The sequence below is a fragment of the Fundulus heteroclitus genome, unplaced genomic scaffold, assembly GCF_011125445.2.
Source record: "Fundulus heteroclitus isolate FHET01 unplaced genomic scaffold, MU-UCD_Fhet_4.1 scaffold_44, whole genome shotgun sequence".
Classification (NCBI taxonomy): domain Eukaryota; kingdom Metazoa; phylum Chordata; class Actinopteri; order Cyprinodontiformes; family Fundulidae; genus Fundulus; species Fundulus heteroclitus.
In genome coordinates this window covers 1,080,666-1,143,244 of record NW_023396857.1, presented here as the reverse complement: position 1 = coordinate 1,143,244, position 62,579 = coordinate 1,080,666, and the positions used below count along the sequence as shown (strand labels likewise).

The 62,579-nt window shown below is 44.1% G+C and overlaps 6 protein-coding genes across 8 annotated transcripts in view; 4 read left to right on the top strand and 2 right to left on the bottom strand.

The window, feature by feature from the left end:
• The first annotated feature begins 316 nt into the window (after positions 1-316).
• On the top strand, positions 317-6,069 carry rnf169 (ring finger protein 169). Of its 2 annotated transcripts, XM_012858058.3 has the most exons (6): positions 319-699; positions 3,591-3,661; positions 3,749-3,841; positions 3,911-4,011; positions 4,128-4,221; positions 4,301-6,069. In XM_012858058.3, the coding sequence occupies exons 1-6, from the start codon at positions 417-419 to the stop codon at positions 5,369-5,371; spliced, it is 1,713 nt and encodes a 570-aa protein (XP_012713512.2). In that variant the 5' UTR covers positions 319-416; the 3' UTR covers positions 5,372-6,069. The 2 variants fall into 2 exon arrangements, with proteins under 2 accessions (XP_021169541.2, XP_012713512.2); XM_021313866.2 differs by having other exon boundaries at positions 317-699; positions 3,749-4,011.
• A 1,059-nt stretch (positions 6,070-7,128) lies between these two features.
• spcs2 (signal peptidase complex subunit 2) lies at positions 7,129-13,616 on the top strand. Of its 2 annotated transcripts, none has more exons than XM_036131459.1 (5): positions 7,129-7,245; positions 9,752-9,835; positions 9,938-10,098; positions 10,942-11,076; positions 12,888-13,616. In XM_036131459.1, exons 1-5 carry the CDS (start codon positions 7,207-7,209, stop codon positions 13,072-13,074), a joined length of 606 nt encoding a protein of 201 aa, XP_035987352.1. In that variant the 5' UTR covers positions 7,129-7,206; the 3' UTR covers positions 13,075-13,616. The 2 variants fall into 2 exon arrangements, with proteins under 2 accessions (XP_035987352.1, XP_035987353.1); XM_036131460.1 differs by lacking the exon at positions 7,129-7,245 and adding an exon at positions 7,293-7,389.
• A 3,803-nt stretch (positions 13,617-17,419) lies between these two features.
• On the top strand, positions 17,420-37,743 carry abcg1 (ATP-binding cassette, sub-family G (WHITE), member 1). The gene is made up of 15 exons (XM_012858052.3): positions 17,420-17,543; positions 18,757-19,024; positions 27,865-27,982; positions 28,070-28,202; positions 30,325-30,375; positions 30,462-30,607; positions 30,815-30,938; positions 31,533-31,647; positions 34,104-34,240; positions 34,345-34,446; positions 35,928-36,096; positions 36,180-36,280; positions 36,759-36,917; positions 36,997-37,115; positions 37,198-37,743. Exons 1-15 carry the CDS (start codon positions 17,481-17,483, stop codon positions 37,424-37,426), a joined length of 2,034 nt encoding a protein of 677 aa, XP_012713506.2. The 5' UTR covers positions 17,420-17,480; the 3' UTR covers positions 37,427-37,743.
• Positions 37,744-48,124: 10,381 nt separating this feature from the next.
• On the top strand, positions 48,125-49,143 carry LOC118560509 (olfactory receptor 49-like). Its single transcript, XM_036131522.1, has one exon. It carries the CDS (start codon positions 48,129-48,131, stop codon positions 49,068-49,070), a length of 942 nt encoding a protein of 313 aa, XP_035987415.1. The 5' UTR covers positions 48,125-48,128; the 3' UTR covers positions 49,071-49,143.
• Positions 49,144-54,906: 5,763 nt separating this feature from the next.
• LOC105922179 (olfactory receptor 4E2-like) lies at positions 54,907-56,219 on the bottom strand. Its single transcript, XM_012858061.3, has one exon. The coding sequence runs from the start codon at positions 55,943-55,945 to the stop codon at positions 55,016-55,018; it is 930 nt and encodes a 309-aa protein (XP_012713515.2). The 5' UTR covers positions 55,946-56,219; the 3' UTR covers positions 54,907-55,015.
• A 4,749-nt stretch (positions 56,220-60,968) lies between these two features.
• The window catches only part of LOC105922178 (olfactory receptor 4C3-like), a 1,882-nt gene continuing 271 nt past the window's right edge, over positions 60,969-62,579 (bottom strand). The window contains exon 1 of the mRNA XM_012858060.2: positions 60,969-62,579. This exon is cut by the window's right edge and continues 271 nt beyond it. Coding sequence (XP_012713514.2) covers positions 61,763-62,579 — 817 coding nt within the window. The 3' untranslated portion in view covers positions 60,969-61,762.

Here is a 62,579-nt window from a genome sequence, read left to right as displayed (position 1 = left end):
ATAAGATAGCTAAGTCATAATTGTGACATTAAACTTTTTTTTTCATCAGAGTGGCAGAAATGGGCTTCCATACCACAGGAACAACCAGGGAACATTTGTCTGATATTTTTAAGGGATCCGGTGACGTTGGCGGGACAGTTGACAGCTTAGGAAACATGTCCTCCGGGCTCTGGCGGTCAGTGCGGACAGTTCAGAGCTAGAAGAGAGAAGATCGGTCAGATCAACGATCTTCACCAAAGGATCGTCTGGTGCGGGAACGGGTGCTTTTATTTTGAAAGTTCTGACTCCCGCCACAGCAGCCTCGCGCCGCTGGATCCCGGCTCCGCGGTTGGCGGGCTGCACGCGCGTCCAGCTTGCGCTCGCGCTGTTTTCGGCAGGGGGCGGGGTTTGTTTTCAGAGCGGACCTGAGAGACAAGATGGCGACCGCAGGGATCGCCGAACACCGAGCCAGTCCGGCCGGCACCGCCGCGGACGCCTCCCGGTCAGGGCCCGGCGCCGCCGGAGCCACCAGGTGCCGCTCCGGGTCCGGCACGCCGGAGAAGTGCTCAGCCTGCTCGGAGAGCCGGTCTGGGTCCGGCCCGGCCTGTCTCCGGTGCCCGGCCCGGAGAGTCCGGGGCAGAGAGGAGCGAATCCGGAGAAGAAGTGACTCCGAGAGGAGCAGCGGCAGAGCGGGAAAGAGGGACGCCGAGAGCCGGAGAGGTCAGTGTGTCCACCGGGGGGGAGAGAGCCGCCCGGGGGGCGCGGAACCCGCTCTGACTGGGGGTTCGGTCCACTTAGACCTGCTGGAAAAAAGAACCAGGAAGGTTCGGACAGATTTAGGAGGAACTTTAATAAAGTTACGTTTACAAAAACAGCAGGAATTTACAGTGGAAACGGTCGATGTGGACCGGGTTCTGTCCCTCCGTGGACCGGGTTCTGTCCCTCCGTGGACCGGGTTCTGTCCCTCCGTGGACCGGGTCCGTTCGGGCAGGACTTGATGGGATCCGGACGGTTCGGTGTGGTTCTGATGATCAGCCATCAGTCCGGGGAGAATCAATGAAAACATCAACATGACGGTCCTGCTGCTGCTTTTTGGGACGTTTTTCCCGTTTTTACCTCAGATTTATTTTTTTATTCGCCTGTTTCTGCTGCGGCTGTTCGGTTTGCCTCAGAGAGGACTTGTCCAGACATGTTCTGCTGCAGGAGGAGTTACCACAGTCCTGCTGGTTCTGTAGTACTGTGGTACTGTGTAGTACTGTGCAGTACTTTGGCAGTGGTTGTGCAGATGTGAAGCTTGTGGTTTTCGCTGGAAGCCCCTGGAGAGCCGGACCTCCTGCAGGAGGTAAGACCTGAAAACAGGAGTCCCGGATCTCAGCAGGAGGCTCAGAATAAAAACTGTCCTGATCCGTTTAATGTGGGAATGAAGCTGCTTTAACGGACAAATACGTTTGTTTTTAGGTTTAACCTACAGCAGACAGGTGGGTTTCGGTTTGATCTGATTGGTTTAATTTGCTTTTATGAATCATTCATGCATCTGAGGTCTTATTATTATTATTATTATTATTAAATGTAACTTTAGTTGGAATCAGTGTTGAACGTCCTGACCTCCTGTGCTGAAAAGCAGATGTTCCTCTGGTTAATGGGCCTGGTTCAGGTTCTTCCTCTCCAGATGTTCAGGAGGTAGGATCTATCAGACCTTCAGATCTATCAATCGGTACGTTGTGGGTTCGATTCCAGCTTCCCCTTGTCACATGTCGATGTGCCCCTGGGCAAGGCACTTAACCCCAAGTTGCCTACGGAGCTGCGTATCGGTGTATGAGTGCGTTCATGAGAGCGACTGGGTGAATGTGGCTTTAATGTACGGCGTTTTGGGTGGAAACGCGTTAAATAAGTTCACATTTACCTTTTGCTTCTACTAAATTCCCGTCCATTGTCCGTGGCTCTCTTGGCCAGAAGTGGCTCCTCTGCGGCCCTCCGGCTCCAAAAGTCTTCTCCTTGTGATGGATGGACTCACGCCGCCTGCTGCCAGCACTGACCAAGCTCTGCACCGCCCTGCAAAAAGAGAACAAGAAGTAAGTAAAACTTTCTTGAAATGAGCGTATTTGTCCTTGATTTGAGAAGGTAAATAAGAAATATCTGCCAGTGGAGTTAGTATTTCTACCCCTAAAATAAGATAATTGGATATACTACACTTGGAATAAGATGATGGAGATCACTTGTTCCTATATTAAGTGCAGGTAATCTCATTTAGCTGCTCAAATCGAGGACAAATACACAAATTTCAAGAAAGTTTTACTTACTTTTAGTTCCTTTTTGCAGTGCGGGGGCGCCGTTATTCTGCTCCACGAGTCTGGTTCTTGGTTCTGCCAGACAGTCTTTGGTGGTTCTTGTCCTTTAGTACCAACCCAGTGCAGCACTGCTCTACCCGGTTATTAGGGTTTTCCATCAGTAGCGGTTCCACGGTACCAGACCCCGTTAACAACTTGGAGTCCAGAGCGAGACGAGTCGACCTGAAAACCCGACGTCAGAAGTAGAGCTGGACAATAATTCAATAGCAATAAATATCGATCGATAGACGTATGTTGATGGTAGAAAAAAGAGTCAATAAAAACTTCAATAGAATAACAGTTTTCCTTATGCATTCTATCATGTAGGTTATTATTACATCATTACATCCTCCTAACCAATCACAACGCAGACCCAGGAACCAAGCTCCGCCCACTTCATAGAGTTCAGAGAGCACACGTTCTTTTTTCTTTTTTTAAAAACTTACAGTTTTGGTAAAAAGTTTGAGTTAGAATTCAGAGTTTGTGTCTGTATCTAAAAATAGGTTGCTAAGCAACAACATAAAAGGGCCAGGGCTGCACTTAAAATATATGTTTTGAATTTGTTGATAATTATTGATATTGATCAATATGATTTTTATTTTATCGATATGCTTTTTTTTCCTATATCGTCCAGCCCTAGTCAGAAGACTGCCGGCCGTATGGAGCTCAAACAGTGACGGCTTACAGCGACATTGAAAAGAGATTTGGTATTATAAAAATTAGACATTGCAAAATTTAGACATTGAAAAGTCAAACATTGTTAGAAAGTAAAAGCTTATGATATTCTCATTCACATCAAACAGAGCCAGCTTGTAGTGACGTCGTAGCTGAAGGAGGTCTGCAGTGACACTGAGAACATCTCATTAAAAAAGCTGCAGCATAAAATGAGAATATCATAAGTTTTTACTTTCTAACAATGTCTGACTTTTCAATGTTTGATTTTTACAATGCCAAATCTCTCTTTTTGTCTGGTTAAGCCGTCCCTGTTTTAGCTCCAAACGGGGCTGAGGAGGCTGGATGGAGCAGTTTCTGATGAACACAAAGCACAACCTGGACTAAACACTACTTCCAACGCACTCCATCAGATGTCGGAAGTTAATTAGGGGGAAAAGCTCTCCAGCTGTTGTCCACCTGTGGCCAAACACCTGAGCTCAGCTTCTACACACCTGTCCACCCAGCAGGTCCTATCCAACGACTCAGCGTTTTTAGCTTCAGGCGGACCGGAGAGTCTCCTCCAGGAGAACCGCCTTTGTTCACGTTCCTCCTCTTGGTTTCTCTCCTCAGAGGTCTTCGTCTGTCCGACGCTCCTCCCCAAGCCTGCAGACGCACCTTCATGTCCAGCGGGGAAACACAAGGTGAGATCCGGTTCTGGGGGAGACGGAGAAGCTTTGTTCTGACGTGGGCTCGGGTCCAGATCGCTGTCGTTCCTCTTCCTGTTCCAGCTGCTGGCGTCCGACGACCGAGACGAGGCGAGGAGGTGGAGCGCTCTGATGGGGAAGGACGAACCCGGGTCGGTCCGGCGCGGCGTGGACCCGGTGAGTCTGACGGAACCGCGGTGTCCGCCTGTGGTGCTGCGGTTCTGCTCACCCGCTGCTGTGCCCCAGGGAGTTCTGTCGGACTCGGAGAACGAGGAGCCGATCAGCAGGAGGATCAGGAACATCTCTGCGTTCATCAGGAAGACCAAAAACTCCTCGGCTGTCAGCAGGTGAGCGGAGCGGACCGAACCGGACCGAACCGAACCGGACCGGACCGGACCGAACCGGACCGGACCGGGAGTTCTGCTGCAGTCCGTCCTCTGACCGCCGTCTGTTTGCTCTCCAGTGTTTCTCAGAGGAGCCGGAGCTGCACCGACCCCATGGAGGACCGGGGAGGGAAGGTGAAGGTCGTCGTCCCGCCGGCGGCCGTGATGGAGCAGGTGGGTCGGACCGGGACGCCCCCATGGCGATGGCCCGGCTCGCCGCGGCTCTGACCCGTCTCCTGTGTCTGCCCTCCAGGTGGGAATCAGCCACAGCTCGGCGGCTGGAATCCTGCTGTCGTCGGAGAACAGCCGCTCCGTGTCGGCTCCCATCACGGCGCCCGACCGCAGGCTCACCTGGCGGGCGGTCCTCACGTCCTCGGCCCCGCTGAGCCTGCCGCCGCCGCCGCCCCGCGCCGAGCGCTCCATCAGCCCCGAGAGCAACGACAGCATCTCCGAGGAGCTCAACCACTTCAAGCCCATCGTCTGCTCGCCGTGCACGCCGCCCAAGCGGCTGCCGGACGGCCGCCTGGTGGAGCCCACCGTCGTCAAGGCAACGCCCCGCAACCTGAGCCGCAGCCTGCACAAGGCCACCAGCTACGAGGCCAGTCCCGCCGTCCTGCAGAAGTGGCGGCAGATCGAGCTGGACCGGCAGGGCCTGAACGTCAGCTCCCGCGCCACGCTCACCAGCCCGGTGTCTGAGCCCGGCAAGCCCGACGGAGGGGGCGGAGCCTCCAAGGCGCATCAGCACCGCGGCGCCGTGGCGTTGTCCAACAGGAGGCGGCTGCTGTTCGAGCCTCCGGACACGGACGCCTTCCAGAAGCAGTCCGTGACCATCCGGGTCCCCGCCGTGCGCTACGGCTGCGCCACCGCCCTGAGGGGGCGCTCGGACTTTGAGCCGGAAGGCGTCACGCCGGAGCCCTGCGGCGGGCCGGCGCCGCTCGCCCAGAAACGGTCGCTGTCGCCGCGCAACAACTCCGGGTTCCAGCCCGGAAAATTGGTGCCAAAGGACTCGGCGAGTCCCAGGAAGGACTGGGACGGCGGCGTCCACCACCAGGCTACCTCAAGGAGGGGCAAGAAGAGGAACCAGAAGACCAAACACCTGGACCTGGACCTGAAGAGGAGCCGGGCCGGCGTCCAGCAGGGGGCGCCGTGTCCCGTCCAGCAGGAGCAGCAGGACAGGGCCCTGGCCCTCAAACTGCAGAGACAGTTCGACCTGGAGATCCGCAGAACCAGCCCCGACAGGTACTTCCTGCGCTCCTGGAGGTCCTCCCAGAACCGCAGGAGGCGGAGCCTGAGGACGTCCCGGCGAATCAGCAAGAAGCTCTGAAGGCGAGCCGGGCTCAGCTTCCAGTAACTCAGATATGCAAAGAGACCAAAGGACAGTTTTCAGGCGTGGAACGTTTTCTTCCAAACACCAGCAGAGCACCAAAAACCAACGGAGCTGTGAGCAGAACCTGAACAGAACCTCCTGATTCTGGTTGGCCTTCCGGATCAACGGGTTCAGGTCCTCTGCTCCACAGAGACAGAACGGCTTTGATGACCATCAAGCTGCTGGTTACTGATAATCAGCCCATCGGTTCTGGAGATGCTCCGGGCCAATCAGGTTCTGACCTCAGTGTCATGACCACACCTGGAAGCAGGTGAACAGGTGACGGTTTCAGCTGCTCACAGCATCATCCGGCTGACTCCATATTTATCTGTGTATTTATTGACGAGTCAGCGTCCCCTCACAGACCTCACAGCCAATCAGAGCGCAGCAGAGCGCTGCCCGTTGGATGTGGGCGTGATGGGGGTCCCGGCCTCGCTACGGACCCAGACCCGGTTCTGATTCTGTGACGGACGCGCTGCAGCGGGGCAGGTAGACCTCCTGGTAGCCTTCAGCGGATGAATCGATGCGTCTCTGACATAAATTCATGATTAACTGCATTTAATGAGCTGCACCGCATCCTGGTCAGAAGGCTCCTTTCTGTACATCATGTAAACGAAGAACTGTGCAGGAATGAAATAAACGGCATAAAACAGGAACGAGTTGCCTTAATATTTTATTACTTTATTTAGATTTCCTTTATTTTTACTTGGGGGGGGGGGGGGGTTGCCATTGAAAAAAATTCTGCTTTGCATATTTGCTGTTTTTGCTGTTTTGGTAAATGTCTTTTTTGTAATTTAAATGATCAGTTTATATTATATATTGCTCATATTTTATATATTATATATAAATATTTTAGATATTTTAGATATTTATTTTAGATATTTATTTTACATTTTAAGTAGACAATAGAAATACTTATTAAAAATACAGTTTTAGTATTTTTGTATTTATTTTTAATTAAATTAAATAAGGATTTATCTGTTATCCTTTGAGATTTTTTAATGTCGGTTTGTTTTCTAAGCAATATAAAATATAAATGTAGATTCGTTGCTTTTATTATTATACATTTAACGATTGAAGTTTAATTGTTTTTGTAATTTCTTTTTCGACCTTACCTGTTATTCACTTGGTTCGTTAAGAAGTGATGGATGCAGAAAAGGGCAGAAACAAAGGAGGGATGGACTCTTTTTTTTTTAGCTTGATTGATCAGAACACTAATTACATGTTCAAATAAGAATCTCCACTTTGAATTCTTACAAAAAATAAAATAATTATATACAGGAGATTAAATTAACTTGTGTAAGGCAAAGGGAAAAATAATGAACAGGCATTGACATTAAACCAGTGGAATCATACAAATCCAATCTCCAAAAGTATAAATACATATAATAAATGTATTTAAGGATTTAAATTCAAATAAGCAGGTTCTGCCAAAATTGACCTGTGACTACACGAATAGAAGACATGTTCAATAGTTTCAGTTTCAACCTCAAACCTTTTCTTAAGAGTTTCTGCTGCTGGGTTATAATTATTCATAATTTTATATTGTACTTATTTTACTTTTGGCGAAATTGGCCATTTTAAATATTTAAAATATTTTTCTACGTTACACGAATCGTCAATTATTCGAATTTTGGACTCGGTTTAAGTTGATTGATTGGCTCTCGAACAAACGTCTATGCGTGCCTACGTCATGACGCAGCTGCCTTCGCCGCCACGCAGACGAACTAGACGACCAACTCTGAGCCAATCTGGTTGGACCAGCTCACAACTTCCTTATTTGGAAGGAAAAGATGGCGGCTCGGAACGGGAAGAGCGGGCTGTTGGAGAAAGTAAGGCTTTAAAGTTTGGACGTTTTTCTGTTTCTTCTGCTTTTAGGTGGACGTTGGAGGTTTTATTTTCTCCCGGAGGTCCGGCAGCCAGCCGCCAGGTTTCATGTGTTAGCAAGAGCAGCGGGTTTAATGGCCGGTTTTCCGGTGAGCTAACGCTAGAAACACTTAAAGTAAATTCAGTTATTTGTATTTTAATAAAGTAAAATACCCACTTGGATCTGGTACAGGTTCTGGTTCCGTTCCTGCATGGACGATGGTTCCAGTTGGGCTGCAGCTCTTTGTGCGTCTGCAGCTGTTACGCACGGCTGCGCCAGACTCCATTCAGAAACAGCAGAATATTAATATAATTTTTAAACCGGGCTTCAGAAACGCCGGGAGACTGAAACGTTCCTCCAGGGATGATCCGTGCGACTGTTCGGCTTTGGTCAGAGACCCGGAGGGTTTAAAACGGGCTCAGTGCAGCAGGGTTACATCCGCCTTTATTACGGCATATGGAGAGCCAGAAACGGTCAAATTCAACCGGTGCACCGTTAGAAAAACCCACTTTATGCTACTGAAATCAGTATAAATACTTTTAAGATTGATTTATTGTCTGTACATGGAAACGAGAATAGTTAATAGAACACTTAATCAGATATACTAAAGAATAAATAATCAAGAATCAGGAGATAAACGTAAACTAGAAATGCTGAAGGTATCTTAGTTCTATTCTCTAAAAGCTTCTATTTAAAAGTAGCATGACGTAAAAGAACAACAGAGCTTTCAGATTTTAGTTAAATTATGGATTTTTCCTTTAATTGCTGAAATGTAGCCTTGAAAATCAGACACTTAAACCCTTGCAGTATCGTTTTTTAGTGACAGTAAACCACAGTGTCATCAGCATAAAGTGTGTTCAAGCATCAGTTTCTTCTTCTTCTTTCTTTAGGAGTTTATTGGCGGTTGGCAAACAGCTTTTTGGTTCTTGTCGCCGCCACCAACTGATGAGTGAAGGTTAGAATGGCAATAATGTTCCAAAAATACACAAGCTTCAGTTTTCGCTCGTGCCGTTTGAATAAACCTTAAACAGAGCTGGACCTAAAGCTGGAACTTTTGTGATTCATGTTCCACCTTTTGAGTCGTCTGAATAAAAGTTAACTTGTAACTTTTATTTTTACGCGCAGTGGTTATGTTTGTTCCTGTAGAATCTGATGTATATTAAAAACAGCCTCAAACGATATTGATCGGTGGAACAAGGAATTTTGCTACCGTTTACAGTTTTTGAAAACAAGCAGCGTATTTTAATCCTGATATTGGGAAAATATATCCAACTTTTGAATGCATCTGGACCACATGCTGCTAATTCAGCCGTGTTCTCATGCATCAACATGTTATTTTAGGGTGAAAATATGAACTAACCGTCTGGTTGGTTGATTTAATCGAGGTTGTGCGAATGCAACATGCAGCACCAAATAAATGTTGGTGTTTAAGGGAAATAATCAACATTTAAGGGATTGTTGGGACAAATGGCAGCACAAAGGCGCATGTGATGTCGTCTCAGTGGCAGATTCTTTATTTAACCAGGAAAAAAATCCCATTGAGATTAAAAACCTATTTTTCAAGGGAGTCCTGGCCAAGAGGCAGCAAAGTTACACTTTTAACAGAGATACATTAGATTAAATGACAGGTACATAAAAAAACATATCAAGTAAAACGATTACAGATAACTGAGACTGTCTCAAATTCTTTCATTTTCAATTTAAGATAATTTAAGGATAAAAACTCCAGTCTCTTTGTAAAAACTTCCACGCACAAGGAGCTGCGTAGCTGAAGCTCTGTGTGGGCAAAAGGAACCGTGAGCAACAGCTGATGGTTGGATCTCAGGGCATCAGAGGCGTTTCTGTATAAGTCAGGTAGAAATGTAGGAGGGCAGTAATCCAGGAAGGGCCTGGTAAATAAAAGTGACTCTGCCTCCTTGTAAAGAGGAGTTTAAAAACCCAGAAAGAGCCAAAATAATGACAGAACAGACAAACCCAGTACCGGTTTGGAGCAGTAAGCAAACAGATCCAGAGTCAGAGTGGCCATTTGGTGTCGGTTCGTGGCTTAATGGGGGTAAAAATGGACTTGAGAAGCGATTCTCTGAGAGAAATGGGAACACTAAAGAAGAAGGTGGAAACTGTGGGTTAATTACCAGCAGCAGGATTGGCTGTTCTGGTATTATCTGATGATGAGGAGGTCGTTGGTTGCCAGGACAACGAGGCTGTGCTGTTTGACTTCATGGCTGGAGCCAGGGAGACGGGCTGTTTGGTGCGTTAAGGTTTCGTTTGTCGACTGATGATGAAACTGTGTTCAGGAAACAGGAAGTCACGTAGACCTGTGAGCTGCGAACCCACCGGGGGTCAAAGCCGTAGTTGCACCTACGCTTCCTGCTCCACACGGTGGATTCCCCTCCACGCGGGTTCTGAGGTCCGTTAATAAGGCGTAAATGGGGCTGGGCGGCCGGATCCTGATCAGCCTGTCTGTGTTTCAGTGGAGGATCGACGAGAAGCCGGTGAAGATCGATAAGTGGGACGGAGCGGCGGTGAAGAACTCCCTGGATGATGCTGCCAAGAAGGTCAGCTCTGTTGTTATTGTCTGCTCTAAACATTTTATTTAATTTAATTTAGTGAAAAAATGTCACTTTCTGGCTGCGACTGTGCTGCTGCGCCCCCTGCAGGTGCTGCTGGAGAAGTACGGTTACCTGGAGAACTTCCAGCTGGTGGACGGCCGTCTGCTGATCTGTACGGTTTCCTGCCTGTTCGCCATGCTGGCGCTGGTCTGGGACTACCTGTACCCGTTCCCTGAGTCCAGACCGGTTCTGGCCTGCTGCGTCATCTCATATCCTTCGCCTGCTCTGGTCCCACCGCTGGGTTTTACTGCAACCACGGCTGAGGAGGGCTCAGATGACCCGTTAGATCAGGCGTGTCCACAGTGCGGTCCGGGGGCCATTTACGGCCTCTGTACAGAATTTAAAGAAACATCTGGTCCACCAGCACAGGTGGCTGATGAAGATGGAAGATTTTCGTTTTTAATTAGGGCAAAATTATTACAGAAAAGTTAAAATCCTACAATTGAAAATGTTAAGTACAACACAAAGTATTCATCTGTTAATAAACACACTTTGGAGATTCTGTATCTATATCTATCCAATATATTTAATTATTCAAATGCAGACTTTGGTGCATTAAAATCTGCTTTGAATTAAATTATTAAAATTGGCTAATTACAGCAAGTGTTTTCAAAGAAAACCGACCCAAACATGGTTCTTATGTTACTAGACCAAAAAGAGTTTATTGTTAGAGTCAAATTAAATTATTCAAAATAATTTGCAAACAGGATGACAACAAATCAGCAAAAAACCTTTTTAAATTTTGGATCTACAATGATTTACACATCGATTTCCTACAAAAAAATCTGGCAAATTTACTTAAAATTATCAGCAGATAAAAAATTAACATAATTTTTTCAGTTTTAAGAGATTGCCTTCATTTTTTGGCCCTTGAGTTCCTCTGAATTGACTATTTAGGCTCATGTACTGAAAAGTTTGGACAGCCCGGCATCAGATGAACACTTTATGCATTCATAGATTAAAAACGCGGTCCTGGTGGTTAGTTTATTTATGTCATGCATTGTGTTTGAAGTGATGGCGACTCTGTGAGCCCCTTAACTCACCTTCATCACGTACTTCATCATGATGGGCATCCTGACTCTCTACACGTCCTACAAGGAGAAGAACATCTTCCTTGTGGCCATGCAGAAAGATCCTGCTGGGATGGATCCGGATCACGTCTGGCAGCTGTCGTCCTCCCTCAAACGGTCCGAGCGCCGCTCATTCACCACGCGTTAAAAACACGCACAGCTTACACTGCAAACTACAACGAGACGCTGCACTGACAAAAACACAGAAACATTTCCCTCACCACGCGTCACAACAACCTGGTTTCTGCAGAGCCGATTCTGCTGCACACAGCATGTTAACCTTCGTACTGCAGCGCTTGTTCCACAGCAGCTGGAACCGAGATGCCTGCTGCAGGCTTTCTGAGGCGTTTTAAATGTCTAAAATATGAACGTTCTAAAGTTGGGGCCTAAAGTCTTAAATGTGTTCAACTTTGTCTTTCTAAGTCTTAAATTTATCAGCTGCTGGTTTTCTCTTTCGTTGCCTTTTTAATGGGAAACGTCCTCTCAGCTTTCTGTCGTTCCATGTCGGTCCTCCCTCTGACAGGACTACAGGACCCATAATGCCGAGCAGCAGGAGGATTAAAATCCCTGCTGGACGTGAAATAACGGCCAGAGAAAAGCTTTTCTAAACCTTCTCCCAGCCGTGCAGACACACAACGCAAAACGGGAACTAAAAGTAAGTAAAACTTTCCTGAAATTAGTATTTTTCCTAGATCTGAGCAGGTAAATAAGACTATTTGCCAATGGAATAAGATTTATGCATTTAAAATAAGAACAATTCATCTCCATCTTATTTCAAGTGGAGAATATCTAATTATCTTATTTTAGGGGTAAGAATACTCCACTGGTCAATAGTCTTATTTACCTGCTCAAATCTAGGAAACATGCTCATTTCAAGAAAGTTTTACTTACTTTTAGTTATTTTTATGCATTGCAGAACCAGGAACGTGTCCTCCTTGTCAGCACCTTCCTGGTTCCCTTTGCAGTCACATCGTAGATCCAAACGCGTTTACCTCACTGAGCTATTTAATACACTGGAGTGCTGATTTTGCCGAAAAACTGAAGTCACTGGCCGCCATCTTGCTCCTCCCTACTCTCACAGAATCCCACAGGATTTGGTTGCAACAACAAGCAGTTTTCTGGCTGAGTGAAAACGTTTCACAGGTAATTCTACAGTCAGTGGATGTACTAACACTATCAACTACTAGGAAATTAGGTGCTGAGATATTTTACAGGTTATTAATATGAACTATGCATATATGTATATATAAATATTTGTATATATATATATATATATATATATATATATATATATATATATATATATATATATATATATATATATATATATATATATATATATATATATATATATATATATGTTTTATATGTATATTTAAATTAATAAAATGCTAAATATTTCAGCACATGACTTTTTCAGTGCTTGATAGTTTTAGAACATAACATAAAAGTATATGGCATTTGACATTTTAAAAGTCTTAAGCCCCCCCTGAACATGAGAAAATCCTCGTTATTCGATGCTGTAGCGCACATACTCCCTATTTACTGGAGGGAAATAGGGAGTACCAATATGGCGGCTGGTGGCTTCAAAGCGACTCGTTCAAACAGACGGTGATTAGCACTCCAGTGTATTATATCGCTCAGTGGTTTACCTTCACTTATTAAGGCCTCAGGTTGTTTTTCTCTGGGTCATCAGAAAGAGTTTGGATTTAACTGACTGTCGCTGGCAGAAGCCCGGTTCTGTGGGTGTTCTGGAAGAACCGGGGCAGCATGATGTAGTCACTGCGCCGTAAAGGTTAGCCGGCTCTGTGGCGGTCTGAGCGACCGGCTGCAGGATTTCAGGTGGAAACATTCCTGGGCCGCCGGGTCCATCGGGTTCTGAGTCTGTTGGATCCGCGCTGACTCTCCCTCTCTGCCGCCTCTTCCAGGTTCGACGACCAGTACAGCCTCCGGGTGTCCTTCACCGACGGGAAGACGAAGAAGTCGCGGGACGCCGAGTTCACCCAGTCGGTGTCGACGTTCTTCGACGAGACCGGAACCCTGGTGATGGACCAGTTTGAGAAGTACGTCTCCAAGCTGCACGACACGCTGGCGTCGGAGAAGAAGACCAAATGAGACGGCGGCGCGCCGGTCAGGGAGGGTCCGCCGCCTCCACGCCTCGTTGGTTTCAGTTTGGTCTCGAACGTCAGACTCGCTTCGGTCCTTCTGGGTCAGAACTTCCAGGGTTCCACACGGTTCCCGTTCCTTTTCCCTGCGGCTCGCTTGGAGACGGAACATCTCAGGTGGGTTTAAAGACGTCCACATGGGGCTCACACCGCGATGATGTCACGGGGCGGAGCTTTCTGAGCAGGACGTCACTGATTGGACGAACGGAGGTGAGGCCAACGTCTTTAAACAAATCTGATCAGCCGGTTCCTCCTGCGGCTCCAGGAGGAACCGGCTGATGGAGCCGCCTGGAGCTCCAGGAAGAACCTGACGCATCGAGTCAAACTGAAACCAACCGGCCGAGTGGAAGGAAGCAGGAAGACCCGAGTTTCCCAGCAGAAACCAAACCTGGAGAACATCTGACCTCTGGGCCGCCGTCTTCCTGCTCCCAGTCTGAACTTCCTGCTTCGGTTCTCCAGAGGCAGCGTTGGACCAGCTTCATCATCCCCCCCCCCCAAAACGAGTTTCATTCTAGCTTAAAATGTTTCTGTTTCTGTAAAGTCACGTGTTTAATCTCCTGGTCAGAAGCACCAATCACAGTGAGGTATGCCCCCCCACAGTGGGCGGAGCCACACACCTGAGCAGGTAGAGAGAACACGGAGTTGTTTGCGGTTTGTGTTTGGAGGAACTCCAGCTGCAGTCGACGGGACAGGAAGTGGACTGAACGCCGACCAAACCTTTATTTTGTTTTAATTGTTTCATGTTTCTTTGTGTTTCTGTTGGTTTCCACCCACAGGTTTGTAAAGAAAATAAACTTATCTAAAGGCTTCCTGAGTTTTAAAGTTTTCTGCGTTATAACCTCCGGGGGGCGCTCTAAGCTCAGTCACAGTTTTCCTACAGTTTTAAAACAATCAAACTACAAACTTTAGGCTGTTTTATTGGGATTTTATTTGACAAATTGGAGCCTAATTACTAAAACCAACGAACAGGCAGAATCCAGCCGTTGAATCTCAGTCAAATGTCAATTAACTAAGTACAAATACTTTGTTACCTTAAGTAAAATGTTGGTTAATTATACTTTACTGGAGTAATTATTCTTTAGCCTACTTTTTAATTCCTCCCCTCACAATTTCATCCAAATATCTTTACTTTCTACTTCTTACATTTTGAAAGTAGTGCCGTTACTTCTATTTTATTTCAGCTTGTTTTCGTTCTGGCTTGTCAATAATAAATGAATTAGATAAATAGCGCCACCCGGACAGCTGGAGGTTGGAGGCAGTACTGCACCAGGTCTGCAACACGCCCCAAAAAACCTATGATAGCATTTTTTAGGATGCTTTTTTTGCTACAATTTTTTTGATTAACTACTTATATTATTGATTCATTTTACAGGACTGTCTGCTGTATATGGATAACCATACCAGGGTTAATATAACACCAGGGTAATGCACTCATTTTCATCTGACATTGTTCTCATCAATTCCTGCAGCTGAGCTCGGATGTTCCTTTACATTCCAACAATAAGTAAAATGTTATTCATAATATGTCTCTGAAGTTTGACTTTTTCCACCAATACTTTTTTTCTGCTCCATGAAACCATGTTGATGCTCAATGTTGCACCGATATGGACCTTTTAATATAGTTGCATTGTACTAAATTATGCTTTTTTAAATAGAAATATATGTGGGGGAAACATTCCAACTTAATTTAACATTAACATAATATATCATTATGGTGATAGTTGCTGGGGGGGGGGGGGGCAGATGGGACCAATAATGGCACACAGCCACGTCTAAGCTTTTGTCTTTAGGCATTTTTTAGCTTAAATTAGCTTTACTTTTATAGTTGAAGTAGTAACTTTTCTGTTTGCTGTAGTACCACAGCTCGGCCAGCAGGAGGAGCACCGAGGGGGAAATGAACGCAAACTTTTCTATAGACAGAAAACAAAAAAATAAACTGAAGTAAAAACTTCCAGACAATTTTAATTTTTGAAACTTTAACTATTAAGTTTATGCTTCTGCTGTCAATTTAAAATGGCTACAAATTTAAATCCACATAAAAAGTCTACCTGCTTTATTTTAAAAGAGCTGTTTTAATTTGATCTTAAAATGACAATTGAGCCAAACTGTCCATTAAGCTCAGCTCAAAGCTGAACTGTCCTGAAATAGTCTTGTTTTTTTTTTTTGTTTTTTTTACAGATGAAATCCGCATCTTGAGCTTTTTCCTCATATATTTTCTATCAAAATAAAACAGCTTTTGATTTAACTGTGGAACAAATGTCTGAACCTGCAGCTGTAGAGTGAATAAAGATGAGTTAAAGGGGACATATTGTGCTTTTTAGTGCCTTCCTTTCCACATTGAGATCATTCAGTTGTGGTCAAAATAAAGTGGTACTGCTGTGCTGTGGTGTCAATCCCTCGTTAAATAACCGCCACGTTCCCCGTTTTTACCCCTGTTCTGGCCTACATCTGTCTGAGAGCAACTGTTTTGGTGCCGTCTCTTTAAATCTAAAGGAGGCTCTTCACACCCCGCCCCCTCCAGGTTGCAGAGCGTTTAACTCCGCCCTGTTCTGACATTTTTGTAGTCTGCGGGGGACGGTGGGGTGACCAGCCAAACATTTTTACTTATCCACATGCAGCTTCAGCATCCTTCAGCTTGGACTACAAGGCGCTCAGAGAAATAAAGATGGCAGATCTGTGTAGTTGGTAAGCTGGACGTCCATAACCCTATTTATCTGTGATGCATTGTTCAAAATTTTTTAAAAATAATAGAGAAAACTGAACAGCTTGAGCAGTATGACCCAAACAGAATATAAAGATTTCTACACAGATGCTGAAGAGACTGCAGTCAGATCCTGTGTGGGCGTGCCGGCGGTGCAGGTGTATTAGTCCTCAAGTGTCCATCCTGGGTCCGACTCCAGCCTGCAGTCCTTGTCTTCCCCCTGTCTCAGCACCCTTCCTGACAGCCTACTTAAAAAAAAAGGGCCACAAAAACCTAAATATAAAAATAAATAGGAGGGAAAGTGTAAGAGACCAATAAGCATTGAACCAAAGCTGTTCTCTGGGAAGAACCGAGACAAACGCAGACCAGGTGTGATGCATCAGTTTGTGCATTCATATAATTGTAAAGTGCTCGTTCTCTCCCAAACGTAAAGGTTCCTCCTGCAGCAACAGATTTTCTCCACACCTTTTTAATCTTTTTGTAACATTTAAAATTGAGACATGTGAGACAATTGAAGCCGGGGATCAAACCAGGACAACCGCCCTAACTCTTGCTCCACTTTCACCCTGCACCATTGATGCCTGATTATAATATATTATTTGTGTGTGTTCAAGGCTGAATAAACTAAATGACTACTAAAAAGCTCCAAATAGTTGTTTCTGACTTCCTGTGTTGCAGACAGTGGTGATTCTAGTATGAAAGGACTCCTGGGCCAGCCTCTCCTGCTGTTGCCCCCACAACTAACGCAGGTTCAGCAGATTGTCAAAGCTTTGGGGGGGGCTGAAGAGCGTAAAGATAAGGGTACCAACTCTCCACTGACTGCACATTAAGACAGAAAGCTTTTTGATGAAGCAACTGATGATGAGTTGTGTGATTAATCGGATGCCTGGACGCCCCGTTGCTGATGCTGCCCTGAGCAACTGCCCACACGGCTGTCGTCCAACACCAAGATTGGGTGCAGCATTGAAAATCATTTTGTGTTTAATCATAAAAATCATGGCGGAGACAATAGTCTTCGTTTTACACCGTGCACCTGTGCCTATGGGAGTGGGCGGAGCTAAACCAGGGATAGGTTGGTGTTCTAAGGCGTCTCAAGGCTCGTTTTCTATATTGAATAAAATAAACATCTGCATTATCTCTAGTTGTTTTTAAAAACTCAGCATCACAGCACATAATTATCACCATCACTGTTTTAGCCCCTAATGTTGGCGGCTGGGGGTGCAACGTTGTGGGCAGTGTTGAGGCGGGAGGAGTTAGTTTCCAAGAGGTGGAGACACGACACTGAGCTTTTTTAAACTGAATAAAAAGTTTCCTGATTTATTCTGAGCTTAGTGCTACCAACATAAAGGTTAGCACTGATAAGATGGGCGTGTTTAGACAGGAGTGACTGTCAGTCAGAGATCTGGGTTTTACACCAAGTCTTTGTCGGGAGTCCCTTATTTTGTCTTCAGACAGAAGTTATCAAGATTCATTCAGCATTTCACCCAAAAAGCAACAATTCTGCCTCCTTTTTCTGCTGTGGGTGATTGCTGTGGGCGTGGCTGTCATACATGAGGGCGGGGTTATCAGTCAGGGGGAGGAGGCTTCACCTGGCTGCTGGCTGTGGTGAGTGTGTCCTCAGAGGGAGATCACCACTGAGCTGCAGTCTGTCTGCCATGGCCTGTCTGATGGCCGCCTGGTCCGTGCACAACCCCACTGTGACCAACTCCATCATCATGGTGAGTTTTAAACAGCCACACACGCGTAGCATGAGCTGCAGACATGTTAGACATCCTGCAGGGGAGGCAGACAAAGCTTTAGTCCTGCAGACACCGAGCTGGTCATTCTAAGTTTCTCATGCTGATGGATTTCTGTTGCTCAGGTCCTCAGACAGGCGGAGACAGAATCTGATGTTTTTTTAGTGTAAATGCAAGTAATTAATGAAAATCAGCACATAATCCCTCATATGAACAGTTGCTTCAGTGTGGGAGAAAAGGAGAGGCTGAGCATGCTCAGTGGGTCTCGGGAACAGGTAAATCCACTCCCAGGACAGGGGTCCACTGTCCACAGCATTGGCGTCCACTGGGGACAGCATGAATATTACATTTTACAACATAGAGAAACCCACTGAGAGCTGGAACCTGGACTGGACCAATGACAGCTTTATGTAGGTCCTTCAGCAGAAAAGGTTCTGGTTCTGAGTCGTAACTTCTGGTCTCATATCAGCTCACACGTCTCTGATTTCTCTGTCCTGCGTTTGTTTAAACTAGCATAACCTCAGAGGTAATTCTGGTTTAAAATATAAAGCCAACCACTAGAGGCAGCGTCGAGGACGTGTCCGTATTTTAAATCTTTTTAAAATAAACTTCCTCAATATGTACCGAATCAGCTGCTAGTTTTCACGTTAATATCAAACAACTCAAACATCTTTATTTAGCCCCCTGGTGTAATCAGCCGGTAACAGTCAGCGGCAGCAGGGGTTGGCTTTAAAGGCGAGAAGTTAAAGTCCATTTTTGGCTTTAAATAATCCTTTCCAACAATATTATATGAAACCTACAGAGCTGTATGGACTCCAGGCTGATTGGTTGCCCAGGTGTACCTGTGATGTCCAGGTTCTCAGGTGTGTGGAGCGTTCGGTTCTGCTGATTCACAAGCAGCAGTCAGCGTGAACTCTTGTGTCCGACAGTGACCTCTGGGCCAGATTAATGTCTCAAAGCGCCCCACATAAACAGGAGCTCTGCTGAGCAGCTGCCAGCTAATCTGAGCGCGCTCACTGCTCTTCTCCAGCACCAACATGTCCTCGCTAACAGAAAATCTGCACCAACTTCACCGTCATGAAGTAATGACGTCAAAGAAGCCAAAGTCGAAAGAAAAACTGTGAAGGCGTTAAAACTGTTAGAACGAGGTCTTTCCGGGTCTGAACACATTAACCAGATACCGTCTCACCTCCAGAACACCAACGGGCCCCCGGACCTGATGCTTGACCCCCGGACGGTGTGCGTCTGTTTGGAGGAGGCGGTCAGCAGGAATCCGGCGGGAACCCAACAGACGCCGCTGCTGCAGAAGCACCAGAAGAAGGTGGACGGACCCATAAAGAAGGTGGACAACAGCCTGACGGAGGCCCAGAGGTTCTCCTCATTACCACGGAGGCCAGCGGTCAACATCGCGTTCAAAGATGTCTCCTACTCAATCAGAGAGGGACCCTGGTGGAGGAAAAAGGGTAAGGAAACTCACCTGAGGGGGGTCGTACCTGGCCGATGGAACAGCAAAGATGAGGCCTTCAGCTGTAGATGCTGACTTCCTGCAGCAGAAACAACACATTTTCTTTATTAATTAAGTGATTAATGATTTATGCTGTTTGTCTAAATAAATAAACGGATAAAACCAGTTTAAACGACAGAGTCTGGGTGGAACCTGAGCTTTCACCTCGCTCAGGTAAACCCTGCAGGCATCTCTGCTCGGGACAGGAAACCAACCTGAAGCCTTCAGCCAGGATCTACCTGAAGCATTTTCATGTCGGAGTCTGGACTGGCAGAACCCGTTTGGGTCGCCTCGTTACGTTTCAGCCTAACCGTGCTGGGAACCGTCGGACACGATGTTCTGGGCGGGTTTTAGCGCAGAATAATTCACTTTGGGCGGTTGGATGAAGCATGAGGAGACAATCTGTGGACGACAGACCCGCAGCCGTCTGATGACAAACATCAGAACAGCAAGTAACCCAAGAGAGAAACTAGAGTCCGGTCACAAGTGGAACCAGGTGGAACCAAGTGGAACACAATAATGGATTGGTTGGAACGAGTTGCCATAATTCAGATCAAATTTTATCTCTGTTATCTGAACCAACAAACAACTGGACCAACATAAAGAAGGACATTGGGTTGGCGCAGGAAGAACGACCCGCCTACGGAGGCCTCGCTCCTCGCTGCGGCTGACCCGGGTTAGAGTCCAGCCTCAGGTCCGGTACTGCATGTCTTCTCCAGTTCCTGTCCGCCTACTTTGTAAAAACGTAAAAACCCAGAAAAAGAACACCAAGCACAATCTCTATCGTCATTATGTGACCATAATAACATTTTGGTGAGAAATCAGCCCAGAAATTTGACCTGATGGTCAAATATGGAACATTATGGTTCTGATTTCTTAACTCTTCAACAAACCTCATTATGTCCCACCTCCTCAGATCCAAATCAGACTTTATTCTGAACACAGAACCACTTTAGATGTTTTTAAATCTCAGTAAGAACAACCGTCCCTGTTTTAAGCACTAAAACACCAAGAAACTGAGCACAGCTTTACTCTGCCTGTCGATTCTGGCCGGACCCGATCCCTGGCAGAACTCTGGACCCACACTGACACCCTGTTCTGCTTAGTTTCTGGATGCTGGAAACGCAGAAAAAAATTAGTTTTTTCCAGCTCAAAGTTCTGGAAAGCATCAGAATGTTTGGAAGTTCAACAGTTTTCATGAGAAGCAGTGAAGTTTGGTTCTGTGGACCCGAGGACCTGGACTCTGTCAGGGGACAGATTACCGTTACAGAAGCAGGTTTATTCATCGTTCTGAAGCCGGGTCTCACCAGGAACCTTGTCTTCATCTTCTAAAGGTCCAAATCAGAACAGAAACCTGAGCGGATCGGGTCCAGAGAGTTCTGTGAGTGGTTCTGGACCAGGTACAACCAGCAGAGAGCCACTCATGATTAATCTGGTTCTGCTGGACGGTTCTTCCTGTTAAAAGGGAGTTGTTCCTTTCCACTGTCACCCTATGCTTGTAAACAGGGACTACAAAATGAACTGATCGGTTCTGGATCAGGAACAGGGTCAAACTGGGCTCTATGTAACTGATCTGATTACCTGGACAGTCCTTTTGAAATCTTATGACCTGCTGCGGACTATATGCACTTTTAGCTTCTCATGGAGGCCGTCGGCTCATCCAGGTATTTGAACATCGATTCACGGATCTGTTTTCAGAGTCGCATTAACGCTCCATCTGAGCTGAGAAAGGACGGACAACCCGGAGGAGATGAAGACGCTGCGAGCAGCAGTTTGTTGTCGCACCGGTCCGACTCTGTCTGTGTTCCTGCTGGATTACCAGGATTTAATCTGCTAATCTCACTCAGTGTCTCCGTCTGGAAATAGCTGCAGGTCAGATTAAGGAGCTCTGAGAGGAACTTCTCTGTGATGAAGGAAAACCGGTCCTGAGTCTGCAGAGGCCCAGAAACCGCTCCCAGACTGGCGGATGTTAATCTCAGCCTCTGACTGCCATTCATTTAGTCTCCTGATTATTAGGAAGCACCATAAGAGCCGTGACTGTAAAACTCAGACGGTAACAGAAACGCCCGGATCACGTTTCAGCTCTTTGGACCGAGACAAAGGCGGCGCTGCAGGGACAGAGAGTCCTGATCTGTGGCGCGATACGCCGGCGTTTAAACCAGCAACTTCAGTCACATTTCAGATGCTGCTGTTTTGTTTCAGGATAATAAGAGACCTGCTGGAAAATAAGATTTCTATGAGTTATATCATCACTGCTGTTTCATCCCACGGAGGATTCTGGATCATTTTATGTTAACGGTTTTTATTTTTAAATTAAATTAAATTTTCTTTATATTGCGGCAAATCATGAGACACATCATCTCAAGGCTCTTTCTAAAGTCAGACTCCATCAGATCCTCCAGGTTGGTGAGAAAGTTTCCTCTCTAAGGAAACCCAGCAGGTTGCATCAAGTCTCTCCAAGCAGCATTCACTCCTCCTGAAAGAGCGTAGAGCCACAGTGGACAGTCGTCTGCATTGTTGATGGCTTTGCAGCAATCCCTCATACTGAGCATGCATGAAGCGACAGTGGAGAGGAAAACTCCCCTTTAACAGGGAGGAGAACCTCCAGCAGAACCAGAACCAGGCTCAGTGTGAACGCTCATCTGCCTCCACCCACTGGGGCTTAGAGAAGACAGAGCAGAGACACAGAAAGCACAGAAGCTCACATTGACCCAGGAGTACTTTCTATGTTAGAGAAGACAGAGCAGAGACACAGAAAGCTCAGAAGCTCACATTGACCCAGGAGTACTTTCTATGTTAGAGAAGACAGAGCAGAGACACAGAAAGCACAGAAGCTCACATTGACCCAGGAGTACTTTCTATGTTAGATGGTAATAGAGGATGATCTGCCTCCCCTGATGATGTCACAGCTAACAGAACGCCAGACCAGGTGTACCTTCTATGAAGAGAAAAATGACAGAGAACAAAAAGTTAAAAGCTGAAATAACAACAAACAATGCAGATTGGAGAGCAGTAGGAGAACTCAGCAGAGAGAGAGAAATAGACCCTGATGTCCTCCAGCAGCCTAAGCCTATAGCAGCATAACTATAGAGGTAGCTCAGGGTAACATGAGCCACTCTGACTATAAGCTTTGTCAGCTTGACAGCGTTGTTTTTTTTTGGAGGCGAGATGTTTACCTCAGATGAGTTGGAAAGAAAACCTTCATGTTCTACTAAAGTTAACAGTTCTGTCTTTGACGTTTTTTGGAGCCTGGGTGGAGGAAAGATTTCTGATTACTGGTGAAGAGGTCTCTGAGGAAGTTAAGCATCGCTGTAGAAAGGCTCTGGTTGGCCAGCTCTACCTTGCCTTTCTCAGGATCATGGATGTGGTTTTGGTTGACTTGGTTTTCCTTTGGATTGGTAGATTGGGATGGAGGTCAACCTGAAATTAGTAAAGCCGGGCACTAAAGATGAGTGCCTGTCCGAGATGTCTCTGATTCAGGAGGAACAGCTTCTTACTGCAGAGAGCAGGTTCAGAGGTGTCTGGTTCCTTTATTAGAAGATGTTTTGTCCCCAAGTAAGAAGCTTTGGGGAAGACCTGGGACCCTCCTGGGGGGTTGAAGAGAGACAGATGAGGATCTCTAATGAGAAAATTCACTCCTGATCTTAAACCAAAATCCCTCTAACTGCTGTCTGCAGCAAGATGGACTCCGAGTGTCAGAGCCAGGAGTACTTTCTATGTTAGAGAAGACAGAGCAGAGCCACAGAAAGCACAGAAGCTCACATTGACCCAGGCATTTTAAAGGGAATAGAACTTTAAAAACTTTAAAAAGCTTTTTGCTTTTTACAGCAAAAAGCAGTTAATTTTCCACAATCTTATAGAAATAATTTGACAATTAGCGATCTCTTCTTTTTTATCCTTATGTAATGGAAGCAGAAATCTGCTCTATTGTCCCTCAGTGGAGAAATTCTGGTGGACCAGCAGCAAAGTGAGAGGCAGATTCACACAAAGGTAAAAATAAAAGGTAAAGGTAAAAAAAAAAACATAAGAAAACCTTTTGTACACTAATTAGTTGTTAAAAAAGATGCATTCCCAAAAAAATTAAGAGTAGTTGCTTCATGTATGGGAATTTTTTGCATAAAAACAACAACAGACTATTTACAGGACTGTGAAAACAACAGGAACAGCAGAGATGTGAACACTTGTTCTGGTCGAGGTGTCCTGGAACTTTTAGACGTGTCGCTGGATCAACACACCTGAAACAGACGGCTGAATGATCTCCTCAGTTCTCCAGAGTAACGCTGATGGTCTAATTATCAGACTCTGGTGTGTTGAAGCAGAAAGACATAAAGCTGCAGGACCACCAGACCTCAAGGACTGGAGGTCAGGACTCTAAAGCCCAACAGCTGCTGGGAGGAAGGATCTGCGATCACGCTGCTTAATGCATCCAGGATGCAACAGTCTGTCTGTCTGGCATTTGAGTCGGTGATTTAAATATTATCCTTATGTAGAGGCCTGGAAAGATGGAAGTCCTGCTGGAAGCGATCATGATCCACAAAAAGCTCCAGGCAGGTGCGTCTCTGGAGGATCTGGTGAACCCAAAGGAGCCGACGCTGTCGTTCAGTTTTCCACAGTAAACAAACGTGAAGTGTGACTTGCTTGATGAAATCCAGGTCCGCCATGTTGAGTTGGAGGATCAGTTCTCCAGATGTGCTTCACCGTGTTATCAGAACATGGGCTGATAACACGGTGAAGCAAGCGAGGTCATCGTTTATGAACGCGAAGAGTCAAACGACCAACGGAAAATCTGCCCGGATCGCGTTTGGTGTGAACGAACCATAAAGCTTCTGATTAGTGCTAAATGAGCTGGGATTTAAATTTTTTATAAAGTTGCTTTAGCTCAAAGGAACTTTAAAACACCGTCCTGATGCACGCTGAGCAGCTGTGGAGACGACACCCAGAGCTGTTTCTAAAACTCATGAAGTTAGAGAGGCTGGTCATCTGCTGGGTCAGTGTTCATGAAAAGTTTTATACACCTCTGACTGATTAACTGCATTTCTACGCGTGTTATTGTGGCGCAGATTAACTCGTACACAGTTAGAGGCCACAGACTTAGAAATTATACACAGTTAACACACGCAAGTCTTTTCTAAGTTTTAGACACCAGCGTTTTAATGAAATGTGATAGAAACATGTTTTTTCCCTTCTGGAGCTGATTGAGGTTCAGCTTACGGACCGGTTCGGGTTCTGAGAGGAAAACGTTCTGAGAGGAAAACGTTCTGAGAGGAAAACGTTCTGAGAGGAAAACGTTTGGTGCACCAGTGGAACCAGTCGGTCTGTTGTAGGTTCGCTTCCTTAATGAGCCGCCACAGACAGGTTTTCCTTTGTTGTGGGAAATAATGATGCCTGATCCCTGAGTTAGTTATTAAATAGAAGGAAAAGAGTGGAGAGGCAGCAGAGCACCTTATCTGACTCCGCTCTGGCCGCCTCCCCTCTGCAGCTGCTGACAGAGCAGTTTTCAGGAGCTGGGTCAGAGGTCATGGGCCTTTTCAGAACCTTAATAAGAGAATCTTCCATCAGCACCTTAAATGTCTGCAGCAACATTTACGTTAGTAGGATTACAGCAATGCCCCCTTGAAAACGTCTCGGTTTGGTCGTGAAATGTTAACAGCTCCTAGCTCCTGTCTCCTATCTCCTATCTCCTAGCTCCTATGTCCTGCTCCCTGACCTTTCAGCAGAACTCCGCCAGGGAGGAAAGGAGCTTCAGCTGCTGATCTGATTCCAGCCTTTAACTCTGACATCATTAGTGACGGAAACATGGAGGATGGAGTCAGATCCGGGCCTACAGCTTTCAGAAAATTTACTTATCATGTCACGCAAAGGATTGTGGGATTCCTTATGGCTCTTTAGCACCAGTGGCGGACATCGCAAGGTTCCTATGCTGAAGCAGTTGCAGGAGGAAGCATTCTGGCTGCCTTTCCTATCTCCTTCCTTCCTGACGGCGCTTATTATGGCAGAAGCTGAAGCTCTCCACTTTGGCTAAAGAATCCTGACCCATTGGACCTTTTGGGATGCAGTCTTGGTCTTGACTCCGTCACACATTAGGTGGTCTTTACTGCAACCCGACCACGTTATACAATGAAGCGCAAATCTGTTTCTACATTTTTTGTTGTAGTTTGTAATGAATACCAAAATTTATGGTAAACAAAAACCTAAAATAAGAGAAGATTTCATTTAGGAAGAAAATGTATCTTAGATTACGCGATTAATCAAAGACTGTGACAGACTGGCGACCTGTCCAATGACAGCTGGAAAAAATTAAATCAACCCTGATCTACTTGTCTGCAAGCCTAATCTGACTCACTGTCAGGTGATTTGGTGACTGCCTGATGACACTACAACTCAACCAGATGTGTCGGCTCCCCAGATAATTTCTGTTAAGCACCAAACATGTGTGTCCAGAGGGGTTTCTGTCCCTGACTGTAGTTCAGAGTCCAGATCAACCGGGTCTTAAACCTGAATGGTTCATTTGGTCAGATATGAACCCTGCTGGGGTTTGGCACCGAGGAGCGGCGACCTCTGCAGAATCGTGGTTAGCATCAGCCGCTCCCTGAGAGCCGTGGTGGCTGGAGGTGAACTGGGTTTATTTAAATGTTCCTCTGGTTATCTTTTAAAGTTAAAGTCAGAGCAGAACCTTAAAGTGTAAAGATGTTAGGCTGTTGAATCTGCTGAGATGTGGACCGGCTTTGGTTTCCTACATGTGAAAGCAGCTCCTCTGAGAAAATGACCGATCCAGCAGCAGCGGTTCTGTTGGGCAGTGAGTTTGTGAGTGAAGCTTCTTCAGAGGAGATAACCGGCAGCAGAATCGTTTCTTGTTGTTTTGGGTTCTGAGTTTCTGAGGAACCTCGACCCGCTCCGGTTCTCTCGCTGCTGCCGGTTTTGTTCTCTGGCTCTGGAACAAAGGAAAGGAGCACAGATCAGATTTCTGTGGAAGCGGCAGTTTCCTCTTTGTTTCTGTTCAGGTTAAACTTTCTGTGTTCAGTGGGAACATTCCTCATCTGCTCAGGGGTGAACAGCGCCTGAAACAGGCTGTTCCGCATCTCCTCTGGTTCTGATCCGTACGTTTCTAACTTCTCTCTGATCAGCTCAAACTTTAGACTCCTCTTGGTTCTGGAGGTTAGAGCTTGACGAGACCTCAGCCGGATCAGGTCAGGGTCCGTGTCCGACCCAAACCCAGCTTCACCTGTAGCGATGAAGACGCTGCTCCGGTCTTTGGTGGTGCTGATTGTGGATCACGATGGCTTCCTGGACACGTCCCCAGAACTCCATCTGGCATAACATTATGACCACTGAGAGCGAATAACGCTGCCTACATCTGTTGGTGGGTTGGATGTTTTAGCCTACGAGTGACCATTTAGTGGAAAGCACAAGAACCTGAGCAGGTCTGAAGTGGACCGAGCTGAAATGATTATGGAGAACAAGCAGGTCCGGTCCTTGGAGACCCCACCGTCCAGCTAGCAGGACGTAGAGGACCTGCTGCTTGGTGCCAGATACCAGTGACACCTGGAGGGTCCGGTAGAGTTCATGTCATTGGTGTGGACACAGTGACAGGCAGGTGGTCATAATGTTATGTCTGATCCGTGGAAGCCTGAGAACTCCATGGATCATGAAGGAGAAGATCAGGACCTGTACTGCAGGTTGCAGCAGCAGCGCCGCTGCAGAGGGTTACTGTCGGTCAGTGGGATTTAATCCAGTTCCCAGATTAAACAAGATAATCTCGTTAAGGAGAGGTCAGACTCCCTCAGCAGATAAACTGCAGAGGTTACTGAAGAGCATCTTCATCGTTGTTCTTTTCAGGTGTTTGGAGGCAGATTGATCCCAGATCCAGCGTTTCCTCTTCTTCGCCAGTTCAACGTGTTTTCCCACCGTCTGGGTGAGAGATGCATGAAGAAGAAACGTTCCTGACGGCAGCCGCTGGACTTTCCTGCATTAAAGCTGCCTTTCCAGAACAGGAGATGGGTTCTCCTGTTCTGGAGCGGGTTCTGGGTTCTGGTGCGACCCTGGACTACCACAGAGCCTGGCTGCAGGGCCTAGTTACAGGTTCTATACTAAGAACATCTGGAGAACTGATCCTCCTGGTCCAGGTTCTGTCTGGGAGAAGGTCCGTCCCAGCAGCCTCTGAACCATCTTAGCTTCTGGTTTCTTCTGTCCACAGGGAAGCTTGTTAAGGGAACTCTGTGGACCAAGGTTCTCTAAGGTAATTGTGCTCGCTGTGGTTCTATCAGCTGCTGATGAACGAGGGTTCTGGATGCAGAGAGGTCTGATGGAGTTCCTCCTGGTTCCTGGTTCCTGGTTCCTGACGTTCTGCTCTCCTTCTCTGCGGATTGTAGGTTTTAATAGTTTTTGTGATTTTCTCCCAGTTGGTGTGAAACTGGACGTCCTGGGAGACGTTCCTGATTACTTCTTTAGACCCCCCCCCCCCCCCCCCCCGCTTCAGACAGCACCAGGTGTTTCAGTCCTAAATGTTCTCCTGGACAACCTTTAAAGAACGTGATGGTTCTGGTTCTGATAGAACTCAAAGCCAAAAGCCATTTCTCTTTGTTTCTATGAACTGTTAGAACCTTTTTTGATCGAAGTTCAGAACCAGAACGTTTCCTCCTCTTCAGTCTGAGCTCAGCCAGCGGAGTTCGTGGGAATCTGTGCCGATGAAACCAGGCAGACAGAAAGCGGGTCTGAAACCAGAGCCGTGGTCCGAAGCACAAAGAGCGGCTCTGGGTGCAGCTGGGAACCTGCGGACTCATTGTTCCCGTCTCGTTTCAGGTTACAAGACTCTGCTCAGAGGGATCTCTGGGAAATTCACCAGCGGGGACCTGGTGGCCATCATGGGGCCCTCAGGAGCTGGGAAGTCCACGCTCATGAATATCCTGGCGGGGTACAGGTGAGCTGGAGGCTTCATGGTGTTCTTGGTTTTCCAATGCAGACGGAAACATGTAAGAAATCCACCGAGTCCCTCATCTTCACACAGGGAGACGGGGATGAAGGGCGAGATCCTGATCAACGGCCAACCCAGAGACCTGCGCTCCTTCCGGAAGGTTTCCTGCTACATCATGCAGGACGACATGCTGCTGCCACACCTCACCGTGCAGGAGGCCATGATGGTAGGTCCACCCACAGCCATGCTCCCCATCCCGGATCAGACGGCCCTGAAAATCCTGCACAGCCAGTTTTCCTCTAAATGTTTCAGGTGGAAAAACAACCAAAGTTAAGTTATGATTCCCTGCCAGCGGTCCCAACGAACGGGTCCCCAGTCCATCACTCAGCAGTATACAGACAATCAGGCACTCACCAAAACACGTCTCAACATTCATGCTTTTGGACTGACTATCTGTGTAAATGCATAAAGAGAAAAAATGGAAAAAATTGATATATGCATCCAGTGCCTTGCTCCAGAGCACTGCCCCACGGCGTAGACCCCCAAACCCTCAGTTCCTCTGCAAACGCCTGAGGGCTTCAGGGCAAACGTCTAAATTATGGCCGACATCAGTCCATCACCTCATAACGACCTCTGAAACGGACCAATCAGAGCCAGCGGAGGTGTTGGTTTGGCGGCTCCTTAATTCCTGTTTCATAGGAAGCAGAAGAAAACAATTTTTATTCGTTTGTTTGCTGAAAAGCGTCTCAGCAGGAATAAAAGAGGAACAAATCGGTCAGTTAGGGATAAAACTGCCAGACTTTCCATTTGAGTGAAAAATATTTAAATTAACCCAGAAACACAATAAATCACCAAACATGAAACAGTTTATAGTTTTCAAACAATCTCGTCAACTTTTAGCCAAAATTACAGACAAGAACAGCTGCAGCCAACGAAGAAGTTGCTTTTCTTGCAGATCAGCTGTGATGGACACGTCAGCTGTTCTGTTTAGTTTGTGGAAATCTTCACACTTTAGAGCAAAACGTGTGAGATTCAACCTAAACCTGAGCCGCAGGGCGAATGTTTGACCCCACGGCTTTGATTGTTCGGCTTTTAAAGGCAGATCCAGGACCAGATCTAATGCAGCTGAGCATAACTTCCCCACGCTGTATCCCCATGACGGTACCCAGGAAGTGGGGAACGGAGTAACCACAACTACAGAAAATGGTGAAAAAGCTGGATGATCAAGTTGATCTGAAAGTCAACCAAACACAAAACCCACTTCATGGTCTCAGTCACATATTTTCAGACCAGGATTCAATAGTGGGTCATAGTGGACTGCAGGCTGTACATTAAAAAATACCAGACCAGATGGCGCTGTGGAGCTCTATGTTCACAATTATCAGTAGGACATGATCGTTCTATATAAAGCAATATTGTAAAAAAGACAGATTCCCTTACCATAAAATTCTGTTATAAACATCTGTGTCTATATATCAAAGTCTGCCAATAAACTAACAGCTCAGCAGATTAAATCCTCCTGAGGCGCCTTAATTTTGGGGCCGACCAACGTTTGTTTAAATAATGAACATCTGAAATCGCAGTGAGCATGCCCAGTACGCTCTCAGTAGACATAGTGGGGAACAAATCCTACGGCCCCAAGATCGGATCGTCCAATCAGAACGCTGGAAATGCAGATGTTGCGTTTACGTTCTGCTGGATAGTGTGAGACCATCTAGACAAGGCACATTTATCTGTATAAAACATTTCAGTACAAGGACAATGCAAAGTGCTTCACGTGATTAAAACATTAGAAAATAAAACCAGAATAAAAGCATGTAAAAAAAAAACAGTTGCAATAAAATGTAGGAAACTAAACAAAATAAAACATTAAAAACGGAAACTAAAAGCAAATATTAATCTAGTGTTGGTTGTCCTTGCTGGATCATTGAAGGATCGATGTGAATCCTTTCTGTTCAATAAATGAATAATGTGAGTGAGCCTGTATTTGTAATTTTATGTATAAAAATATAATTACATTTAGCTTATATAAAATGGATTTCCTAGTCTGTTGGTTTATGCCAATTTATCCGTTTAATGTAAACTTGATCAAAATCAGATTTTATGCATCACAAAAAAAATAAATAGTTGCTGCTAGTTGGTGTTGAGTTTTTGTGCACCGCTTAACTTATCGTGCCAAAGAAGGCGCCGGTACTCACGTGTCTAAAAACAAAAGAACATGTCTGGTCTCAGGGACTGTCTCTGCATCATGCCCCCCCCCCCCGCCCCGCTCTGTAGATTTATAACCGGCCTCTCCGGTCCAGTGCAGGTCCAGGTGCTGCAGCGGTAAAATCTGTGTGTTTCTGCAGGTCTCGGCCAACCTGAAGCTGCAGGAGAAGGAGGAGGCTCGGAGGGAGATGGTAGGCTTTGGCTCCATGCAGGTTCCACGCTCCCACTCTGGAATCTGTCTGACACGCAGCTCTGCTTCTGTTCTCGGCTCCGTCAGGTCCAGGAGATCCTTACAGCTCTGGGTCTGCTGGACTGTGCAAGAACCAGAACGTCCCACCTGTCGGGGGGTCAGAGGAAGAGGCTAGCCATCGCCCTGGAGCTCGTCAACAATCCTCCGGTCATGTTCTTCGATGAACCCACCAGGTGGGAAGACTTCTGCTGTCTGCTGGGTTCCTCAGATCACTTTATTGACCCGTTTTCTGCTTCTTCTTTAAAACTTTTATGCAAATGTTATTTTCCTGACTGGACTGGGTTCTGGTTTTCCCAGTTAGTTCAGTCCAGATTGTCCAGATTCAGACTGTCTTTCTGAGAAAACACTGACCTTCGTTCCCGGTTCTGTTTGGGTTCCAGTGGTTTGGACAGTTCGTCCTGTTTCCAAGTCGTCTCTCTTCTCAAAGCTCTGGCTCGAGGAGGACGGACCGTCATCTGCACCATCCACCAACCCAGCGCCAAACTCTTTGAGCTTTTTGACAAGGTGGGGCCAGGAGAGCAAACCTGCTGACTCAATACGTTGATGACATTTAGCTGCAGACACTTCCTTCCCCTCTGGACCCAATATCCCCCCCTAGACCAGTCTCAGAACCAGCTACACGCTTTGGCTCCACAATCTGAAACCCTTTCCAGTTTATTCAATTCAGTTCAATTAAATTTTATTTATTTTGCACAAGTTCACATCACACATCATCTCAAGGCTCTTTCCAAGTCAGATTCCATCAAATCATTGCATAAAAGCTCCTCACTACCTCATTATTTGTGATTCGTGAAGGACGGACTAATCCATGTAACTTGGCTTGATATCACTCAAAGGAGGGATATCAAAGCCCTCGGACTATGATATAAACTTTTTTATCTTTTATCATTTTATCTTTTACACGCTCTAATGTGAAAAAAAATGCTGTACATGTTTATTGTCTATTGTTTGTTGTGTGGTCTCAAAGCCGGACTATGTCCTGAAAGGAATTTCACCGCAGTAACACGCTGTGACAATAAAGAATCTTGAACAGCCTACCGTTAGAAATCTAGAACCCAAACAGACCCACCATGCCTGAACTGTGTCTGTGTGTTTCAGCTCTATGTGCTGAGCCAGGGTCAGTGCATCTACAGAGGAAAAGTGTCCAGTCTGGTTCCGTACCTGCAGGTCCTCGGACTGAACTGTCCCACCTACCACAACCCAGCTGACTTCAGTAAGAACACCAACACAGTATGAATCCCACACCAAGACCCGTTCTTGATTTAGAGTTAGCCTGAGAACTCTGGTTTTTAGAAGTGGTTCTGACAGAATCTTCAGTATCCGTGTGTATTAGACTGCAGGAAGCATGATCTCAGTTTGTAGCTGAGGAAAAAGACTCCATAAACAGTGTCTGGTCTCTGTAGACCAGATCAGCTCTGAAAGAGTCTGGTATACCTTCAGATACTTCAGTTCAATTACTTTATTTCTTTAGCACCAACTCACAACACACATCATCTCAAGGCTCTTTCCAAAGTCAGACTCCATCAGATCCTCCAGGTTGGTGAGAAAGTTTCCTCTCTAAGGAAACCCAGCAGGTTGCATCAAGTCTCTCCAAGCAGCATTCACTCCTCCTGAAAGAGCGTAGAGCCACAGTGGACAGTCGTCTGCATTGTTGATGGCTTTGCAGCAATCCCTCATACTGAGCATGCATGAAGCGACAGTGGAGAGGAAAACTCCCCTTTAACAGGGAGGAGAACCTCCAGCAGAACCAGAACCATGCTCAGTGTGAATGCTCATCTGCCTCCACCCACTGGGGCTTAGAGAAGACAGAGCAGACACAGAAAGCTCAGAAGCTCACATTGACCCAGGAGTACTTTCTATGTTAGAGAAGACAGAGCAGAGACACAGAAAGCACAGAAGCTCACATTGACCCAGGAGTACTTTCTATGTTAGAGAAGACAGAGCAGAGACACAGAAAGCACAGAAGCTCACATTGACCCAGGAGTACTTTCTATGGTAGAGAAGACAGAGCAGAGGCACAGAAAGCACAGAAGCTCACATTGACCCAGGAGTACTTTCTATGTTAGATGGTAATAGAGATCTGCCTCCCCTGATGATGTCACAGCTAACAGAACGCCAGACCAGGTATACCTTCTATGAAGAGAAAAATGACAGAGAACAAAAAGTTAAAAGCTGAAATAACAACAAACAATGCAGATTGAAGTGCAGTAGGAGAACTCAGCAGAGTGAGATAAATAGACCCTGATGTCCTCCAGCAGCCTAAGCCTATAGCAGCATAACTATAGAGGTAGCTCAGGGTAACATGAGCCACTCTGACTAGAAGCTTTGTCAGCTTGACAGCGTTGTTTCCTTTGGAGGCGAGATGTTTACCTCAGATGAGTTGGAAGGAAAACCTTCATGTTCTTCCAAAGTTAACAGTTTTGTCTTTGCTGATTACTGGTGTAGAGGTCTCTGAGGAAGTTAAGCATCGCTGTAGAAAGGCTCTGGTTGGCCAGCTCTACCTTGCCTTTCTCAGGATCATGGATGTGGTTTTGGTTGACTTGGTTATCCTTTGGATTGGTAGATTGGGATGGAGGTCAACCTGAAATTAGTAATGCCGGGCACTAAAGATAAGTGCCTGTCGGAGATGTCTCCGATTCAGGAGGCACAGCTTCTTACTGCAGAGAGCAGGTTCAGAGGTGTCTGGTTCCTTTGTTAGAAGATGTTTTGTCCCCAAGTAAGAAGCTTCGGGGAAGACCTGGGACCCTCCTGGGGGGTTGAAGAGAGACAGATGAGGATCTCTAATGAGAAAATTCACTCCTGATCTTAAACCAAAATCCCTCTAACTGCTGTCTGCAGCAAGATGGACTCTGAGCGTCAGAGCCATAAAAAAGGGAAGTTAATAGAATCCCATCCATCCATTTTCCCCAATAGGTACACCATTCTCACTCACACCTAAGTAGAATTTAGAGACGCCAATTAACCTAACAGTCATGTTTTTGGACTGTGGGAGGAAGCCGGAGTACCCCGGAGAGAACCCACGCATGCACAGGGAGAACATGCAGAAAGACCCAGGGTAGGATTTGAACCCAGGACCTTTTTGCTGCATGGCAACAGCGCTACCCACTGCTCCACTGTGCAGTCCGGTTGATAGAATTATTATGTACAAATTTATTTGTCCATAATTTTTTTGCAGTTAACAGAAAACAGGTTAAAAAAAAGTTACAGTTAAGTTTGTTGTGTTTTGAAAGTCATACCGTTATTTGGAAAGTCTTACTTCCTGAAAATGGCTGATAGCTACAGAAACGTAATGGAAGGAAAGAGAAGCACAGATTACTAGTTTTTTGACAAGCTGTGTTTAAAGGAAATTACATGTAGAAAGAGAAACATTTGTATTTTTTTACTAATGACTGCTTTTCTGGCATTTTTCTAGATAAAGATATTAGTTAAATCCACAGTTTGCACGCTTCCTTTACTTTTGCTTCAAGAATGACAGATACTGGATCTGCTGCCATAACACTGACCAATCACAGCTTCTCCACAGCCTGATCCAAAACATCCAGCTGCACCTTTAAAGTGACGCTCCAGGGATGTTGGAACAGGAAGTCTCCAAAGCCAACCGTCTTCTCAGCCGCTGCGTCCTGCCGACGTCTGTCCTTCATCGCTCTCATCTGTCTGTCTCCTCCACAGTTATGGAGGTGGCGTCCGGGGAGTACGGGGACCAGATGGTGAGACTGGTGAAGGCGGTTCAGGACAGGAAGTCTGAGGAGGACCATCAGACGGAGCTGAACGGAGACACCAGCCTCCACCCGCTGCTGTGGCAGGAGGTAGAGAACAGCCGTGAAACAGATCTCTGTCAGCGGAGAGCGGGAATAACCCGACTCGGTACGCTGCGATGGTCCTCACAGCTGAACGTTTCTGCTCTGCTCAGGAGAGTTCTTCATCTGAAGGCTGCCACAGCTTCTCAGCCAGCTGCAAGACCCAGTTCTGCATCCTGTTCAGGAGGACGTTCCTCAGCATCCTCAGAGACTCGGTGAGGAATCCCCAAAGATCCACACCCCCTGTTAAAGTGCAGCTTTTTTTTTTTAAATTAGACCATTTCATAGGTTTAAACATTTTCCACATATAACATTCATCCGTGACACGTCAAAGAAAAAACAACAAACCTGTTAGATTAAAATGAAAAAGCTGCAATGACTCGGTTGCACATCCTGGTTCTTAGTTAAGGTCATTCTTTTTGTTGCTGAAAAGGCAAGTTTATTGGTAAAGCACATTTCAGTAAAAAGTCAATTAAAATGTTGTCTTGTTACTGAAATGTGATATAAAATTTGAAAAATTACATTTATCCTCGTCTTCAGCTTCGGTCACCTGCAGGTTTGGGGTCAAAGTTCATCCGTTCATGATTTCCTCCATGGAAACTCGTGCGACACGCAAAGAAAACAACAAACACAACTAACCCTACCCACTGCTCCAAGTCCAAACACAGGGAAGAACAGGAGACTGTCGTTAGATGTAGAACACGACCAGTTCGTAGAATTTGTGTTGGACCGGTCTCCTTCTCCTGACTGGTACCTTTGTTCAGTGAGATCCTCTGACCCGCTAACCTTTACATCCTTTGACTCAGGGGTTCCCAAACTTCTCAGCCCACTACCTCCAGAATACACCGCCAACCCCCTTTTGGTGGAGTGAGGGGTTATTATTCTTTCCTTTCTGGAAATTACAAGAGTAATTTTCAGCAATTTCCCTCTGGGATTATTAAAGTAGGTCTGATTCTGATTCTGTCTGAGTACAGTCATAAAATTGCAAGAATAAAGTATTAAATTTATGAGAACGCTTACAAAAACATCACCGTTTTCCCCCTGAATTAAAACAAACATCTTTTAAAGTTATACTTTGGTTTCCATTTCACAAATAAGGAAATATTAAATATTTCTTAGCAAATAAGCATTAAAATATTATTCGCTGGACTTTCAAAATGATAGTGTGACTTTATTCTTATAATATAACAACTTTTTTCTCATGATTTTCTTTGTTCTTGTACACTTAAGATTATGAATTTATTCTCGTAATTTCCAAAAAGAACATTTATATTTTGGCCATTGCAGATTAAAGAAAATTAATTATTTGCCATGGACGAGTACATTTTCCCAAAAAGTCAGGAATTATGAGATTAATTTCACTTATTTTTTTCTGAAGGCAAAAAGTCATAAATGTTTGGGAAACATCTTTTTTCACGACTAAAGGCATAGATTTGCTATATTAAAACAAGTGTATCTGGAACATTGTAAAGTCAGAAATGTTAATTCGTTCAGGATAAACGTCACACCCTGTGAGGAAAATAGTAATTTATCCTGGTTTTAGTTTTATTCATCCTAAATATGATTTTAACTGGCCTTTAACAGCGTCTGTGTGCAATTAAAATCTATCCAACAGCAGCTGGTTTACATGAAACTGCAGCAGATTTTCAGTAACCTCTTCTTTCTCCTGTCTGCAACGCTGCGGTCGGCTGAGCAGGTGCTGACCCACCTCAGGATCTCCTCTCACATCGGCATCGGCGTTCTGATCGGTCTCCTGTACCTGGGCATCGGCAACGAGGCCAAGAAGGTCCTGAGTAACTCGGGCTTCCTCTTCTTCTCCATGCTGTTCCTCATGTTCGCCGCCCTCATGCCCACGGTGCTCACATGTGAGTCCTCTCAGAGACGCTCCTGGTTCCTCCGTGCAGCACCGAGTGGTTCTGTCCTTCATCTTTCTGTCTTCTGTGCTCAGTTCCTCTGGAGCTGGGCGTCTTCCTGAGGGAACACCTGAACTACTGGTACAGCCTGAAGGCGTACTACCTGGCTAAGACCATGGCTGACCTCCCCTTCCAGGTAACGCCCGGACAGACGGCAGCAGACGCTGTTTTCAGATAGTTTGGTTCCACCACGATATGTTTAACAAGAAAACATCTTCAGTGCAGCTGCAGCCTGGAAACCAAACATGAAGATGTTTCGTTCTTCCAATCCTATTAGCAGGCTGGAATAGTCTAGCGTATTAAAGAGCCAGAGCCTGATTTGGATCTTTGAGGACAGCCATGATGGAGTAAAAGACGACGGCGCTGAAAATGCTGCATTGCACCTGAACTGTGCAGCGTTTCCTGTCAGAAACACAACAGCAGGGCCCTCTGAAGTCAGAATTGGCTCCAAGCAGCCCTGACTTCAGCATCCAACATGGCTGCCGTGCGTCTGAAACATGGCGGCGGTCACGCGTACACAGAACTGCACCGCCGTGTTCTGGTAGAACATGTTCAGTGTCTGAGCTCTGTACTATTCCTGAAACGTGCAGCTGAAGCTTTGCTCCGTGCTCCAGGTGGTCTTCCCCGTGGTGTACTGCAGCATCGTCTACTGGATGACGGCGCAGCCTGCGGACGCCGGCCGGTTCTTCCTCTTCCTGTCTCTGGGGGTCCTCACATCTCTGGTGGCTCAGAGCCTGGGTTTGCTGATCGGAGCCGCCTCCACCTCGCTGCAGGTCGCTCCTCAGCCCTCGCCTGTGCGCCGTCTGCTGCTTTTCCGTTAAGACCCGACTCAGGTGTGTTTGCTCCTTGCAGGTGGCGACCTTTGTGGGTCCGGTGACGGCGATCCCGGTGCTGCTGTTCTCAGGGTTCTTTGTCAGCTTTGACACCATCCCCTGGTACCTGCAGTGGATGTCCTACATCTCCTACGTCAGGTGGGGGCGCTGAAAACACCTGGGTGTGGCATGAGGCTGCTGGTGCTGGTCCTGACTGTTGGTTCCTGCCGTTGGGTTTCAGGTACGGCTTCGAGGGCGCCATCTTGTCCATCTACGGTCTGGACCGGGCGGATCTTCACTGCGACGAGGACGAAACGTGTCACTTCCAGAAGTCCGACGCCATCCTGAAGGAGCTGGACATGGTGGAGGCCAAACTCTACCTGGACTTCATCGTCCTCGCCATCTTCTTCTTCTCTCTGAGGATCATCGCCTACTTCGTCCTGCGCTACAAGATCAGGTCTGAGAGGTAGACCAGGACCAGAACCAGGACGGGGACCCGACCAGTGCGTCTGCATCTGGACTCCGATGAGGAGACGCTGTAGTCTGGTTGAAGTCCAGCAGGGACCGGAGCTGGTCTCCTGGTCTCTGGAGGTTTTTCTGTGCCACAGTCTGAACTTCTCAGGATAAAGGCCTCACCGGGCCTCTCTGGGCAGGTTTCTGACACGAGATTCTGATCCAGAGGTTTTCAGGACCACGAGGACTTCTCTGCAACGGTAGTGAATCATTTCTAGGTTTGTGAACGGAGACGTGTGGACTCGCTCAGAAATAAACCCGTCTCATGTCCCGAGTTCTGGCTTCAGTGTTTGCTTCTCGGTCTTCATCCTGAAGCGCTTTGTTCGCATCCGTTTAAAGCTTTGCTGAGCAGTCATTCAGTGGTTTGGATTGAAATGTGTTCTGGATGTGTCCAGATCAGAATCCACAGCAAACAGTCTGACAGTTTGTTCTGATCAGTCTCAATGAGAACCTGAAGCGTCCACAGAGAACCAAACTGGGTCTAGGGAGGAGCGGCGGGTCTCCTTGTCTGTGAAGGTTGAAGAAAACACTTATTTATCATCAGTCCGTCCATCTGTGTGAACGTCCTCCTGTAGAGCTTTCAGGTAAAATCTTCTCAACCAGATCCCAAAGGTTAAAGTTTGAGGTTTTCTGCTCGGTTTCAGACTTACCCTGGGATGGAAACTGAAAGTCTGCTCACTTCAGAAGCTGGAAACTTTTCCAAACACGCACATTTAAAACCCATCAGGAAAAGAGAAGCTGATTTTATAAACACGCAGGAATCACCTGAAGTTCGCCTGTTTCTTTTCACCTACCATCGATTTGAGCTGCAATGTGTCCCTCTGACCAGCAGGTGGAGATGTTCAGCCTCAGAAGACAAAACTCCTGACATGAGGGGTGATTTTACGCCCCCCGGTGGCTGAGGGCTGTCAGTGCAGGTCCATTTCATTTAAACATTTAAAATGAGATGTTTCTTTTATTTCACTATGATCTACAAACTGATGACCAGTAATCAAGGATTCATCTGTGAGGAAGATCAACAAACCACAGAACTGCTGACAATGACTGAAACTGTTTATTTTCTTATTTCCTCTTTGTATCCATGGATTTTATGCAAGCAGAGGAACCAGCAGAGAATGTCTGGTTATTTCTCCTAAAACAAATTTCAAGCTGTGTTATAAACCATATTACAGCCATCCATCCAGGTTCAGAGGCTTTCTCCTGATGGTGGGAGCTGAGCAGGGCCTGGTTATGCGCTTTATATATATTTATATTTAGGAAGTCAAGGTTCTGAAAGAATTTTAATCACTGTTGGGATTCATGAAATTAGCTTTTCGGTTTTCTCCATCTCTTGTTTGGCTCTTTGTTCTCACAAATTCAGCTTTTCATCCAAAATTGTTCAAAAAATATATAAGAAATAAACACATCCAGACTAAAAATCCAGTTCAGTTCAGCACTTTTATTACTTGGTTAAATTTAAGCACTTTAGCTTTAGTGTGTGTGTGTGTGTGTGTGTGTGTGTGTGTGTGTGTGTGTGTGTATGTATGTATGTATGTATGTATGTATGTATGTATGTATATGTGTGTGTGTGTGTGTGTGTGTATATACATATATATATATATAGATAGGTAGATAAATATATATATATATATATATATATATATATATATTTATTTATTTTTGAGTAGTATATATATATATTTTTTTGAGTAGTATATATATATATAATATATATATATACTACTCAACAAATAAATATATATATATATATTTATCTATCTATCTATCTATCTATCTATCTATATATATATATATATATATATATATATATATATATATATATATATTTATTTTTGAGTAGTATATATATATTTTTTTTTTTTGAGTAGTGTATATATATATATATATATATATATATATATATATACTACTTAAAAATAAATATATATATATATATATATTTATTTATCTATCTATCTATCTATCTATCTATCTATCTATCTATCTATCTATCTATCTATCTCTATATATATATATATATACTACTCAAAAAAAAGGGAACAACAGCACAATGTAACTCCAAGTCAATCACACGGCAATCAGTTTCACCTGCTGCTGTGTAAATGAAAAAGACAACAGGTGGACCGTGGAAACTAAAGGCAATTAGTAAGACACCCCAGTAAAGCAGGTTCTGCAGGTGGTGCAGCTCATCCAGGATGGAGCATTAATGCCAGCTTTCTGTCAGCGTGGTTTCCAGAGCATGGAGGCCCTACCAGGAGACAGACCAGTACATCAGGAGACGTGGAGGATGCCATAGGAGGGTGACAACCCTGCAGCAAAACCTCTGCCTCAGCCTTTGAGCAAGGAGGAAATAGTTATTGAAAAAGCTGTTTTAAATATTAAACAGCTTCCTGACAATGACCGACCGCTTTGATGCTTTTCAGTCTCACCGCAGTACAGAGACCGTCGTCGTCAAAGTGTTCAATGACGTCCACATAAATACAGACTGTGGAAGAACCTCAGTGCTGGTTCTGTTGGACCTCAGCGCAGCATTTGACGCTGTTGACCGTGATATATTATTAAAGCGACTGGAGAGCAGGGTCGGACTAGCCGAGGTTATAACAAGAAACAAGATTAGTTATCATAACTATGCAGATGATACTCAGCTCTACATCCCCATGTCGCCGGAACGGATGCTTAGAACAAATCAATGCATGGGGCGCCAAAACTTTCTCCAGCTGAACAGAAACAAAACTGAAGTTATTATCTTTGGACTTAAAGAGATACGAACCAGAGTCAGCAGCAGCTTCAGTTCTCACAGCTACAACCTAGAGATCAGGCCTGAAACCTGGGAGTAGTGATGGACTCAGACCTGAACCTCCAAATTACAAAGTGGACCTTCTAGACCTGGAGAACATTTCCAGGATTAAAGGACTGATGTCTCAGCAGGATCTGGAGAAACTAATCCATGTTTATCTTTAGTAGAACTGATTACTGAGAACGTAGAGAACATGGACCCGGTTCTAAAGTCCTCACTAAGACTAAGAACGTAGAGAACATGGATCCGGTTCTGAAGTCCTTCCACTAAGACTAAGAACGTAGAGAACATGGAGCCGGTTCTGAAGTCCTCACTAAGACTAAGAACGTAGAGAACATTGACCCGGTTCTGAAGTCCTTCCACTAAGACTAAGAACGTAGAGAACATGGATCCGGTTCTGAAGTCCTTCCACTAAGACTAAGAACGTAGAGAACATGGAGCCGGTTCTGAAGTCCTCACTAAGACTAAGAACGTAGAGAACATTGACCCGGTTCTGAAGTCCTTCCACTAAGACTAAGAACGTAGAGAACATGGACCCGGTTCTGAAGTCCTTCCACTAAGACTAAGAACGTAGAGAACATGGATCCGGTTCTGAAGTCCTTCCACTAAGACTAAGAACGTAGAGAACATGGACCCGGTTCTGAAGTCCTTCCACTAAGACTAAGAACGTAGAGAACATGGATCCGGTTCTGAAGTCCTTCCACTAAGACTAAGAACGTAGAGAACATGGACCCGGTTCTGAAGTCCTTCCACTAAGACTAAGAACGTAGAGAACATGGATCCGGTTCTGAAGTCCTTCCACTAAGACTAAGAACGTAGAGAACATGCCTAGACGTAGAGAACATGGACCCGGTTCTGAAGTCCTTCCACTAAGACTAAGAACGTAGAGAGCATGGACCCGGTTCTGAAGTCCCCACTAAGACTAAGAACCTAGAGAACATGGACCCGGTTCTAAAGTCCTTCCATGGTTCCCTGGATCTCAGAGAATAGACTTTAAAATACTTCTGTTAGTCTATAAATCCCTGAATTAGCACCTAAATCCATCACAGACTTGTTATCAGGGCATCAACCCTCCAGACCACTCAGGTCTTCTGGCTCCAGCCTGCTCTGCAGAACCAGAACCAGAACCAGAACCAGACATGGAGAAGCAGCATTTAGTTCCTATGCTCTACTGATCTGGAACAAACTCCCAGAAAACTGGAAAAGTGCTGAAAGCCTGAGTTCCTTTAAATCAGACTAAAACCTGTTCAGAGCTGCTTTCAGCCATAATAACAGGAACTCTGACCAACATGTTGATGTTTATTGATGTTTTCACCTGATATAATTTAATGTTTGGTCCTGGTCTCACAACCAGAGACTGATGCGTTTATGATGTTTTTATGTTTTCATGATGTAAGACACTTTGAACTGCTTCGCTGCTGAAATGTGCTGCAGATAAACTTGACTTGGTCATGATGGAGAGACCCATGTTTGGAAGAAATCATGCTTAGAAGATCTGCACAAACATCTAATACTGTCTGCCACGGTGGTGGAGGGTTGATGATTCGGGCTGTTTTGCAGGTACCATGTTGTCAGTGAACCAGGAACCTGAAGTATTGCGGTTTTCACTGAGGCTCTTAGATCCACTGATGTGATCCTGGGGGGATTTTAAAAGAGTCTCTCCTGTTGTTTGGTTGGAGTTGGACTGGACCGTTAAATACTGTGTCTAGTTTGATTCTGGTGTCTTTAAGGCCCTGGAACTTATTGGCTTGTCTGGGGCTTTCACCAAAGAAATGCATCCTCCTTTCTGATGGATTTCTTGAGTTCATCAAAAACTCTGTGATTTACACAGACAGAGTAATGAACCTTCCTCTCTTAGAGAGACTAATGTTTTGTTGGACACTCTACACCTCATCTTTCTAGCCAAACTGACCATAAACCTAGACTTAGATTTCAATCTTAGATTTTATTGTCAATCAGCTGCACGTCTACACTGTGCATATGCAGCAAAGTTTTGTTCCAACGCTCAGAGTGAAAACAGAAGACAAAACAGAGACATTTATAAAGAAAAGCATTTGTCAGGAATGTAGATACAAACCGTAAAAAGAGATTTTATGTGTACAGGATGAATTACCACAATGAACTGATGGTGCAGATGAGGTATACAAGAAACAGAAACTAATGAAATACACCAGCATCTCTTACTCCATCAACAGCTGACCTTTAAAGATGATGTGGTCAGGCAGCTTCTTACTGTCGAACATCAGAAAGATCAGGCCGTACCTCATCCAACCCTCCACCCAGCTCCTGGTGCTGTCTATGGTCGTCTCCACCCTGACCACTGCAAGCCCCTTCTAACTGGTCTCCAAGTCTGTGCTGGAAAAACGCGGCAGATGTTCCAGAAGGTGGTGACATGTCTGGTCTTCAATCACCCTGTGTTTGTTGAGCTCAGTCGCCAGCATCAAGTCCCTGATGTTAGAGTAGAAGCTCCCGTCGACTTGACTGCTTTCCTAAAGGCTTACGTTGGCTAGCAGTGCCTACGTCAAGACAACCCAGATTGTTTTCATGTGTCGCTGTACAGTGATGGCCGACTGAGCGCTACCAGACCCAGGCCCTGTCTACCTTCAAGAAACTCTCAAAGACCTAGTTCCTCAGAATCGTCTCCTACCCTGTACCTCCCTACCACCCCTACTGCACTCATTTTCTACACCGTCACCTCTGCCAGAACCTCACCAGTGGTCTTCCTTCCTCCGACGTGTCAAACTCAAGTATGTATGTACTTTTAAATTGTATAAAGTGGCTAAAACTGAGCCTCCTGTAGCGAATGTTGATTGTTTTTACTGTGTAGTAACAGCATCCTGCCACTAGATGTCAGTTTTCCCACAACACATTAAAACAGCCCAGAAATGTGCAGAAAGAGAAGAAGTGATGCAGAATGACGATTTTAAAGTTTAAGTTACCCCAATATCAACTTTTTTTTGCAGATAAACTGTATAAACTGGGCCTAAGGTGCTAATTTTATGTTACTGTGCATTTTTTAAATATTACTATGTGAACTAAAATAAAATTATGAAATCAAAAGTATCATCTATACAGGAGCAACCAGACCTTTTAGTGACGCCATGACATCAAAGTGGCCCCATATAGAAATTAGTTTGATGCCCCTGTTGCACAGCAAGGTTAGAAAACAGTAACACCTCAGTATGTCATTGCCTTTAATTGTTGACTGAAGAACTAAAATAAGACTTTTTTTAATATTTAGGGGTTTGAAAACTTTCTCATGTTTCTGGAGAGGGGATCTTCATTATTTCTAAGAGTTTCCTGCAGATTAATGACTTATTGGCATTACAACATTTAATTTCGTTGGAATCAGAAAGATTGTCCAGCTGCCAACAACATGTCTTTAATGTATTTTGGTGCTATTATCAACACTTTATTATCTCTTAGTGTTTAAATGATTAGTAACAGCTGCACCTGAGGACCTTTTTAGTCAGAAGACAGTTGATATTTTGTTCTGGTGGAACAAACTAAGGAGAATAAATCATTTCAAACACTATATACTTGAAGCTCTGTGTAAATGCACAGATCTACCTGATTGTTATAATCATGTAAAAAAAAAAAAGAGGATTCAGGCTTGTTAGGGAAAGCTTTTGCAGAAATGTTTATGTCTCTGTGAAACACAGAAACTTCTCAGAAGTTTGTTTGGAGAAGTTGCATCCTTCCAGCTCATTACTGAATTCAGAGATGTCCGAGATCAGCTCAGCATGTCAACACGTCGTCCCTGAGGAGTCCCTATAGTGGCAACAGTCGCTGTAATTCCCTCTGAAGCAGCTGAAGCAGAGACACCAGTAGTACAGAGCAGATGTCCATCTGTCCCGAGAGGTCTGAGGACATTAATGATGCCCCTACAGACTCCTCTGCAACATCACAAAGGACGGACCCCCGGGAGATGTTACTCTACCGCAAACTTTGTTACTTGTCGCAGAAATAACAAAAGGAAAACTTTTATCTAAATAAAAAAGACATTTATCCAATTAAAATTCTGAATTTTTTAATGTAAAGTTGTTACATTAAACACAAAGTCTCAGTTGGCATTAAAACACTTTGGCATACAGAGGAGTTCCTGCTCCACTTCATGCACTGAGTCCCGGTCCTGTGGCTGCAGTAAAAAAACAAATCAATTCTCCACTACCTTGCTTTGGAGAAAGTATGAGACGTTTTTATGCTGATGGGTTGTGATGTGGTTCCTCCCGCCATGGTTCTATCTGTTGTGGTCAATAATTTCAGCTTTGGTCTCATTTGTCCAGAGGATATTGGACCAGAAGTCTTGTTCTTCATCTAGATGCAGCCTTTAGAGAGAAGAGGCTTTCTCCTTCAGCCTCCAAGCAGCCAGACTGGTTCAGGGTTTTTCTAACTGTTCTGTCATGACCTTTAAGGGCCTGGTCACGTAATTTGACCATAAAAACAAAATGCACACAATAAAAACATCAATTTGTCTTCAAATAAAACAATATGGGCCCATAGTTCCTCCGCATAGTGTTTACTTTGTCCGTTTTGAGCCTGAACAGAACCTTGTACTGGGTGCCATCAGCAGATGTAAATATGGTTGTGCCGTCTACCAGCAGAACCATCAGAAAACAAGATGTTGGCAGCTGATGCAGCTACAGAGACAATAGACCATCCTGTAGCGCCTCGCAGTGAAGGGACAGCTCAGTGGGGTCCAAGACCTCACTGACTCACTCGGCTGCATCAAAGGCATTTATACAGAGACGCCTCGTTGTTGAGTCGCACGTTGCCGCCATATTGGAGGTGGAATTATGGACCGGTTTGGAGAAGATGCCTATATCATGCGCTGCGTGGATTTGTACCGACCGAGTCACAAACCACATCTGCTGGCTTTACCTCTAATAGGTAAGAATGAACATATACTTATGATTGATTTCTCTCATTAAAACGTCATTATAATGTTGTATTTTTTTTGTGGGCTTTTATTTCTTCTCCTTGTTTACTCCTTGTGCAACATCGTACCTCTGGTCATGTGTTATAAATGTACACAGAGGCGCTTTACTAACAAGTAGAGCATAAATAAAGTGTAAAACACAAAAATCAAATATAATAAGTCAACAGAAGTTGGTCCCTGTAACCTCTGACTTTCTCTGAGCTTCCTGCTCTGAGCTGGGCCTGAACCTGCTGGACGTCCATCTTGGGAAGGTTGACAGGTGGCTGAGATGTTCTCCAGCTTGATGAAGGCCTAATTAGTCTTCCAAGATTGACAGGCAGCAACAGTCCTTCCTCTAAGATCATTGCTGATCTCTTTCTACCCTGGCATTGTGTTAACAGATACTCTGTGCTGTAAGGTGCCACAGTTGGCAGCATTGGTGCGTGGTCAGGTTTTCTCTGGGTACTCTGGCTTCCTCCCACACTCCAAAACATGACTGTGTTAGGTTAATTGGTCTTTCCAAATTTCCCTTAGGTGTGTGTGCATGGTTGTTAGTCCTGTTTGTCTCTGTGTTGCCCTGTTATGAACTGGAAACCTGTTCAGGGTGGACACCGCCTCTCGCCCAGCGACTGCTGGAGATAGGCACCAGCCTGAGTAGAGATAATGGATATATGAATTCCTGCTTTTATAAAGACTTTTTCTCTTGAATCAAATAGAAGCAGCAAGGATAGAGTTAGGTTTTTACTTACTGTTTCAGCATTGTTTTAGTTTGGTATAAAGAAAGTACACAGCTGTTGTGAAACACTAAGCCCACAAGTTCCACAGCTATAAAGGGTAAATGCAAACTTTTGGTATCTGTGTAAAGTTAAGGCATTAAAGAATATTTTTCGAGTGGAACCACTATTGTAAATGTCACCTTGTCTGATTTATAGGTGTTCAAACAAAGAAAAAATTGTATCTTCTTAGCCTCGACTAAATAAACACTGCAAAACACCATAAAAACTGCAACTACTCTGGACTGAAGCAGCTGAAGCATATTTGTTCCACAACGGTTTCAGTGGGCAGTGTGCCAGGCGGGACTGTAATTTTGGCACAATTTAGCCAAATTGTTCGAAACTTCTTCTAACTCACCTGTTGTTTATGATTAGTATGGCTGGATTGAGTTATCTGAGATAACTGCGCGTTGATGCGTTTGTTTAAAAGGGGAAATGTATCAATAGTAGAAACAATGATCAGCAACGCTGCTATTGGCTGTTCAGCATGGCCAAAGAACGCCCACAGTTTTTCTCCCAAGCAGAACAAGAGCTTTAATGGAAGGTTATGCTGAGTTTGAGTCATTAATTAAAACGACAGGGAACATCTCAAAGTCTGCTAAAGCCAGGAGAGAGGGCTGGCAAAATGTAGCAGATAAATTAATGTGTAAATACTGTCCATGGTAGATGTTTCTATCACTTTCTACAGTATGAATTTTTGCTTTTAAATAATCTCATATTTACTTTGTTCTTTTATATCAGAGCCTCCACGGGACCCACTAGAACATGGGGACAAGTAAAAGTGAAGTAGAAGAATATTCTACAAAATGGTAGCCTTTAATTATTATACTTTATTTTAAAAAGGCACTTGTTATGGCAACAGATCCAATATCGGTGTCATTCCTTCGACACTGGAAGTAAAGGACGCGTGCAAACTGGGAATTTTTTCTGAGAGAGTCAGCAATGTTTGATAGACATTTAAATGGCATCTTGTGTGTTTAAAATGCTGTAAAAACCAAAAGTATTTGAAATAGTATAATAGGGACTTGTTTCAGAAACATTAATGTCTTCCGGTTGGACGTATTTAGGGAAAAATAAAGTTTTCTGACCTACTTTTAAATGTGATAAAATCGGCGTATCTCTGCAGTGCCAAAGGTAATTATTAACAAAGTTAGTAATTTTGATGAAAATTTCCAAGCCAAGGCGCCACCTGATAATCAGGAAATAAGAGCCAATCAGCTCTCAGTGTCTGTCAGTTACTGTGTGATAAATCGCTGCCAGAAAAGATGATTACAGAAGAATAGATGAAGGAGTTAATGGATTATTGACAAAATACTCGAATTTCCAATTAAATCACTTTATCAAGGAAACTCTTTATCAAAGATAGTAACATTGAACTAATCTACTAAGTAAAACTGAAAAAAGAGAAAACTAACGGGGAAAAAGACAACAATAGAATAAATTGAAAACAATCACCTATAAATAAATTCGGTGTGAATTTGTATGTTTAGAATCACTAACGAGCCCAAATTAGCTCTGAAATCTAATAAAGAACAACAACTGTTGCTGTCTTCAAACAACCAGGTCCCAATGCAAAGCAGAATGGAAAATAAAACATTATTTTCAGTGAAATAATAAAAATCTCGGTCTAGTCGCTGGAGGCAAGCTACTCTAGGGGGGGCCGGATCAGTCAAAAACCCGTCCAAGAAAAAAAAAATTGTCCAGGGGCCCGAGGCCCTTTGTCACACAGGGCCTTGTAGGTTTGGGTTTTCTTCTGCATTAATAATTAAAATCTTAATTTAAAAACTGCATTTTGTGTTTACTTGTGTCGTCTTTGGGTAATAATTTGAACTTGTTTGATGCTCTGAAACACTTAAGAGCACTTGGGAAATCAGGAAGGTGCCAACACTTTTTCACACCACTGTATCTCACAGAGAGTTTTCTCTCCAGGATCAGAACCAACCGGTAATTATCTTAGATGATTGCATCAGCCTGCTGATGTGGGAGGAAACTGAAGGGGTTAAAAGCTGCAGCGTCCGGGTCCACAGAACCCGGCTGCCCATTCTGTGCAGAGCTGCAGAGTCCGTCTGATTGGACTGACTGTAGGTCTGAGAGGCGAGGTTAAGGATCACCGGGCTAACCAGGGAAGCTTTTTTGTTTTTACTCTGTTTTTTAGACAAATTAAACTTTATATGCAGAAAATAATCAGGATGAACTCGACACAGGTGTTATTTTTCACTCTTGGGGCTTACTTTGACACCAGGCTGTTGAAATACTTGTTCTTCCTGATCCTGCTGTGTCTGTACGTCCTGATCGTTGGCTCTAACGTGCTGCTGATCGTGGTGATCTGTGTGAACAGGAGCTTACATGAACCTATGTACATGTTTCTGTGCAGCCTGTTTGTGAATGAACTGTACGGCAGCACAGGCTTGTTCCCCTTCCTGCTGGTCCAGATCCTCTCTGATGTTCACATTGTTTCTGCTCCGCTCTGCTTCCTGCAGATCTTCTGTCTTTACACGTACGCAACTGTTGAGTTCTTCATCTTAGCCGTCATGTCTTATGACCGATATGTGGCCATCTGCCACCCTCTGCGATATAACACACTGATGAGAACCCAGAAGATCGCCGGCCTGACGTCTGCGTCCTGGTTGGCGGCTTTTCTCCTGGTGGTGATAATGACATCTTTGAGTTTCTCTCTGCAGCTCTGTGGAAATGTCATAAACAAGGTGTACTGCAACAACTTCTCCATCGTGAAGCTGAGCTGCTCGGACACAACGGTCAACAACATTTATGGCCTCATCAGCACGGCGCTCAGTGTTTTTGTTCCTGTGGCTTTGATCCTCTACACCTACATGAGGATCCTAAAGGTGTGTTTTTCTGGATCCAAACAGACCCGGCAGAAGGCGGTCAACACCTGCACGCCTCACCTGGCCTCCCTGGTTAACTTCTGCGCCGGATGCGTGTTTGAAATAATACAGAGCAGGTTCAACATGAGCAGCGTTCCACGGCTGTTTCAGATCCTCTTATCGCTGTACTTCCTGACGTGTCCGCCGCTCTTTAACCCAGCGGTGTACGGCCTGAACGTCTCCAAAATACGCAGCGTGTGTAAAAATCTGTTTCTGAAATCTCATTAGTGTTTCCGAGTCCAGAGAGGATGAGAAAATAAGTGAAATGTTACATGAACCAACCTGTGGAGGTCCCTCTGATGTTCACGGTACGATGTGACCCTACATGCTTTAACAGATAAACTCTACAGTACGTCTGTGGTTATGTTGAGAATAATAAGAGTTAAGCCTGGTTCCTAGGATCCATCTTTGTAGATTAATATTTACACAATAAAAACACATTCAGTAACTGACATCACTGCTTCTCTGTGTGCTGTTGTGAAACGCTGAGCCCACAAGTTCACCTGAGGGTGTTTATTTAACTCTGATTCATAGCAAAGTTTATCTGAATGCACGTTAATAGACAAACATGCCGTTTAGATGCAGTAATATGTCCTCATAATGCCAGTTGGTGGAAGGTGATTTATCCCAGGGAGCCTAGCCAATTGCATCAACACTGACCTTTGTTCAGGGATTTTGTTTTATTTCTAATTATTTTCTCGTTCCTTTATGGGTCCCAGTGATGCTTCACAGCTTAAGGGTGACAAAGTGTGACCTGGTTTTTTCCTGATGTTTTAAGAGGAAGTGGTCCTTGGTTCTCTAGTTAACCAAAGTGTGCAACAAACCTCATTGGAACATCCAGGTTTTGTGTTTCTCAAGAAAGTGAGATTTAGAAAAACAGCTCCCAGCCGTTATGTTTTTATGAGTCTTGTTGGTTTGACACCATCATACCTGCCTGACCTGTTCCACCTTTATTCTCAGCTTTAAGGTACAAAAATCTATTATTAGTCTCCCAGATCGAGGCTCAAACGTAGCGCCTACTGAGCTTCCTCTGTTCTAAGCCTAAACTGTTGATCATTTAAAAGAAACACTTTGGCTTTCAACTTTAGCTAAATTGACCATTTAATTTGTATTGTGCTGTATTTTATGGTGTTGCCATCATTACTTGATGTGTTTTTCTACTTCTGTCGCTTTTTTATTTCATTCTATTTTTATTTTTTATGTTGTTTTGTTTTACGTGTGCAGCAATTTGTTTTGAATGTGCTACAGAGATAAACTTTGACTTGATTTTCCACAATAAAAAGAAACGTAGACGTCTGTCCTCTACTTTAAGCAGACAGCTCATGCTGACGCTGCACATGTTCGTATTTATGTGACCTTAACGTCATTCAAATATTAAATAAAAACCCAAACTGCTCAACTATACTTGTAATTACTTTATTTCCCCACTTGGGTTGATTATAGGAACAATCCCCCTCCGGCACAAGCATGTGGTGACAGTGGAAATGAATAACTCCCTTTTAACAGAGAGAAACCTCAACCTAAAATTCTTTCTGCATCAGGTAGATTTATGTTTAGCTAGTGGCAGCAGTAGCTCATTCAGTGGCTTTCTCTAGTTAAGCAACACGGTTGAAGACAGAAAAAAATATTTACATCTATATATATCCCAAACATGATTACCTCGTCCTCAGTAAGTGAGGCAGCGTTGGAGGAATCTTTAGAACCTGTGCAGTGTCTGAACTGTTTAGAAGCAGTAGAGCTTTCTGAGCTATATAAAATTTTAGCTTCATCTAAACTTTCTACCTGTATGTTAGACCCAATCCCAACCAAGTTGTTTAAGGAGATATTCCCTCTGATCAGTGGTCCTATTTTAGACATGATTAATCTATCCTTAGTAAATGGATATGTACCACAGGCTTTTAAAGTAGCTGTTATTAAACCTTTACTTAAGAAACCCTCTCTTGATCAAGATGAATTAGTAAATTACAGACCTATATCTAATCTTCTTTACTTATCTAAAAAAGTAGTTGCTAATCAACTTTGTGAACATTTACAAAGCAATGACCTACTTGAGGAGTTTCGGTCAGGCTTCAGAGCTCATCATAGCACTGAAACAGCTCTGGTGAAGGTCACTAATGATATTCTCATGGGCTCAGATAATGGACTTGTGTCTATACTTGTCCTGTTAGATCTCAGTGCTGCATTTGATACAGTTGATCACAATATTCTCCTACAAAGACTTGAGCATACTGTAGGGATTAAGGGGAAAGCATTAGGCTGGTTTAAATCTGCTCTGTCTGACAGATTCCAGTTTGTTCATGTTAATAATAAATCTTCCTCAAACTCTAGGGTCACCTGTGGAGTACCACAGGGTTCAGTCCTTGGACCAATTCTCTTTACTATATATATGCTTCCGATCGGCAAAATTATCAGACAGCATGGGATTAATTTCCACTGTTATGCTGATGACACTCAGCTATATTTATCCATAAATCCTGATGAATTCAATCAATTACTTTGACTGCAGTCATGTCTTGATGACATCAAAAGCTGTATGACTTAAAATTTTCTGCATTTAAATTCTGACAAGACAGAAGTTGTAATCAAAAAATAAAGTTCTTAATCAATCACTTAATCTGGGTGGCATTAACTTGGCCTCTGGTAATAAAGTAAAAAATCTTGGTGTTATTTTTGACCAAGACATCCCAAATCCCATTTCAATCTGAAAAACTCACACGGAAAGAAGAGACAATTAGAAGAATTTATTGATACAATATTTTAAGACTTTGGCGCTCAGACCTCGGCAGGAAACATTCACGCTGAATTATACTTCAATATGCATAAGCAAGTGTATGAGAATAGGGATGTTTCCCCCCAGGCCTGAAACTGGTGGTGGAGTGGAGATAGAAGAAGTTTTGTTCAGTTCATATGATGATCTGTTTAAGCTAGATGTCCAACTTGATAAACACAGGTTTGCATGAACTGTCCATGATGAGCAAGCATGAAGCGACTGTGGAGAAGAAAAACTCCCCTTTGGGAAGAAACCTCTGGCAGAACCAGGCTCAACATGATGGTCTTCTGCCGGACCGATTGAGATATGACAGCGAATTCTGTAGAGTCCAGGAGGAATTACACTCTAATTGGAACAAGGTTGTAGGAGCACATAGGAAAGCCAGATGGAGCTGCTATGATGGTGGAGAAGGGGATGTAGGTGGGTTGAATCCAGTCATTTGAGTCCAGATCAGACATCGCACAGCGACTGCTTGCTTGCTGGGTAGAAGCTGAGCTGGATTTAAAGTTCTTTTAACACGGATCCAGGATGCTGATTGGCTTCTAACGTATAAAGCCCTTAATAATCAAGTTCCATCATATATCAGAGCTCTGATTACCCCGTATGTTCCTAACAGAGCACTTCGCTCTCAGACTGCAGGTCTGCTGGTGGTTCCTAGAGTCTCTAAAAGTAGAATGGGAGGCAGATCCTTTAGCTATCAGGCTCCTCTCCTGTGGAACCAACTCCCAATTTTGGTCTGTGAGGAAGACACCCCGTCTACTTTTAAGACTAATCTTAAAACTTTCCTTTTTGACAAAGCTTATAGTTAGAGTGGTTCGTGTTACCCTGAGCTACCTCTACAGTTATGCTGCTATAGGCTTAGGCTGCTGGAGGACATCAGGACCTATTTTTCTAACACGGAGGATGGATATGATTCCATCCTCCATGTCTCTGACTCCATCCTCCATGTTTCTGACTCCATCCTCCATGTCTCTGACTCCATCCTCCATGTCTCTGACTCCATCCTCCATGTCTCTGACTCCATCCTCCATGTTCCTGACTCCATCCTCCATGTTTCTGACGCCATCCTCCGTGTTTCTGACTCCATCCTCCATGTTTCTGACTCCATCCTCCATGTCTCTGACTCCATCCCCCATGACATCAGAGTTAAAGGCTGGAATCAGCTCAGCAGGTGAAGCTCCTTTCCTCCCTGATAAAGTTCTGCTGACCCAGGAAAGGTCAAAGGTCAGGAGCCAGAGGCTATTATAAGAACATTTCAGATGCAGTCTTAAACTTCTGGTTTCCATGTGACCTTCATGTTGATCTCTAATTGGTTACTCAAAGATTCTCCTTGCTCCCGTGGCCAATCAGCCCATTTAGTGTAATTTTTATCATAAGGCATCCATCCATCATCTATACCCACATATGTACAGTGTCCTTGAGTGCTCTGAAATGGCTATAAAATGTATTATTATTATTATTATTATTATTATTATTAATTCAATTTATTTTCTTCAATTCAATTTTATTTATATAGCGCCAAATCATGAAACATGTCATCTCAAGGCACTTTACAAAGTCAAGTTCAATCATATTATACAGATTGGTCAAAAATGTCCTATATAAGGGAACCAGTTGATTGCATCAAAGTCCCGACAAGCAGCATTCACTCCTGGGGAACCGTAGAGCCACAGGGAGAGTCGTCTGCATTGTACATGGCTTTGCTGCAATCCCTCATACTGAGCAAGCATGAAGCGACAGTGGGAAGAAAAACTCCCCATTAACGGGAAGGAAAACCTCCGGCAGAACCGGGCTCAGTATGAACGGTCATCTGCCTCGACCGACTGGGGGTTACAGAAGACAGAACAGAGACACAACAAGAGAGACAAAAAAGCACAGAAGCACACATTGATCTAGTAATCTGTTCTACATTAGATGGTAGTAGCGGGTGAGCCGTCTTCTCTGGATGATGTCACAGTTAACAGAACGCCAGACCAGGTGTACCTACTATGAAGATAAAAGAGAGAGAACAGAAAGTTAAAGCAGAAATGACAACACATAATGCATAATTGAAGAACAATAGAACTCTATAGAGTGAGAAAATTAGATCCTGATATCCTCCAGTAGCCTAAGCCTATAGCAGTAAAACTATAAAGGTAGCTGAGAGTAACATGAGCCCCTCTAGTTATAAGTTTTGTCAAAAAGGAATATTAGGTGGGAAAGCTGATGCATATCTACAGGATCCACTTGTTTGACATTTTATGTTCTGCATCTCTGTCCTCCACAGTCAGATAAGTATAGTAAGATATTTATTGCAAGACATTATATATTTTTTTATTGTTTATTCTTATGTATTTTATTATTATATACAGTACTTTGGTCAGAATTTGCTTTAAAGTGCGTTTCAAACATAAATTAGAGCTGAAAAAATACTGCATGAAGGAAGCCAGAAGACATTAAGTACCAAACTTCAGTTCAAACCAAAATGTGTTGTTGGATCAAATGATCAATAGGTCTTCACCCCGAGGCCAGAGAACCTCTTTAATGATATGGGTTTGATGATCTAGTTGCTGCTAGAACTAAGGTTTTATTTACAGAGTCCATTACTGGTTCTGGTTAATTATTTCTGGTGTTTCCACTCAGCTTTCTGCTCATCACTCATGATCCCATCATAGCTTCAGGATTTATACTTCCAGACTTCTGTTGGTTCCTCCTCCTTGCCTTCATCTCTCTCATAAGGACTTTTCATCACTTATTTGTTTGTGCTTCACATTTGAAGCGGCTTCTTTGCAGAGTTTTCTCATTTTATTTGGACTTTTCCCATTCAGGGCTCGCCACAGCAGTCATCTGTCTCCATCTTCTCTCACACCTTTACTTTCATGTGCTCTTTACCTCCATTTATAAACCTCCTCTCTAGTCCTCCTTCCAGCCTCAGCATCCTTCCGATGTTCTCATGCTGCTCTCTAAGGTCTCATTGAGCAGCTTCGTAAAAATACTCTACTGCAGTTTTCCAAGAGACTTCCACTCATCATCTATGGCCATACTGTTCAGTTTTGTTAAAGGTGCTGCTTACATTCACTTTTGGGCTTTTGCATCAACAAATCTCACAACATGTTGTCATAAAAGAGAGAACTGGGGCTGCATTGCACTTCTGCGCCTGTACATGCTGGTTACCTGCAGAACAAAAGCAGAAAGTGGAATGCAGCCTTTACTGGCACACCTGAGGTATCTCTGCTGTGAAACCAGTCTGCTAACTGCACCTCATGACAGAAACAGCAGCAAAACAAAGAACCAAGTCAATGAAGTAAAGATATATCCACAGGGAGTTTAGGGAGTTTATTGCAACAATATAACATCTTACAGAAGGTAAAAGCAGCTTCAGTTTATAAAACACTTGGTTAAAGAATCCATCCCCTCGTGAAGCTCACCTTTTCCCAAAAACCAGTTTTTTACTGAAGCTCCGTATCTTCGATATGTTGAGTCCATAGAGCAGAGGGTTGAAGAGCGGCTGACACGTGAGGAAATATAACGATAAAATAACTCGGAGCGCGTCGGGGACTCGGCTCATGTCGAACCTGCTCTGAAATATGTCAAAGAAACAGCCGAAGGAGAAGTTAATGAGAGAGGCCAGGTGAGGCGTGCAGGTGCTGATGGCCTTCTGTCGAGTCTGTGTGGACGCAGAAAAACACACCTTCAGGATCTTAACATACGTGTAGACAATTAAAACGATTATACCCAGGATTATGGTGAACATGTAAACTATTCCCAGCAAATTGTTGGCCGTCGTGTCAGAGCAGGACAGCTTAATGATGGAGTAATTGTCACAGTAGACCTTGTCAATGATATTTCCACACAGCTGCAGAGTGACGGTCAGAAACATCCCTGCAACGGATTCAAGAAGCGGGAACAGCCAGGTGAGCGCCACCAGCTTCGTGATCTTTGAAGGCGTCATGAGCGAGTGGTACTGCAGAGGATGGCAGATGGCCAGGTACCTGTCATAGGACATGACGGCCAGGTTGCAGAACTCAATGTGAGCGTAGGTGTAGACACAGTAGATCTGCAGGAAGCAGAGCGGAGCAGCAACCATGTGAACGTCAGAGAGGATCTGGACCAGCAGGAAGGGGAACAAGCCTGTGCTGCCATACAGTTCATTCACAAACAGGCTGCACAGAAACATGTACATAGGTTCATGTAAGCTGCTATTCACACAGATCACCACGATCAGCAGCACGTTAGAGCCAACGATCAGGATGTACAGACATAGCACGACTGTAAAATATACATAATTCAGAACCTCAGAGTGAAAGTAGGCAGTTAGTGTGAAAAACAGAACCTGCGTGGAGTTTATCATCATCCTGCTTCACAGCACACCAGTCAAAGTCATGATAGAGAGTTAGTTCACATTTTAATCCTGCAGCTTTACAAAATAAACCACAATTCAGATCAAACCAGAGACAGCGAGCTTCTCACTGCAGCCGTCAGGTAGTGTGAAGGAGGAGGTGATGCTGAGCTGCAGAGCAGACAGGAAGTCCCATCGGCTTCGACTGTTCGCTGCGTCCACAGCGTTTCTCAGTCTGACGCTCAGACGGAGGTCAGCTCTACTTATAGCTGCTTAAAAAGCCCCAGCAGGTCTTCAGAGGGAGAGAGAGACCTTCACAACATGTGCTCACAGAATACAGACGTTATTTCTGAATTTCTGCCAACACACACTGGCCAGCTGGGCGTAAACCGAACTGAAACCTTGTGCAGATTCACACAAACGTAAATATCTGAAAATAAAAATAAGAGCAAGAGACTGTACAGTGAGGGTAGACCTAAAACATAAAAAAATGTATGTTCTAAAATGTAGCACACTAACTAAAGAAATGTGCAACTGGATAATTATCTGAAGGTGAAAAAATATCAATTTCACAAAGACAACAATCACATTACATTAGTCAAGATAATTAGACTATAAAACTAAAGTCCAGCAGATCTGTATGGCAAAAACCAAAGAAAAGGTTTTTATCACATCAGAGCAGGGTTTTTTTATCCGGTTTGGTTTGACTGTCCTATTTTTTAAGTCCTAGCTGGGATGTTTTTGGTGAAGCAGAATTTACTCTTCATCCTTGCACACAGTTTAAACCCATCTCTCTGTCTACTGCTTTATTTATTTATTTATTTATTTTCAGAGAAACTGTTCTGCCTTAAAGCAGTACAGTGTAACGTTTAGCCACTAGGGGCACTAGACCTGTAATTTACAAATGTAGCTCCCCTGAAGGCCACTGGTGACACTGCACTGTCACGAAATTAAACAGTCTCCCTCCATGTTTTGGAATCTGATAGCAGACCAGTTTGGACCAGGGCCCTGTTTCATCAAGCCGGGTTAGTGGAAATTCAGAGTAGGTTCTGGGGTAGATTCCTGCATACCCTGGCTTTTCCGTTTCAGAAAGCTCTGAACCCATTATCCTGAGTCAAATTATGACAACAAGTTACTCCCTAGCTGGGCAAACCCAGAGTTTTTCCTGCTTTTTAGATAAGACCTGCGCTAGGAAGTGTCAGGAAAGGCGTTTCCTTTTCTGGAGGAGCCTGTAGAACCCGAAAGCGCAAATACTCTGCAGAAATCTTTGTCGGGAAAGACTGATCAGACCACGATTAAATGTCTATCATTCCTGAATTAATATACTATTTTCAAGCGTTACCGTTCATTGCCACTGTCAATAATTTATCTTAAAGGTGCATAGCCTCGTTCTTTGACTTTTTTTTATTTATACGTCAGTAGCTCACTCTGGTTGTACACAACGTTTTTATGAAAGATTATCACGTCCTGCTGGCGTATTCTTTGTTATTTTGGTGTTTTATGCTTTGTTTTTGCTCAATGTTTTAGTACATAAAATCTTTGGTGTTTACGATTTTAACGGAAGTACGTACTGCGCATGTGCAGCATGGGATAAAACAAGGAAGCAGCTAACAGCTATTAGCATCTCCCAGCAAAACAATGAGGAAAGGTCCAAGATCCAGTGAAAAAAGGCTAAAAAATATGATTCCAGGAGGGAAAAGGCTGGAATGTCTCTGGGAATCCAGTCTGAACGTTGGTGTTCACTGAAGCGGATGCTAAATTAGGGAGGTTGTGGCTGAGTGGTTAGAGCAGTGTGCTTGCACTCAGAGAAGGATGCAAGTACCCGGTTTGATTCCTGGTGCTGGCACTCTGGGTCCCTGAGCAAGACCCTTAACCCCAGATTACTCCCTGGGTGCTGCACATGGCAGCCCACTGCTCCCCAAGGGGATGGGTTAAAAGCAGATAACACATTTTGTTGCTTTGTACTTGTGACAGTGCAATGACAGTAGAGTTGAATTCTAATTCTATTTTATTCTAAACCTGCCGAGGCTCAGATGTGACGCTGAGTTGACTGACGTGAGTAAATGTTCTGATGTGAGGCTCTTAAAGTTGCTGTAGATCGATTTATTTAATTAATTACGGTTGGTCTTTGATCAGTCTGGCATTATTTAATACTCATTTATTAATTAAGCAAACAGACATTATGATAGTTCTGCGATACTGCCACCAGATGGCGCCATGTCTGTTTATATCTGCTAATCACACCCGAGAGTGAATTATCTTTCAGCTCAAAAGGAACTAACAGCACAGTATCAAGATTGAGGCTCAGTGTATATAACCCTAATTTATCATGATCAAATGGGCTTTGCTTTTATTAAAGCATATTATGTGGCTATGTACCTTTAATATTCTCAGCTCTCACATCGCTCATATAATAGAATCAGGGCTCGCTGTCAATTCTGACCAAATTCTTAGTGATGCATTTTGTTTTCATTAGAGTGTTATAAATGTGAGAAACCCTTTCTATACGACACTGTTTTTTTAAATTTTATGCCAACGGCAGCTTTTGTGTAACACAGGCAATACAGAAAATCTTTCAGAGGCAACTATGCTATCAGTAATGTTACTGTTGCGCTCAGTTACTGAGTTTGGTGGTGTCCCACAAGACTGATAAAAAAGTACACAGCATGAAAGCAATTATTTATACAAAGATAAGACTGAAATTTCACATTGTGAAGCACCTGATTTGCATGTTTTTGAGGATTTCCCCCCCACACTGTTTGAGCCAAAGCCCATTTCTTCACCTAAATGATGCCACCTTTACTTCAACTTAACATACAAATATATGATATACAGTTATTATAAAAGTGAGGTTGGCACAAATGATACACCTTCAAGAAAATTAACTCATTTTTTAGATGCATGGCTGGAGCTAAATGCAGGCAAAAAGATGAACATATCAGTTATTTCAATAACTCTCACCATCCCATCATTAATTGCTGAATATAGTCAATTAATGCTTCAGTTGGTTAACAGGAAGGTGTGTAACCAATTTGGCTTTTAATTAGCAAAAATCAAGTATTGTTTTTATAAATACATATTCTGGCAATGTCTAATAACCTCACAGCAAAAATGAAAGTGTTTCACCGGCACCCAGCAGAGAGCTGCTAGCCATCAAGTGGGCCCTGGAGCAGGGGCGGCACAGGCTCCTTGGGGTAAAGAAGCAATTGCTGATCTGGACTGATCATCAGGACCTGATACACATTCAGAACCCCCATATGTCCTTCTGCTTTCCTGTTCCGGATACCTAAACTGCCCGTCACTTCCTCATCACCACTGTTCCAACGTGTCTGCTGAAATCTTCAATCACTAACTCACTCCAAAACACACCAGCATGTCCATCTCTGAATGGATAAAGAAAAACAAACTGGCATTTTGGAGTGGCCTAGTCAAAGTCCTGGCATGAATCATTATGAGATGCTGTGGCATGATCTTAAAATGGCTGTTTATGCTGGAAAACCCTCCAATGTGCATACACTTTTTCACACAGCTGTATGTCCACCTTTCTCCTCTGCATCATGGCAGCCAATTCTCTAGCTTTTGCTGTCATATTCCCAAATTTCAAAGCCCTAACTCTCAGTCCTAGACTGTTGTCTTTTCTCTGACTATGAACACATCTTCCTCTTCATCATCCTCTTCTTCTTTGCTGAGAAAAGCCTAATTTCCACCGGTACCCTGCTGGTCACCAGAAGATGAACAGAAAAATATTAAATGTGGTTTACTAAGCATAAACTATTATCAGTGCTGACTACTGATAAGGCCATTAAAATGAGGATTTAAGCATTTATGTTCATGACCTCAAACCTGATGAAATAGTATGGACACTGCCTAATTCGGTTGTCACAGAGAATCAATCAAATTAAACAAAATTTAGCAATTGTACCTATCAGAGGTTTGGGGGGTGTGGTAGTTAAAGCCTCTTCACTGTAAAATGAGAATATCTTTAGGAGTCGATTCCACCACAACCCTGCATGGACATTTCAGAAGTTTCCATAATACAGTCCAGCCAGAGGGGAGCTGGTTCTGGTTCTAGTCCGTGGATTTGTTGGAAAGTTTTTGTTGACTTTTTGTTGAAAAGGAACTGAATTATTTGTTCACTTGCTTTTTTTCTTTCTCTTGTATTTCCATTACTCATGAAATATGTTTACATGGTTACAGTAAATAAATACCTGCAGAATGTGACAATTTTGTGTCTGTTAATGAGATTATTGTAACCCTGTGTGGATTAAAGAAAACCAGTAATAATTTGAAAGTTTTCACTTGAAATCAGATAGATAGATAGATAGATAGATAGATAGATAGATAGATAGATAGATAGATAGATAGATAGATAGATAGATAGATAGATAGATAGATAGATAGATAGATAGATAGATAGATAGATAGATAGATAGATAGATAGATAGATAGATAGATAGATAGATAGATCCATCGATCCATCTTTGGAGTTTTCCAATTCTTAAAATTTGGAAAATTTGAAGAATTTACGGAATAATCAAGACCTGATGGAACTTAATAAGTGAGAATGCTGACTCAGCATTCTCACTGACTAGTAGAAACACACATCTATCAGAAATGGTCTTGTTCTTTAACTTTCTGCATGATGCGTTCATAAAAAAAGGGATTGCGTACTAAACTGACAGTTAGAAAGAGGTTGATTAAGATTGAAAGCATCAGATGCGCTGGTGGCGCAGCTGGTAGTGCGACCCATATACAGAGGCCTTAGTCCTCGATGCGGTCGACCCAGGTTCGACTCTGACACACGGTCCTTTGCCACGTGTCTCTTCCACCCCCTTCCTGTAAGCCTACTGTAAGAAATAGTGAGCCACTAGAGCCATGAAAAAATCTCCAAAAAAGAATGAGAGCATCACATTTATCATCAATAAAACATATTTGACCTGCTGTGATCTGGAGAGCTACAGACTTTTTGACTTTACTCCAATTACAATTAAAAAATAATGCAATGCTACAGAACATTAAGGCATGTAATGTCTCCTGTTATATTTTATTACTGCTCCCAAATAGCTAACCATTCACATACAATTTGCATCCGTTTCTGAACATTTTATTATAGTTGATTACAATAAAACATCTGTGTATGTTTTAATGGCTAGAAATTACCTTATTATAACCTGCTGTCCCTCATTGGGGAGACTCAGGTGTACCAGCAGCAAAGTGATAGAAGCATGCAGAACCAGACAAAGGTAAAAATCCACAAATAAGAATAAGAACAAGAGACTGTACAGTAATGGTGAATCTAAAACATTAGAAAATACTGTACAGTTAATAAAAGTAGCAAACTCAGATGAAATAAATGTGAAACAGGATAATTTTCTATATTTGAGCTGGTGAACAGGCTGCAGCTTGTGCCGTGCCAGAAGCACGAATGAGGCTGAAAAGATACATACAATGCATAAAAACACCAATCAGATTGCATTATTTAAGAGAATTAGACTATAAAACCAGCGGCCAAGAGATCCTTAGGACAGAAAAGAGCAAAAACGAGGGAAAATGTTTTAACACATCAGAGCAGAGGTTTTATCAGGTTTGTGACTGACATGGTTTTGAAAGGTCTAAGCTGGGATGTTGTTGGTTTTTAAGATGAAGCAGAATTTATTCTCCCTCCTCACACAATCACAGTTTAACTGCATCTCTCTGGCTGCTGCTTTGCTTTTTTCACACAAACCATCCCTCCTAAACATCTTTAATCCCGCATTCCTCTCAGCCTGAGACGGAAACAAAGTCAGGAAGTTTCACATTTGACTTTTTCTAAATGAGCCAACATCTTTGTTTTTAGAATGTAAAACTTGTCGTCAAACTCAATCTCCTTTTATAAAGGAACTCTTTACAGATGTTCCGTATTTTTGACATCTGCATCCCGAAAATGATGGGGTTCAGGAGAGGCTGCAGGATCCCAAAGTAAAGCGACAGAATGAAGCGCAGCACACTGGGAACATTGATCATATCGAATCTGCTCTGAATGATCTCAAACAAGCAGCCAAAGGTGAAATTTAAGAGTGAGACCAGGTGAGGCATGCAGGTGTTGATGGCTTTCTGTCTGGTCTGAGAAGAGGCGGAACAGCAGATCCTCAGGATCTTCATGTAGGAGAACAGAATGGGCAGCAGGGGCACCAGCACGCTGAGAGTGGTGGCAAACAGCCCATAAATGTTGTTCAGGTTGGTGTTCGAACACGCCAGCTTCACTATCATGTAGTTCTGACAGTAGAGACTGCTGAGGACGTTCCCACACAGCGTCAGACGGAGGCTCAGGATGATGGTGATCAAACACCTGACTGACGACAACCAAATCACCCCAACGAACAGCCCTGCAGTGCCGAAGGTCATCAGTGTGTTGTACTTTAAAGGACAGCAGATCGCCAAGTATCGGTCGTAAGACATGATGGCCAAATTACAGAACTCCACGTTCACATAGGAGTAGAGGCAGAAGATCTGCAGGAAGCAGAGAGGAACAGAAACCGTGTGAACGTCAGAGAGGATCTGGACCAGCAGGAAGGGAAACAAGCTTGTGCTGCCGTACAGTTCATTCACAAACAGGCTGCACAGAAACATGTACATAGGTTCATGTAAGCTCCTGTTCACACAGATCACC

What these genes read in the sequence shown, in the direction of transcription:
- rnf169 (XM_021313866.2), top strand. Translation starts at nt 417, where the DNA reads ATGGCGACCGCAGGGATCGCCGAACACCGAGCCAGTCCGGCCGGCACC. An exon ending in GGACGCCGAGAGCCGGAGAG is followed by an intron (nt 700 to 3,590) that starts GTCAGTGTGTCC and finishes TTCTCTCCTCAG; the next exon opens with AGGTCTTCGTCTGTCCGACG. An exon ending in GTCCAGCGGGGAAACACAAG is followed by an intron (nt 3,662 to 3,748) that starts GTGAGATCCGGT and finishes TTCCTGTTCCAG; the next exon opens with CTGCTGGCGTCCGACGACCG.
- spcs2 (XM_036131459.1), top strand. Translation starts at nt 7,207, where the DNA reads ATGGCGGCTCGGAACGGGAAGAGCGGGCTGTTGGAGAAA. An exon ending in TGGATGATGCTGCCAAGAAG is followed by an intron (nt 9,836 to 9,937) that starts GTCAGCTCTGTT and finishes CGCCCCCTGCAG; the next exon opens with GTGCTGCTGGAGAAGTACGG. An exon ending in CTGGCCTGCTGCGTCATCTC is followed by an intron (nt 10,099 to 10,941) that starts ATATCCTTCGCC and finishes CACCTTCATCAC; the next exon opens with GTACTTCATCATGATGGGCA.
- abcg1 (XM_012858052.3), top strand. Translation starts at nt 17,481, where the DNA reads ATGGCCTGTCTGATGGCCGCCTGGTCCGTGCACAACCCCACTGTGACC. An exon ending in CCACAACCCAGCTGACTTCA is followed by an intron (nt 31,648 to 34,103) that starts GTAAGAACACCA and finishes TCTCCTCCACAG; the next exon opens with TTATGGAGGTGGCGTCCGGG. An exon ending in TGGCTGACCTCCCCTTCCAG is followed by an intron (nt 36,281 to 36,758) that starts GTAACGCCCGGA and finishes TCCGTGCTCCAG; the next exon opens with GTGGTCTTCCCCGTGGTGTA.
- LOC118560509 (XM_036131522.1), top strand. Translation starts at nt 48,129, where the DNA reads ATGCAGAAAATAATCAGGATGAACTCGACACAGGTGTTATTTTTCACT.
- LOC105922179 (XM_012858061.3), bottom strand. Translation starts at nt 55,945, where the DNA reads ATGATGATAAACTCCACGCAGGTTCTGTTTTTCACACTAACTGCCTAC.